Here is a 72,089-nt window from a genome sequence, read left to right as displayed (position 1 = left end):
ATTTTGTAACGCTCATCAGTTTTGAAAGCCAAATTGAATGGTTGTTAATGGATGATAATGGCCAATAATGAATTGTAACAGCCAATAATGAGTGGTAATGGCTGGTAAATGCATTCTTGATGGTAGAACGCCTATATAAGCACATGAATTTGGTCCATGAGCCCATCCCTTCGAATTCAGTCTTACACACCATCTAGAGAGAGGAAGAGAGAGAGCTTGGAAGAACCAAAAACAAGAAACTCTTCATGACAATGGCTGGAGGTATGTTTTGATCTGTAATTTCCGCATTTTGTTAATAACCTGTGTTTCTTTTGTAGTTTGTAATATCACAGGTTAAAAGAGATTTGTTCTAACATTTGGTATCAGAGCAAGAATTGCCTCTGCCTTGTCCATTTTCGTTTTTCGGTATTTTCTGATTTGATTTCGTTTATGGTATGAAGGGCCTTGTTTCTTAAAAATAAAATTAGAAATCTGTATTTCGTTTGATTTCCTTTATTTTGGCTTTTGAATCGTGAAAAATGGTGTCCAAATGAATGAAAAACGAACGGGTCTGCATATGGGTCAGGTTTGACCCGCTAAAGGTTGAAGATGATGAAGAGTGTTTAAAAAAAAAAAAAAAGACAAAAACTCCTACATTTTGTGCTAGCTGGGTGTCAAACCCTTGACTCTGAGAACACTAAAGTATGTCCAGACCACTAAACCAATAAAGCTTTTTTGATATGTAGTCGTTTTTAATACGTTATATACACATTCTACTTTACAGTTTTTGGAATTTTGATTTAATTTATGCATGAATATATTCTAGAACATTTTATTCTATGCATATATATATGAAATAAAATGCATAATATTATATTTCAATTATAAAATTATATGAGAATCTTATTCATAATTATATTGTATCTTGATTTTGAAATGCAAAATACTATTTATTCTCATATAATAAATTTTTATGTCTAAGTGATCTTTATAATTTTGATTAATTATGGATTAGCCATAGCATCTATATTTGATTAAAATTATATATTAAGTTGGTTAAAGATCATATAAGGAATTAGACATAATATTGTAATTAATTATACTTATATAATAAATTTTATCTCACAAGAATTTTTATTATATCTGTATAACTAATTGGGATAAAATGACGTATTATTTTTCATGATTTACCCACAGGCATCATGATGTATGTATAATTTGTCGATTTTATCATAAAGTAAAAATTTACGATAGAAATTAAATTATTTTCATATTGTACCCGTAAAGCATGAATATTGAGCAAGTAATTTGATTATTCTATCATAAGGTTTAATTGTTTCTTATTGAATTAAAAATTTAGCCCACAGGCAATTTTTATGTCACAAGATTCAATTTTATGGTATGTTTACATTGGTAAAAGATACAATTAAGATTAGTATGCCTCAAATTTTGACATAAGCCTTTGAATTTTGTAGCTTCTCAAACTATTAGTTTTTCTGATATTCCATGTGATGTTCCCGAACTCAAAGGAGATAACTATAAGATATGGAAGGAGAGAATTCTTTTACAATTGGGGTGGATGGACATAGATTATGCTATAAGGAAAGACGAACCACCTGCAATCACAAATGAAAGTAGCCCAGTTGACGTTGCGCTATATGAGCGGTGGGAGCGATCCAACCGGCTCAGCGTGATGTTCATTAAGACTAAAATCTCGGCTGGGATACGTGGTTTTGTTGACCAGCATGAAAAGGTCTGAGACTTGCTTAAGGCCATTGATGACCAGTTCATCACTTCAGATAAGACTTTAGCAAGCACCTTGATCATGAAGTTTTCTTCTCTTCGGCTCACCAGTGTGAAAGGTGTGTGTGAGTACATCATGAAAATGCGAGATATTTCAGCTCAACTTAAGAAACTAGAGGTTGATATGTCTGAGTCTTTCCTAGTGCATTTCATTTTGAACACCCTTTCGCATGAATATGGGCCGTTTAAGATTTCCTACAACACACATAAAGATAAATGGTCTATCAATGAATTAATGACCATGTGTATTCAGGAAGAAGAAAGGCTTGTAATGGAGATGGGTGAGAGTGCACTGCTGACTACTGCTTATGGGAAGAACAAAGCAATTAAGTCTCAAGCTTATCAGAAGGGGAATGGTAAAATACCACCTCAAGCTGATATTAAGAAGGTGGCAAAGTGTTTCTTTTGCAAGAAGAAGGGACACGTGAAAAAGAATTGCCCCGGGTTCCAGAAATGGCTTGAGAAGAAAGGTAAATCAATCTCATTAGTATGTTATGAATCTAATATGGTTAGTGTTAATATTAACACCAAGTGGATTGATTCTGGATCTACTATTCATATTGCAAATTCTTTACAGGGTATGCAAAACCTAAGGAAACCAGTGGGAAGTGAGCAAAGCATTTTATAAGGCAATAAGCTAGGCTCACATGTGGAGGCCATTGGAACTTGCATTTTGACTTTAAGTAGTGGCTTTATTTTAAAATTAGAAAGGACTTTTTATGTACCAAGTTTTTCCCGAAACTTGATTTCTATTTCAAGGCTTGTACCGTTTGGATATTCCTTTAATTTCAAAGACACATCATTTGAGTTATTTTATAATTCTGAATGTGTTGGGAATGGTATATTGTCTGATGGTCTTTATCTTCTTGGTTTACAAAATAATGCCACTTATAGTTCTATGCATGTTCAAACTGGTATTAAAAGGTGTAATATTAATGAGAATTCCTCTATGTTATGGCACCGGAGATTAGGACATATCTTCATTGAGAGGATTAAAAGGTTAGTGAAAGATGGGGTACTCAATACTCTAGATTTTGCTGACTTTAAGACTTGTTTGGACTGCATTAAGGGTAAGCAGACCAACATGTCTAAGGAAGGTGCTAATAGGAGTTCAAGCATATTAGAAATAATTCATACTGATATTTGTTGTCCAGATATGGATGCACATGGTCAGAAATATTTTATCACCTTTATAGATGATTATTCACGATATATGAATGTTTATTTGCTTCATAACAAATACGAAGCATTGGATGCCTTCAAAGTCTTTAAGGCTGAAGTTGAGAACCAATGTGGCAAGCAAATAAAAATAGTGAGATCAGATAGAGGTGGAGAATACTATGGCAGGTATACTAAGAATGGACAAGCACCTGGTCCCTTTGCAAAGTTCCTTCAAGAACATGGGATTGTTGCCCAATACACTATGCCTGGTTCTCCGAATCAGAATGGTGTGGCAGAAAGAAGGAACCGAACATTATTGGACATGGTGCGGAGTATGCTTAACAACTCCAATCTTCCTAAATCCTTGTGGGCTGAAGCACTAAAGACGGCAGTGTATATATTAAATCGTGTTCCAACCAAGGCTGTCCCAAAGACACCTTTTGAGTTATTTAAAGGTTGGAAACCGAGTTTGAAACATATGCGCATTTGGGGTTGTCCGTCTGAGGTGAGAATATATAACCCAAAAGAGAAGAAACTTGACCCGAGGACCATTAGTGGGTATTTCATTGGATATGCCGAAAGGTCTAAAGGTTATAGGTTTTATTGTCCACATCATATTACTAGGATTGTGGAATCAAGAAATGCCAAATTTATTGAAAATGATTTGATCAGTGGGAGTGATCAATTGAGGGACTTAGGTTCTGAAATTGATTATATAGAATCTCAACCTTCCACGTCAAATGAAAGATTGGTTGTAATTCATACCCCTCAAGTTCAAAGGGATGATGAGCAACACATGATTGGCATTCCGCAAACTGTTGTTGATAATCCAGTAGATCAAGTTGATCATCAAATTCATGAAAATGATGAACAACCAGTTGAACAACATGATCCCCAAGAAAATGTTGATGCAACATTAAAGAGGTCTACTAGAGTAAGAAAATCAGCTATTCCTAGTGATTATATTGTATATTTGCAAGAATCTGACTATAATATTGGAGCTGAAAATGATCCTGAAACTTTTGATCAAGCCATGAGTTGTAAAGAGTCAAATTTATGGTATGATGTCATGAAGGATGAGATGAGTTCCATGCAGAGTAACAAAGTTTGGAACCTTGTAGAGTTGCCTAATGGGGCGAAGGCCATTGGATGTAAATGGGTCTTTAAGACCAAAAAGGATTCATTAAGCAACATTGAGAGATACAAGGCAAGACTTGTTGCTAAGGGATTTACTCAAAAGGAAGGAATAGATTACAAAGAGACTTTTTCTCCAGTATCTAAGAAAGATTCTCTTCGTATAATCTTGGCATTAGTTGCTCATTTTGACCTTGAGTTGCAACAAATGGATGGGAAAACAACTTTTCTTAATGGTGATTTAGAGGAGGAGGTTTATATGAAACAACCTGAAGGTTTCTCCTCTAATAGTGGTGAGCATTTGGTTTGCAAGCTTAATAAATCTATATATGGTTTAAAACAAGCTTCCCGTCAGTGGTACCTTAAGTTTCATGGGATAATTTCTTCATTTGGTTTTGATGAAAACCCCATGGATCAATGCATATACCACAAGGTTAGTGAGAGTAAAATATGCTTTCTTGTTTTATATGTAGATGATATTTTACTTGCAGCCAATGATCGGGGTTTGCTACATGAGGTGAAACAATTTCTCTCTAAGAATTTTGACATGAAGGATATGGGTGATGCATCTTATGTCATCGGCATTAAGATTCATAGAGATAGATCTCGAGGTATTTTGGGTCTATCACAGGAAACCTATATTAACAAAATTCTAGAGAGATTTTGGATGAAAGATTGTTAACCAAGTGTTGCTCCCATTGTGAAAGGTGATAGGTTTAATTTGAACCAATGTCCAAAGAATGACTTTGAGAGGGAACAAATGAAAAACATTCCTTATGCTTCAGTTGTTGGAAGCCTCATGTATGCTCAAGTATGCACAAGGCCTGACATTGCTTTTGCAGTTGGAATGTTAGGAAGATATCTGAGTAATCCAAGTATTGACCACTGGAGAGCTGCTAAGAAAGTATTGAGGTACCTTCAAGGGACCAAAGATTACATGCTTATGTATAGACAGACAGACAATCTAGATGTGATTGGTTATTCAGACTCAGACTTTGCTGGTTGTGTTGACTCTCGTAGATCAACATCTGGGTACATTTTCATGATGGCTGGTGGAGCTATTTCATGGAGGAGTGTTAAGCAGTCTTTGACTGCTACTTCTACCATGGAAGCTGAGTTTGTCTCTTGTTTTGAGGTTACATCACATGGTGTATGACTTAAAAGTTTCATTTCTGGGCTGAAGATAATTGATACTATTTCAAGGCCTTTAAGAATTTTTTGTGATAACTCAGCTGCTGTCTTTATGGCTAAGAATAACAAAAGTGGAAGTCGAAGTAAGCACATCGACATTAAGTACTTAGCCATTAGAGAAAGAGTAAAAGACAAGAAAGTGGTCATTGAGCATATAAGCACTGAGTTGATGATCGTTGATCCTTTAACTAAAGGCATGCCACCGTTTAAATTTAAGGATCATGTAGAAAGAATGGGACTTGGTTCCAATTTATGATTGTATACATATATGTAAAAATTGAAACTTTTATATTATGATATTTTCTCATATTTTGGTGCACATTGATTTATTTGAGAAAAATTATGTTTTGGACCAAGAATAAACATTGGGTTTATTCATGAAGTTTTATTACCACTTTAAGTATACTGCTTGGGAAATTGAGTATATTGTAATACATAGATGATATTACTCGTTATAAGATGAACTATCACTATGATTCATATATTCATTTCTTAAGAAGATTGAGCATTAAGTTAAAATGTTTGGAGCAAGTGGGAGAATGTAATAATTCATGGTCATAACATTTTGAAATTTTGTAACGCTCATCAGTTTTGAAAGCCAAATTGAATGGCTGTTAATGGATGATAATGGCCAATAATGAATTGTAACAGCCAATAATGAGTGGTAATGGCTGGTAAATGCATTCTTGATGGTAAAACGCCTATATAAGCACATGAATTTGGTCCCTGAGCTCATCCCTTCGAATTCAGTCTTACACACCATCTAGAGAGAGGAAGAGAGAGAGCTTGGAAGAACCAAAAACAAGAAACTCTTCATGACAATGGCTGGAGGTATGTTTTGATCTGTAATTTCCGCATTTTGTTAATAATCTGTGTTTCTTTTGTAGTTTGTAATATCACAGGTTAAAAGAGATTTGTTCTAACATTGGGAAAAAATAATTTGAATGGTCATTCCGGAACCTTTAGTATACATTTCTTGAAAAGTTCTTCCGTAACTGTATTGAAAGGGTTCCAGATAAACTTTTTGGGAAAGTAAAATTTTCGTGAAAAAAAAACACCCATAATGCTCATTCCAAAATGGTAAATATATCTTCCGGAAAATATTTCCCGTAACACTGCTAATAGCTGCCGAAAATTGATTACCATAACACTGCTATAGCCTTCCGAAAATGTTTTCCATAACACTGCTAATAGCCTTCCGGAAAATGATTACCATAACACTGCTATAGCCTTCCGAAAATGTTTTCCATAACACTGCTAATAGCCTTCCGGAAAATGCTGGTCCTGTCGCCTTACAAAAAAAATGCATTGTCTTGGCTACCACTTACATAATTCAAATACATCTTATAAAATTATCATTCTATAGTTACTATTTTGCACGTAAATTGAGTATATATAGTAAGGATTTGCATGGGCATGCTTCTCCTGATATGTTAGTTCAATTCACTATCTTGTTTATTTTGTTTAGTTTTCCACTATACCAACCCCTTATGTCATTCAATTAAAACCTATAAACTCGAGATGATTTTGAATTATCATTCTATAGTTATTATCTTGCACGTAAATTGAGGAATAAACATTAGTATGATAAGATTTGCAATAGTAATATAGTTAATCTAGAAAGCAATATGTCTGCAAAAACCATTCCAGTACTGCTAAAAAGTTGTAGAAAATACAGTGGAAACCTTCTATAAGCTCTATTCTCTTTACTGTCAATCTAGAAGACTTAAGTCTCCACCCTCTTCACCCCAACCTTTGGCTTTGGCATGAATGATGGATACATTGAATATGAATTGCCTAGAGGCTGTTATTTGATACAACATCCTCAAAGCGAACAAACCATTGATCCATTTGTGGGGTGTGAAGGCTGTTTTTGTTTACCTTTTGAATCACAAATTGTGCATAATCAATGGTGTTTGAAGAAGGTACAAATATATTTTTACTGGGAGGTGCTGGGAGTAGTGATGCCAAAACCCTGGCAACCTCATGCATGGTTGGCCTCTCGGAAGGATTTCTTTTTGTGCAAAGAAGAGCAAGCTGAAACGTCTTCTTAACATGGGTCAGATCCATGCAGGTAATAGACACCTCAGGATCCACAGTCTCCATTATAGTGTTGTTATCTGCCTTGGATAATATCTGCAATCCATATTACACTAATTATTGCCAGCTTTATAACAGGAAAAGACTTAATATGAGGACTTATGCATATCGAAGAAATAAATGTGTTTGGTTTAGCTTTTGAAGAAATAATCATTTATTTTTACCTGTTTCCCGAGTGAGCTTTTGAAAATTATAAGGAGTATTTCTCTATATTTAAGTATTACCAAAGATGCACTAAGAGTTACCACTGATATATACTTAACATTTGTTGTTCAAATATGATCATACCAAATGCACAAACAAACCTTACAAACCACATAATTGTCATTACTCAGATTCTAGGTATATACTATACATACGATGATCATATCATATGATAAACCAAAAATTGAATACAACAACAAAGCCTTGTATCACTAGATGAAGTTGGCTATTATGGATCACACGAAAATAGTCAGCTCAATTGATGACCAAATCCTTAGAAATATTAACCAAAAATTGAATAATGCAGAAATTACTTAGTGATGCAAGTTGGAACCAAAAATTGAATAATGCAGAAATTACTTACTAAGTGATGCAAGTTGGAATCGTTGTCCACTGCTTTCTTCCCAGTTAGTAGCTCAAGTAGAACAATTCCAAAGCTATACACATCGGATTTTTCATTCAGCCTAGATGTCCGGGCATACTCAGGGTCAATATAGCCTATTGTTCCAAGAACAAACGTTGACACATGAGTTCTTGTGGTTGACAAACATTTGGCAATGCCAAAATCAGAGAGACGAGCTTCAAAGTTTTCATCTAGCAAGATGTTTGAGGACTTTATATCCCTGTGAATGATTCTAGGATTGCAGTCATGATGGAGGTAAGCAAGTCCTTCAGCAGCTCCCATGGCAATCCTCAGGCGTGCCTCCCAATCAAGTTTTACCTTTTTCAAGGGACCTGTCAGACAAAACAGAGATGTCATAAAAACAATCTTAAGCTACATTTACTCATTTTCCTTGAACAAAAGAAGCAAATCTGTTAGTAAGTTTAAGAGTAAGACATCATTAATCTGAGAAAGATTCCAATTTCGATGCACCTTCTACAATTTTTTTTTTATTATTGAAGACAAGATTTCATATCACATTAAAAAATTCCAAGGAGTTATTTCAAGGTGAGTGAATATTACCATGAAGAAGATCCCACAGAGAGCCATTCTCCATATAGTCATAGAAAAGAAGATTTCCATTAGGAGTTAGAGCATAACCATGCAAAGTGACAAGATTCCTGTGTCTGATATTGCCAATAGTTTCAAGTTCTGTCTCAAACTCCCTTGAGTTGTGTGGATGCTGGTTGTATGGTCGCTTAATTGCAATTGGCCGGGAATTCTTTAAAGCACACTTGTACACAGTACCAGAGGCACCATACCCTACAATATACTTCGCATTGAGATTCTCAGTAACTCTCATAATGTCATCAAAGGTATGGATGGCCAAGCCCATGTGAAGAATTACAAGCTTGGGGGGGCCTGAAGAGAAGGAAGCAAAAGAGAAAACGAGTGAGAAGTTGGTTCACATAACAATACTAAACAATAAACATAAGCAGTTCTTATGTTCAACATGCCTTGCCCAGTTCCACTAGATCCTTTAATCAATTGCATTGATTGGCTTGATCTGTAGATTGCTATAATTACCATGGCCAATAATGTGATGGTACCAACAATGAGACAAACAATTGCAGCCCTTGAAAAAACCACTGAACAAAAAAGTACAAATAAGTTTTCATTAATACATTGTATTCAGATACTTTTTACCCATCACAAACCAATGCTATATATAAATATATGTGTAACTATTGAGTCATTTCAGATGGATGTCACGCACCTTTGGATTTTGGCATGTAAGGATCACATATGGATCCCAACCAATTTCCACATAATAATGGATTTCCCATGAAGCTGCAACATTTCACATTAAAAGTCATTGATAAATGAATGTAGAAACCAAAAAATTCCTACATTTTTCCACAATACCTGTCAGCAGAAAACCATGAGAAGTTCTTCATGAGAGGAATGACCCCAGATAAGTTATTGTATGAGACATTCCTAACACATGAAACAAAGCATTGAGACAAGAGACACTTAATCACAACACTGAAGAAAATTATTAAAAGAAGACAGTGGCTAGCTGTTAGGAAAACTCACAGGAAGTTAAGACTTAAGCAATTTGTAAGCTGATCTGGAATCTTCCCACTCAGATCATTGTTGTTCAAAATCCTATCACAGTTTCAGCAAAACAAAAAAGTCATGAACATGCTATTCTGAATATGTGCAGTGCAAAAAAACATCAAACAGGAAATACATTATTGCTTGACGTACAGAGACGCAAGATTCTGCAGCTGACCAATTTCCGGAGGGATGCTACCCGACAGATAGTTGAATGCCATATCACTAGAGACAGAAACAAAGCATTATGGATCCTTAAAACCACAACAACAATTTAATAGGACTATGAATTTTAACCTTTAAAAAGAGCAACAAAACTCACAAAATCTGTATGCTTCTAAGATTCCCAAATTCAGCAGGCAAGGGACCCTCAAGACTATTATGGCTCAAGTTCCTAAATACAATGCAGAAATACAACATCAATAAGTGAAATTAAAAAATACAAGGTAGATCAAATGGTTTAATGTCAATTTTCATCTTACAAGGTCAGAAGATGCTCAAGATAACCAACAGACCCTGGAACATACCCTGAAAAATTATTGCTAGATAGATCCCTAAAACATAACAGAAAAACTAATTTAGCATATATAGTAATTATGACAAATCAGATAGTTTCATGAAACTTACAATGTGTCAAGATTTATTATATGGCCCAAATCAACAGGTATACTCCCTTTGAAATTGTTTGCAGAAAGATTTCTGGAAATCCAACAAAACTTTTTCATCACATTACTAATTGGGAAAAATTTACTATAAAAAAAATGAAATAAGTATAAATACAGTAGATGAAACATACAAGTAAGTCAAGCTTCCAAGGCTGCTAAAGCTCAAAGGAATTGAACCACTTAAATGATTTCCATGCACATTACTGCAAAAGAAAACAAATGATTGGACAATTCTCCAAGCTAAGGTATTGATAACTACAGAATGTTAAATGACATTCCACATACTCTCAGACTAGAGTTCAATCTTACAACTTATTCATGGCAGTGCATGAGCTAATGTTAAGTGGAATAGATCCTTCAAGATGATTATTGGCAAGATTCCTGAATGACAGTAAGGAAAGCAAGTTAACACCACTGCCACTGAAAAATGCAAACTGACCATGAGACAGAATGACTAAAACTCACAATTCAAACAAATGTTTGAGTTTCCCAAGTTCATCAGGGATTTGGCCTACTACTTGATTGTCATTCAATTGTCTGTAAAAATAAATCTTCTTAGCAACTTCATGAAGAAAGCAGGAGATCAAGCAGACACTAAAATTGGAGATCAACTCACAGGTAGCTTAGTCTTGACATATTGCCAAGTTCGGGAGGTATTGTTCCAGTAAGCATGTTTCCATGAAGGTACCTAAAATCATAAAAAAATAAAAGAAAAGAAAAAAACTAAGACAAGTAATGGTTTACAAGAGTTATTATCATTGTGTGAAATTATACTTACAGCTTTCCAGTATAAGACAAATTGCCTAGTATGGGAGGGATGGGTCCTATTAGCTCATTCTCACTCAAATCCCTGCAAAAATGTGATAATACAAATAATGCATGATTCATCAGTGAACCAAATTTATTTCCAGAATGTAAAATCAAAATAATATGATCATGATTAGTATAATAAGTCTTACAAAATGGCAAGGGCTTGCATTAAACCAAAGACTTCTGGAATCTTCCCAGTTAGTCTATTTCCTTGAAGCGACCTGGGAAGAGAAGGCAATGATTATTGCATTCTATACAATTCTAGATAACAAGATGATAAAAAAAATCTACCAGGAAGTGATATATTAAGAAGATAATCTGATATGTGAGCAAAACATTAGAGTAGTATCATGTCCACAGCCAAAAGCACTCACAACGTAGCCACTTGAAGAAATCCAATATTATAGGGAATCTCCCCAGAAATCTGATTGTATGAAAGATCCCTGAAATTCATTAAAAAAATAGTTATAAATTGGACAAAAACCAACTACAATGCAGCTACTGAATGCATCAGTGAAGTAACATACAAGATTGCAAAATTTGTACAGTTTCCAATGCTGTCAGGTATGGTGCCAGTCAAATTGTTGCCTCTCACATCACTGAGAAGTCAGGTAAAATAGAACAAAATAGCAAATTTAATAAAACAAGGAAGATCAAAAGGATATTTAAAAAAGAAAAAAGAGAAACCTCATTGAAATGGTTGAAATACTCACAAATACCACAAACCAGTCAATTGACAGATATCAGAGGACAGAGTTCCACTCAACATGTTCCCTCGTAACCCCCTATCACACGATTATATAAACAACACAAAAATAGTTAAGCTTTTAACCCAAAACATTTATAAATTACAGTTGCATAGTATAGCTAACTGTAATGAGAAACATGTAGTAGCAGTAAATGTAAATGATACAAACAAATTATTAAAAAAAACTCACAGGTACTGCAATACTTCATTCCAATAGAGCAATCTAGGAATCTCACCAGTGAGTCTATTTCGTGCAAGATCACTGAGAAACATAACCATTCGACTATTAGAACTTTGTGAAAGCATAGCATAGCAACTCCCAAACTGTGACATGACTCACATTGGATCCCATATTAGTTTTCTACATCCCATTAATGACAAAATGAGAACTTACAGAGTCTTCAAGTTTGGAATTTGGGTTAATGTTGAGGGGATAGGACCAGTCAACTGATTACTCTTTAAATTCCTGCATTCACCAGCTCAACTCAGGACTTGTAGCAGCATGAAAAACCAAAGTAACAAACTGAATGACAAGTTCTGGTATCAAACTTACAGAAACACAAGCTGCTTTAGCTTTGATATGGAGAAAGGTAAATCACCATATAGTTGATTATCAGACAAATCCCTTCCAAATTAAACAAAGAAAAACATGTGATCAGCATTTGTATCACGGGAAACTCCAGCACGGTATGAAAAGAACGACACATACACATAAGTAAATAGAAACAAGATCATGGCATGGTTCATACAGATAAATAAGTTCAGCACAGTTTCCAATTTCATCTGGAATTTGACCAGTTAGTTTATTTCCCTGCAGGTCTCTGTCATTGCAAGAAATGCAAAATTCAGGTTAAAAAAATAAGAGCTAAGAGAAAAAGGTGTATGATCAAATAATTACAAATCAAAAGATATAATACATACATGGATTGCAAGGTTACCAAGTCACCAATAGCGGGTGATATCTCCCCACCAAGATTCAAGCTTGACAAATTCCTTTAGAAACAACAGGAAGCATTTAACTTAATGTTAACAGAAAATGTAGCTAATCAAAGAGATTAACACGATTAAATTGTTCAGAGATAGAGAACACACAGAGAAAACACAGTAAGGCTGACATTGTCGCACAAGACTCCGCGCCAAGAACAGAAGTCATCATTATGCAAATCATCCCAATCATGCAGAACATCTGCTACATTGCTGAATGAAGCCTTAATCTTCATCAATGCTTGTCCTATATACATTTTCACGTGCATGAAAAGTCAAGCACATCAAAATTTCATGGGTGTATAAAATCTATGAGCTATATCATTTGAAGATAAGAAAGTTGACACCTTGTATGACTCCATATATAATAACTTTATCTCTCACTTGTTTTTTATCTTCTTCATATGCATGTATCTCAACAATACATCCCAAAATCAAAAGGGACACCTTTTTGTTGACCCACGTTGATGCTCAAAGCATATTTTCCAAAATCTATATCTATTTATAATATATAATATACTCGTATACTATACAATATAAACTATCTTAGCATCCATTCTTTATGTAATTTCCAACAGAAAATAATGTCAACTCTTTTCATTTATTTATTATTTATTATAATTAGACAATAGCATAGAAATATCTGAGGCAGCTCATGACTCATAAGCACCACCATCTACGAAAAAGTATTAAATAAAAATAAGGTTAAATACTCAGGTCCCTAAACTAATTTTTTAATGAATCCTTAAACTAAAAAATAGTAGATTTGGTGTTAGTTTATGACGGCTAGAAACAGTCAAAAAATGATAATTTATGCTAGTTGTATAAATTTTATGGATTCAATTAAAAAAATTACATGATCAAAAGAACCAATTAAAAAAACACTTTAGTTTAGGAACCCACTTGAAATTTTCAAATATTCAGAGACCGACTGAGTAATGTAAACTAAAAGTAAATTAACAAAAAACAAATGAAGACACTATAGTAAATTATTTAAAAGGGACAAGTGGTTACCTTCATCTATGCAAATGAAGAAAAAAAAAAGGTGAAAGATATAAAAGGGGTGGTAAATTAAATGATTATTTTCCTTTACAAATTCAGGCTTGGTTGATTAACTCTGTGGACTCCATCTTTATTTCTAGTTTAAAGTTTAACAAGGTACCGCAAAAGCAAAATAACCAGACATATACAAGTGCAGAAATTAATATTATAAAAATATAAGTCCATGACCCTTAAATAAAACAGTCGAATATCAAATGCATAAATGTGTGGAAGGATCCTATCATTGTAACGCTTAGTCAGGTAGTCTTATGAGACATGTTGAAGTCTCATATGAAATAAAAATAGTACCAAGATAAATTATATTATAAGTGGGAAGTAATTCTCACCTTCCAAGCTTATTTTGTAAGGTTGAGCTACACTCATAAAAAGTTCACTTTCTAACAAAATGAACACTTGTTCTTTTTAAATTTTTTTGACAAAAGAATTGTTTCAATTAAGAATCAAACTCCATAGTGTTGGAGTGATTCAACTTAAATTTCAACACATTAATCACTTAAGTTTAATTATGGTTGTTCTTGTTTAACTATTACTTACTATACAGTACTTTTTTTTATATATTTTCTTCTCAAACTAATGAGATTTAAAAAAAAAAACCTTGCCTTTCGCTCAAAAGGCATGGCTTTGCCATATCAAAGGAAGAAAATAACATTGATCAAATCACCCAAACCTTAAACAGAGCATATGAGGTTGGATAGATCAAATCACAAAGCAAGAGCTCAGTTCTCAAAAAAAAAAACCTTGCACTCATTACAACAAAATACACGCCTCAAATGTTTCAACTTAAACAAACAAAACACGGGAGAGGTAGTTACCTTAAAAAGAACATAAAAAAAATCCAACCAAATAAACATCACCCCAAAATAACTGGGCTCACTCACTCCACTACTCATTCCATTTCTCTGGGAAAACTCATGAAAACAACCAAGCTTGCATTTTTAACCCTCCAGCATAACCAAACGTGATCCTCACAGACACCCATATGCACGAATGCAAGAGAAACTCTTGTTTTTCTCTTTGGGGAAAGCAAAGGAAACAAAATGAGCAAAAAGGGGTGTCTCAAAGGTGAGAGACGTGCACACACACCTTCATCGCTGAGTGGTGAAGCAAATGAAGAGAGTAACAGCACAAGCACCATTGCCACAACAAGCAGCAGAAAGTGCCTTCTCAACTTGCCCACAAAAGCCAACACCAACACAGCTTTTTCCATTGCCACCACACGTACAAAAAACCCCACCTTGGTGAGCAACAATAAGGAAAGAAGAGAGATTGAAGATGGAAGAGATGAGTAACAACACTAACTACTATGGAAAATGGATTAAGGGCATGTTTGGTTTATGAGAGAGTGACAGTAGTCACAGAGCACGAGAGAGTAGAGTGTAGAGTGCAGGCGTTTGGCGTGAAGGGAAGGGAAAAACATAAATGGTGTGTTTATGAAGAGAGAGAGTAGTAACTAGTAGCCGTCATTCTAGTCTATCGGACTCTACACATAATCCAATAACAATGCCTATGCCAATGTGTACTTCTCCTAAGTCTTAACTCATAACTGTGCCACACGCGCCTACATTCTCTCTCTCTCCCTCTCTCCTCAAACCTCCCTCGTTTGCTGTTGCATATCCCTATTTTGTTTTCAATATTTATAAAAGAGAAATCATATGAATGTAGTTTGCTCTATAATTTCCTCTAAAAAAAGTATACTCTATAATTTTAAAATAAAAGTTATATATATAATCTAATATGGAGTATTACTTATGGTCTAATACAAAACAAAATTATGTTTGTTCCTTTATACAATATTCAATTTGTATTATTTCTTACATTAATTTAATTTAAAATAAACATTTTAATTAAATAAAAGAAGTTATATCCATAAACATTTAAGAGAGAAGAGCATTAATGATAATGTTTATAAGTTTAGGATAAATTTATTGATATTAATTAAATTAATTTATTTTTTTAATATTGATGAATTAGGTAATTAAATTTTATAAATAAAAATGAAGATAATATTAAATTAAAAATTATAAACTAAATTATGTGATTTTTTATGAGAAATATGTCTTAAAAATAATATTAAAAAATTAAGTTATTTTTGTATAAAGATATTAACTCAAATTGCTCTAAACCAACTTAAAAGACTGTAATAATAAAGACTTTTACACTCAAATTAGAATATGACAAAGTAATGGATATTGATATATGAATTGTGCGTATTTGTTTAAGGTTGTCATGTGATATTTATAGAGAGTATCAGTAATGTGTTAGGTGATTCTTTATCACGAGTTCATCATCTCTGTTTTTTTTAATAAAAAAAATACATTACACACTATGATGAATGTCAAACATATGTAGGACCTATATTTATAGAGGTTGCATGGTTGACAAAAATAATTACATGATTTAAGGAATTGATGGTCAAATGTTAAATATTCTTAAAAATCATCATTATTCATGGAGATAAATTGATCGATTACTTGATCAACATAGATAAGTGAACCAAACAACCATCAAATAAAATTACTCGACTCATTACACTTCCAAAACTCAAATAATTAAAAAAATGATAAATATTAATTTATTAAAATGTTAGTTTTATTAGAGGATCGAACACACAATTTTTCATCTCTTCTTTTCTTTCTTTAACTATCAAATTCATTTTATATCTCTATAAATAATCAAAATATAAGATTAAAAATTAATTACATAATACATACAGAGCCAAGTCAATTATAAAAATAGACAATGTACACTCTTTTATATTTTGCTTTTTTTCCATTTTTAAGCAAAGTCTTCGTAATGGCCGTGAAAGAATTAGTAGCTAACTTTTTAGATTTTATTTCCATTCATTATAAGTAAATGTTTAAGATGATTTTATACGCCATTGAGTCTCTAATATGGGAAACTTTTCGGAGGAGGTAAAGTATCAACTGAAAGTGAGAATTTTACCGGGACTATGCTTATGAAAGAAAAAAATTAATAAGAAAGAAAAAGGCTAAAATCCATTAACTATGCCAAAAAATCTAAGCAGAAAAGTTTAGCATTTCCCCTCTTACTCGACAAAAAGGTCTATGAATAATTAAGTATCATCGTGTGAAAAGTGATAATAGGCAAAAGCAAATCCAAAATGATTTCATTATAATTAACCGTAAAAGATTTAATTATACTTCAATGATGGGAACGTGTCTTGGATAAAGGTTATATCCCTATTTCACACAGCATTGCGAGTAATTGTGAAGTTCTCTTTATGAAAATATATTTGTATTTTCTTTCATCAAACATGATTTTCTTTTTTATGTTGTTTTTTTAGTACTGTTATATTTTAATATCAAACGCAACTTTTTTTTACAGAATATGAAACGGAACTTCAAGAGGAATATTAATAATTTTGAACACGTTTTATTATTATTATTATTATTATTATTATTATTATTATTATTATATAAAAGTAGTACTATAAGATTTAATATTTTTTATAAGTTTGTTTATAATTTATTATGACTTTCGTAAAAATAAAAAAGCTTTTCAAAATATTACTACTATTTATTAAGAAGTCCACAAAAATATAATAGTATTTACTATACTTAATAGGAGTCTGGTTTGGTTGAAGACGGAAAATTATTATAAGAAAATTTCAAAAATTAACATGGATGTCATATTTTTTTTCAATTTTTTTCTTCTACACAATCCAACAACATATACTAAGATATCGTTTGATAAAATGAAAAATAAAATAAAATGAGATAAAAAAATTTGAATTAAAATAAAATATAAAAGTATGGATTTTATTTTATTTTTTTCGATTCTCTTTTCTTTGCAAAACTAAGAAAGCCTAAATGTATAATAATGTAATAGAGATGAGAGAAAATGAGAAAGTTGGCGAACATGGCGCGTGCTAGGATTCTTTTGACAGCATTATAGACTTATTTATACTATAGACTGGTTCTTAGAGATAACTCAGATAAGCTACTACCACGGAAAAACAATAAAAAAAAGGTTAGCAGTAAACTAAATACTACAAATCTGGATTAAGGAAAACAATTAAACGCAGTTTTTATTTTTATATGTTTTAGAAATAATAGTGCTCCTATCATTGTAAAGCTCTCTTTATAGAAAAATAATTATTATAGAGTTTTATTATCTTTCTCTTATCAAATATGTTTAAGGTTGTTACACCTAAATTAAAAAATATTTAATAGAATTAAAATTTATTATATTTGAACTAAAATATATTTATTTGATATTTGTATTATTAGTAATGGATATTAAATAAAAACATATTAGAGAAAAAAATGTATTAATTAAACTTTAAAATCTTAAAATATTAATTATTTTGGGATAAAATAAAAAATTAAAATATCAAAAGATATGGGAAGGAGATAGTAATGTATTACTATTTCTTTGTTTGGTAATGTTTTTTTCTTCTTTTTTTTTTGGTATTCTTTGGTAATGCTATTTCAAAGATTAGTATTGACTTTAAACTTTAACTTTATTATATAGATTATCGAAATAAAATTATATTGTTGATTGGAGAGTAAAGTGAAATCATTTAAGCAACTATACTTAAATCTTGTCTTTAGATTAATTAGAAAACTATTTTGGTAATTATTAATCACGTGTTTTGAAAAAAAAATAATTTACTATTTAAGCATAATAAATTTAAAATAATTTAGAATCATATATTTTATTTGAATCATAGGCCAAATTATACTTTTAACAGCTTATATTTACTCATTCTTAAAAAAAGGCTTATATTTACTCAAAGTTTTAACTTTTTTTATTTACTACGGTCTTTTTGTATTTTTAGTTTACATTAATCTTTTGGAGAACTTCGTCAACACACTTCATGAAAATATCTTACGTGGAAAAGATGTTAAGTGTGTTACATGTAGCATATATAGATAGTAGTTAGTTATTATTGTATTTTCCTAAAGTTGAATAAGAAATTGAAATGTCACACTCTTTGTTATTTTTCTTCTCTTTCTTCTTCTTCCTCGTTTCTTTCTTCATGAAATATGTACGTAAAGCATTATAAACCAGTATGGAAGAAGGAATAGAAATGCAGATCGAACTGAAAATTTCTATCTTCTCGTCAACCTTTTTTTAGTGGTCACGTTCTTTTCCTTGACTAACCATATATTCAACTAAAAGCTCACTTTCAGAAAAGACACACTACTCATGAATAAAAGAAGCCATGGAATGACTCTTGGTCATTATTCATGAACCTTCTTTTTCTACACAAGACTCCAAACAAAATACCTGAATATTCGGTATCCGAATTTTGGTGTCCCTTTTGTTATAGTCCATGGAAATTATGATTTGTTTGTTTTTTCATTATTCAAATATTTTAATTTCAAGCATTTCAATCTATTAAAATATGTTGCGGTATGATATTTTTAAACGAATCTTATCACAAACTCTATTTCCAATCCAACACAAAAATGAATCAATATCATCCAAAAAAAAACTATGTAAAGAAGACTTTGGAACTGAATATTAAAACCATTGAATCGACTGAATTAAATGTGTTAAGTGACAAAGCACACAAATCATAATTTCTTGTTATAATTTTCCTTGATATTTTAATTTCAGTTTTTTTCTTTGAGTTAGTTATTTTGAATCAGTATGTGTTGAACTTTTTTGTATTTATGTTTGACAATTTTTTTATATTCTTTTATACAATTAAATATGAACAAAAATATTTAAATATTTCTACAGTTAAGAAGAAACAAAGGGAGTACTTAATTAAAAAGAAAGCTACTGTAACATATTTGATTTTGTGTCTAAAAGGGACACTTGAATTTTCAAAAAAATCGTATTTTTTTCAAATAAAATATACAATCTACTTAAATATAAACAAATTTTAACTATTTTATCTATATTTAATGATATCATTCCAAAAATATCCTTCAATTATAATTTTAATATCTCATTTTTATTATTAATATCAAATTTAAATAAATAGAACTTTAGAAAAAAAATATTTTTAAAATGACATTAACCATTTTTCCTAATTTCCGTGTAAATTAATTAAATATATTATATTTAGATCCTAAGGTAGTATTTAGTGACAACCCTGCAGGAGGCTTATCAAATCATGGATAAAATTGTTTAAATCACGGGCTAAATTGATTGAGCTTAAAAGCTTACAATCTTAAATTGACTATAATTTTTAGGATAACCATTCATGCATGCCGTAGGTTAAACAGTTAGTTTGCAACTCTTAGTTCATATGCATAACTTTAGTATAATCTATCAACTATTATTATTGTTGGATCATTGAGTCACTTATTATCACATCATTATTGAATCACACATCAATGCTTATTCCTATAAATTTCATGTTTTGCTCTAATTTTTTTTTTTTTTTGAGAGTTTAATTCTCCACATGAAGTCTATACATTAGAGAGAACCCACGGTAGCACTTAAATAATATAAGACCGAGGAGCAATTTTCATCCATAATTATAAATTATAAATTAACTTTTAGGATTGAGTAAGTTCAATCTCGTTAATAAGTTAAGCACTTGAGCTAAACTTTGTATTTTTTATTCTCAAAAATCAAACCAAATTGAATTAATTAATCTTTTAAATAATCTGTAGTGAGTTAACCCAAATCAATAGGTTAGGTTACTTTTATACTTTATACCTCTATTTTTTGAAGGCATTTATACCTCTAATATTTGGTCCTTTTAACATTAATCTTGACAAATTTTAGTTTTATTATATCATCAGTAAGTAGTTAGTGAACGTGAAATCTTCAATAGCACAAATTTCTGAATAAATTCATCATAGACGAATTTCATATACAAATTTCTATACTTTTAAAAAATATTATATTTCTTGTAATCTTTGCAGTACTTTTTAAATACAATGTTTCAAAAATGCGCAACAGTGTTCAGCTAATGCAGCAGCTTTCGTCGCTTGAGCAATAAATAGGCTTTGCAACGTATAAAGCTGATTCAATTATTTCAGAGTTCTGTCCTTTTCCCACTTCAATTATAACCTCATTTATCCCGAATTGGCATTTTTATTCGTTTTCTTTATGTACTTAATTGTGTCTTTATTCTTTCAAAATATATTCATTTATTTCCCTTTGTTGGGGCAGAGAAGTATAGTTCTTTTCATTTTGTTTTGTTAACAACGTAATGACACCATCAATCACCACTTTTGCCTCTGAAGATTGTGACCCATTGTCTATGTACTGAATTCAAAGAACCAAGGAGTAATGAGTAATCCAAATCATCAGATCAAATTCCATGAGGAAAGAGCCAAATCCTGAACAAAATGGAATGTTGGCTTGTCTCTAATCAAAGATAAACATATGGGTTAATATTTCAAGATTTTTTTCTTCAACTTGTGTCGTGTAGATTCAATTTCTTAATTTACGCGAACAAAAAAATATCGAGAATGCTTGCAAGTTGCAGCCATGCCTTTAATAAAAAAAAAGTTTGGACAAAATTTTCTGGAGGATCGATCCAAAACAATTTTTATTTAAAAATTAGATTATGTCAAATTTAATCCACACATATCAAGAAAGTAAATAAATAATTATAGCTTCTATCGAAAAAAAAGTACTAAATAATTATAGCTTCTGCATTCTTTTACCAGTGTTGACATGGTTTTTGTTTTGACTCAAGTACAAAGTGTCATTTCAAACACGCAGTTTACGAGGAAAGTACCAAAGTTTTCCAACATTTTTTGGCAAATTATTATGGCGGATGTGATCACGTGAATATGTTTACCTTACCTGAGCGACGTGGTTAATAAATATGAGAAAGGCAATAAATATTTCTTTAAGTTTTTTTTAGGAATTAAAAGGTTCTTAAATACTAGTGGTACTATTTATTTTAGGTCATTCATTACAGGAGTTTTTAGCTTTGGCCTTCAGATAATAACTCTCTACAGCTGCAAGTTTAACCGTAGATGACATCCAACTATTTATATTAGGCAAATTAGTAAACAAAATTATTCCACCAAAAAAATATATAGTAAGAATTAAAATAATTAAAAACAAGATATGCATATATGTTTGAACCCAAAAATTCAATCCTTCTCTCTCCGACTCGTAACTTTTCTTCTTCCGAAGAATAAATAAATAAAAAGAAACTTATTCCTACAATAATAAATATATTAGAAATAAAAATAAATAAAAAATTTGAATCTCAGTTTAAAGTGTCTTTTTTAAAAAAAATTTACCAGAGATAAATTAAAACAAATACTCGACCTAAGCTATCCTTGAGAAGGATGGTGCTAAATTGAGGGCAATATATATATATATATATATATATATATATATATTAATTATGGTATTGCTACGAAGTTATTCCATAAAAAGTATCTCCAAAGACTTAATTGCAAAAGTTGTACGAGATCAAAGATCCAATTGTAATTTTTTTATTTTAAGAGGTTAATTAAAAATTCTCAAACACTCAAGGACCAATTAATATATTAGACCTAAACAAAACAATTGAGTAAGCCGTCATTTTAATTCCTAAAAGTGTATAATGTTGTCAGAGTATTTCTTGAAACTAATTTTTTTAAAATAAATCCTCCAGAGTGCAATTTGTTATATTTTTGTAAGTCCAAAATTAAAAAATGTATAACTTTAAGTGATAATAATAGTAAAATATGCTTAATAACTAAAATGAATGATAATAAATAGTTAAATTCAAAGACTTAGATGAGATAACTAAAAAATTCATAGATTTTTTTTTTAAAATTTCAAGAATTAATATGAAAACACATTATACTTTTAGGTACAAAATAAAAATTTGCTCCAAAATAATGTCAAAAATTTGTCCAACACCACAATAACTCAAAATAAAGTGTGGCTATATTTATGGAAACAAAAGGAATGTTTTATTATTATTATTATTATTATTTTGATTGAGAAACAAAATGAATGTAAATACTAACGAGGACAAGTAAATACATAAAAAACATGAAATGACAATTATAAGAGGACATAAAGTTGAGAAAATCATATATGGTTAGTCTGGGTCCATGAATCAGTATGAATAGCAACCAACAATTGCAATGAGAATCAGCAGGGGATTCTGCCGGCGCCATATTCGCCAGTAACCCGCCGTCCACGGCGCACGTCTGCCGGCGTTGCCTCATAGTGGTGGTCCACTCTCCAAAAAGAAAAAAGAAAGAATGATATAACATGTCATTCTCACCTATCTGTGAAACTTTACATTTTAATTTAAATATACTACTATTATTTTAATTTGGGCAATATTGAGCATAAATAGTTATTTTATATAACAAGAATTTATAATAAATAAATATTTTTAAATATATAAATAATATTTCATTATTACAATAAATAAAAAAATTTAAATTATAATTTACATATTTAAAAATATTTTTTCATTAAAAACATTTTAAAATATGCAAATTATAATTTAAATTTATAATAAATATTTTTAATATGTAAATTATAATATAAAATTGTTTTTAACTATTGATACATTTTTTTTATAAAAAGTAACTCGGTTTAAAAATAAAAATGAAAAATTAATAATAGATTGAAACAGATAAAAGATTAAAAAACTTCTTACAAACACTCGTTAAAAAATAATTCTTAAAAATAGTTTCGTTGAAAATAATTATTTATAATATAGAGGATCATTGTATATATAGAGGAAGAGGAGTACTGTTCATTTTTTATAAACAACTTTATATCAATTCAGATGAGTTTTTTTTTTTTTTTGGTACATTAAGAAAATGCAAGATGAGTTTAATATGTAATACATACAATTTAGTCCTCAGAAAAAATAACATCTTTCTAAGTTTCCAATAATACATATAACATCTTTCAAAGACTAAATTATATATTTATTCTTATTTTATCTTGAAAACAGTTACAATTTTTGAATTAATACACATACACACAATTACTAGTAAGTAGTAGCTGTGAATCAGTCCTTTTCCCAGTTTCAATTACTATTCTAGTTTTCAAAAACTTTATTTCTACACCAAATTAGTACTTCAACGCCATAAACTCATAGTACTGGTCACGATCACGAATCACGATCCCTAATTATTCATCGAGATCTTCATTAAATTCTCCTTACTTGTTACAGAACAATGTCGGTGAAATCAATCTTCAAAGAAGTTACACTGTGAATTCTTTTCTAGTTTCATCTGTAGCACCCTTATACCAATTATAGGCAAACCAGTGTATGATGTGATAGGATTAGCGTAAGCAATAAGAATGGTCTACAATTTCCTATATACATTGCTCAATGAATACAAAAAATCATATGCCCATATATACACAAGATCTTCCATTTAACTTTCAATGGAAGAAGTGAATATGCTCACTGTTTCATGTGAAGCTCATCATGGAACTTGCAACAGAAACACAGTAAGGAAATCCTGATTTCTCTAGTCACCAAAAAGTAGATATTTGCCTCCAATATATATTTGATTTGATGCCCTCGAAACTTGAAGACTCACAACATTCTGTTTCCTTCAATCACAGAAGCTTTTCCCTGTTAAGAGTAAAAAACAGGTTACGTTGTTTGCTATACCATCTATGATTTTTAGCATAAGCAGAGGCTCAATTCAATAGAAAAAAATAGAAATAATATATATTATTATGGAATATGACATTAGAAACATTCAGCGTAACTTAATTCTTGAAATGGAATGCATCTACTTAAGCGCCAAGAGAACAAAAATCTACTTACTAACACTTACGTCTCAAAAAATACTATTAGGTGAAGGATTTCAACCCTTCAAGCCAGTGATATGATTTGTGATCGACAAAATGTAACAGTGAACTTGTAATGTTGACCCCAAAAAAGCTTTATTTGATTTGCAATCATTACCCCACTTATAAAAAATGTGCAGTGTACGTTGAATGGTAAAGTGATGATTCAATGTGAGTTCAAAAGGTTATATACCACGTTTCTAACATGCTCAAATAAGGTTTCTGAAGCACCCTTATTATTTGTGAGTGCAAGAAGTTATCTGATCATATATATGAGGGCATTAAAAAGAGAGAAATAAAGAGAGACACCTCAATTTGTGAGCTACTTTCAGAGGGAAACCAGTGCATGAGAACACCCAGATTCATGACAGCAGGAATCAATTTAAACAAAAGTGGAGTTGTAACCTGTATTTAATCAGTGATAAGGTTAAATATTTCAAAGGAAGGAACGTATGGAGTAGCTAGATGTAAATGAAATTACCAGACTAAGAGCTGTAGTCCCTAGAAGAAGAAGATACATTTTCCCCTAAAAAATCGCAATCAGTGGTCAGCAAGAGAGAGAGATAGAACAGGGGAAAATTACATAAATCACTAAAAATAATCGAGAAAAGGTATCAGGAAGATGTAAATAACTTCTTCAATTACACTGCATATTGTATGGGTATGATCATAGAAGAATGGAAAAGGCAACGGGTTTTCAGTGCAACCAGATCACCTATATTGAAGCTGTGGATAGTATTTTACTAATATTTTGGGGCCCATAAGAAAATATTTCTGCTAGGCAATTTATGCAATGCACCAGAAATATAGCAATCTTTCCATTTCTTTGGAGGGTCTTTGCAGGTACAGAGATCAAACCACCTACCATCTTATTTTCAAACAGATAAGTGCTAATTAATATACTTTTTAACACATTGTTATTGGGTGATATCCACACGAGTTCCACAAAATGATGTGGGTTCTGCTCCTTATTTAGTAGTCTCCACTCTCCAATCCATATTTAGTGGACTACACATGAATTTTACCCAATAATAAAGTGTTGAAAAGACTATGTCAAGAGTGTGTTACTAGCATTTACATAACAAATAGAATAGCTTGCTCCCCTCTTTCCCTCATGGACTCCATTGTTTTTAAAACCCAGTAGATTTTATTTCTGTTTGCAGCCATCGAGGGAAATACACCAAAGACAAACCCTCTCTATGCTGTTATTCCTTACATTATCTATCCACTTAGTAAAATGAAAACCATCATATACTTCACTCTCATACTTCTAGAAGTGAAGTCCAACCTCCCAAATGAAGAAGTTAATAGCAGAGCTCAACAAGTTAATACAACAAAATGATAGATACGTCACTTAGTTAAAATAATGGATCATATCTCAAAAGTTGCTGAATGTCTCCATTTACCAATAAACTTGCTTGTCAGGACAGCCAAGAATACAGGGGGATCTCCTTTCATGTGCTTAACAAGGAACCAAGCTCTATGGGTCATCCCACTTCTATGGTTCTCATGTAGGACATTCATTTCGAATGTGAGGCTTCTTCACTTGAAATCCAAAATGTTCTTAATTATTGTTGACTCAGATTGTCGTGCCCATCCATCTTTATCCATTGGCAAACGAGATTAAAATAAATGCTAAAGTTTCTTGATCAGATGTACCATACCATGCATGCATGCATACAAAGTCACTTACTAAAAGCTATTTGGTTCATAATTTCTCACAGCAGGTGGTCATACAACCAATGGAAAATACAAAACTAAGCAGCAGGAATATCTTCAGACATAAATGTAAAACAATGCCACAAAGAAGAGAGCAAAAACCTCAACAAGGTGAAGATTTGAAGCACGACTCAGGAGGACAAAAGCAAATTCTCCAATTTGAGCAAGTGAGATACCAACCTAAGTTGTCATGGAAACGGAGATTCAATATATAAAAGTATGTATAGGAAATCAATATATCGTCCAACAAGTTGACTGCATTAACTTACAATAAATGATGTCTTAAGGCTATAACCAAAGGCCTTTGTAACTAAAACAGCAACAGCAGTTTTAACAACTACAACCAGAATAACAGATGCCAGCAAGATATCCACATGGTTCCAAAGGAAGTGCACATGAATAAGCATTCCAATACTTGAGAGAAAGAGAGCTGCAAATAGGTTACGAATTGGTTCCACCTACAACAAATATACACTTTAAGAGAACTTTTTTCTTTAATCTTGTGACAACTGAAACATAGTTCATAATTCAAAAGCAGTAAATTATCCTAAACACATTATTTGTATGTCTTTTCATAGGAGAAAGAAAAGGGAGGAAGTTAACTACGATGATGATAAAGGAATCCTTCAAAACAAGAAAGCCTATATACAAAGGGGAAAAAGGTAAGTATAAAAAGCAATAAAGGCTGCCTAATCTGTCTGCTTGTTGAAGATGGCAACTCCCTTAAAGCAAACATGAGCTGAATACAATAGGCAATCCAAAAGAGAAACTGAATCCTGAGAAGTTTGGGAGAAAAGAAACATCCCAAAACATTTTAGAAGTAAAGCTAGATCAGTTGCTGTCTTACAAAGTTTGGACAAGGTAACACAAGGTTGTTTGAAAAAAAAATAATGATAATCAAATAATATCTCGTAAATAGCATGACAAAAGGCAGCAAAACTGAACTAGGTGTAGTGCACCCGAAGTGATCCAAAGATAAATGTGTGCAAAGAAACTATTAAGGAAAGTACTATATGTATGCAAAGAAAAATAAGTCTGACACATGTCAGAAGTTATCAGTTATGAGTGATACCTGGTCCAAAGTATGTTGAGCAAAGTCTGTTGTGGAAATCATAACACCAGCCATAAATGAACCCAACTCGAGACTAAGGCCAAGCTTATCACTGCACTGGAAAGATATCATAAAAAGTTAGTAAAATGCACAGCATCATTGCTAATTTTTAACTCTAATAAATTGCATATACTGAGTGATGATAAACAAGGCTATATTGGTTCTAAATACCTTACCCCCAATCCACACACATGTAAAGCATGTTATTTTCAAATAATAGAACTACTCCACAAAATAACGTGCATCTGACATTGCAGTCTAGCAGACAAATGCTATCAACAAGAGTGCGTGACTTTTATGTAAAAAGAAGCTACAGAATGATAAGGAGTCAGTAACAGCAATCAGCATTTGTTTTTCTTACCCATGCAGATAACAAGCAGAAAGCAACAGCGGCTAGCTGATAAAGTTCATTTGTCTGGAGTGCAGAAAGGAAGAAAAATTAATTCATGAGCTACTAATAATAGTGCTAGGAAAATGGTAGCAAATTAAATATGTTTTTGCCTAACCTGAGATGACAGCCGCATCATCAGTTTAAGAAAGCGAGGAACAAATGTCCAAGACAATACAGACGTAGCAGTGATATACAAAGACAACACTAGCAACCTGAAGTTCAAAGTAGTTAGATGATTAGATCTTATCCCAATGCCAATATGCTAAATTTAGAGTAAATTGCACCTCCCCCCTCCCCCCAAAAAAACTATACTTCAATAAAACTGCATTTTTGTGGTCATCCTCTTCACTGAAAATCCAACACCATGATACATCATACTTCCCAGCGCTCTGTTTTCACAAGTTTACACACAGAATAGTGTCACACTTCAACCACAAATTACAGTCTCCCACTGGTACATTTTATCCAGTTTATAAGACAAATCTCAATATATCTTGGTAAGATATTCATGTATATTAAGCTAAAAAATTATTACAAGCTGCATTTCTAAATTATAAGATCTTTGAGCTTGTATAATAAAGTTAATTTGGACAAAAAGTTCAGAGAGGTAAAGTGCATGCTTTAATTCAGGTAATATTAAAACAGAAAGGTGTATATATAGCAACACTATGCAGTTTGGCTTGCATTGACCGAACAAGTTGTCATTCATCATTAAGCAAAAGGAGTTTATGAAATAATACAGAGAAATCAGAGAAAGAATGTGGATATGGACAGACTTACAGTTTTCCCATTGACATTATTCCTTGTAAAAGGCCACTGTTACCACCCAAAACTGGGAGCAAAGCAAATAGTAAACCCACTGCACAATCCTGATATAACAAGTGGTAGAGGAAATATTGATATGCAATATAAGTCTAACTTTTGAGCATATTACTTTATGAAAAGCTAACGAGTTTAACATTTAAACTCAACAAGATACCTGAAAAATAAGAGTCCCAATTGTAACTTGAACATGGAGAGCATTATTACTATTCCGCTCCACTAAAAACTTCACCACCTGGTAAAAGGTAGAAATAAATAATGAACCCATGCTTAGAATCTATTAAAAACCACTGATAACAATGTATACAGTATGTTTTGGGAAATGGTGTAAAAGCATACCACTGCTGTTGATGACATTGATAGAAAGGAACCGACAAAAACACCCTCAGACAATTTGGCTCCAAATAACTGCAAACCAAATGGACAATAATGTTTGGTGTCCATTATAAAACAATTGTAACTCCTTAACTCTATTCAAGACCATATCAGACAAGTCAGCACCATACCATGGAAAGAATGCCACACATGAACATAAAAATGATAATTTGAAGTAGCCCTCCAAGAACAGCAACAGGTCCCACAGCTTTTAACTTCATGCAAGAAAATTTAAAATTAGAAAATGGAAACAGAAGGAAAAGTTTTAGCAATCTACAAACCCAAATCAAAAGCCTTAGACGAGGATAATATATATTTCCTTACAATCTTAAAATATGGTTTGCGATTTAGCTAGAATCAAGCTTGTAGCATGAAAATAGGTGAAACAGAGAAATTTTTACAAGACATGAATAACAAACCTTTGCCAGGGAAAACTCCAGCCCCAAAGCAAAGAGAAGAAACACTACACCAAATTGTGCAACAGTCTCAACCTGCATACAAGTAAAGGAAAATAAGCTTATCCAGTACAAAATGATTGAGTAACAATATAAGAACAATTAACAGCTTAAATTGAAGTTTAAAGTTAAAAACCCAAATTTCAATGTTTCTTCCATGGATGGAGTAGGTAGTCATGAACCGTCAAAAATTACTTTATATGCCATATTACTTGTGAGATCATATAATATGTTATGCTGATAGATCATTTTAACTTCAATGTTTAGGGCATCTTAGTAGTTTTCAAAAGATTTTTTTATTAATTTTCATGATCCCTAATCAAGTATTTGCACCTCAACATGCTTACACCATGCATATGAGTTAGTATTAAGATTTTTTTCTTATTGGATTACACAATTCAATTTCTTCAAAAGAATGCTTATCCTAAGACTATAAATTACCATTGTTTGGGCCCAATTTGGAGGCTGGGAGGTTATCAAACCACTAAATCTATTTCTAGTTCAGTGCATAGTACCCAACAGCCACCAATCAAGCCCTAATAATCATCTAATTGTAGTATTGCTTCCAAATTGCCCAACCAACCATTAATAAAACATAAACATATCCAGATTCCTAACTTTGAAACATCTTACTTAGTGGCATTCGTTTCAAGGTATATAATTACATTCCTAGGAATATTATAGCCAAGAATGTTGTTGCTGGATAAATTCATAAATATATTTAGTTATAAATTAATATTATTGGGACTCATTTAGAAAATTCAAATGGTTGTGGGGGTGGGAAGGAAATTTAATACCATATTACAAGGTAACTTCCAATATTCCAATGGGAATGCAACATTCTCACCCGGAATAAAATCAAATAAAATACAGGAATTTCACTTTCTTGAGAATCAACCATACCCAAGAATATTTTTTCAAAGCTTGTACCAAACATAGGAATGTCACATTCCCAAGCATTGAAACAAACACAACCTTAAGGGTTAAAATCCCACCCCTGTACATGATTATTGCTTCACTGTCCTATTGCCAATTTTGCCACTACCATCCCAGGTCCTGCTTGAGAGCAGCCATCAGTACCTTGAGCAAAGGCTCCGGCAGATCAGTAAAAAAATCAATTTCTAAAAGATGTTGAGAATTAATGGATGGAGAACCATTTAATGGCCATGGAAACTTATGATGGTGTCATGATGTGAACATATGGAGGAATGTAGATCTCCAGATGCTCAAGATTGTAAATCGAAAAAATGTGATCTTTCACTACAATAAGTGAGGCCACAAATTTTATAGAGGAGACAGATCAGAAACTCAAAATTTTGATCACAAGTTTTGGCCAATGGCAATAGTGTCACTAAGAACAACCTACCTGCACCATTTCACTAATGAACTTCAAACCGCCTGGTCCAATAAGGGAGCCTGCAAGAAGATAGCCCACAATAACCTACATGTTAAAAAAAAAAAGTGGATGAAATCCAACATTCTGCATAGATTACTTATCACTGAAGTCCACACAAATAAATTACTTAATATCACTAAAATATAATTTAAATATGAAAATCATCTACTGCATAAAGAATGTCAAATGTCATAATGAGAAATGGTAACAGTTACAGACCGGTTGCCCCAAACAGGAAAAGACAATTCCACCAATGGCTGCAGAAACTATGACAACCACCAAATCTGATATTAACCTGCATGATTGCGCAATTATTCAAGGGTTGATCAAATCTCACGGTAGAAAATAAATAGAACAAAACTTCAGAAACTCAAACAAATTTCAAGAATGACAAAATACAAAGGCGTCATCGTTTAATATTATCATAAATTCATAATTATAATCTTGGAACAAATGAAATGATACTTGTTGGAAATCAAGCTATCCTTCAAAATCTAAAAAGGTCATTGATACCTGGCCCCCCTATTTTGAGAACATAAAAATAGTTTTAACTTGAAAGTATTTGGTAAAACCTCCAAGAGCAAGTAAAGAAAAATCTACATTTATTTTTCCACATGGAAAAAGAGAAAAGCACAAAAAGAGGAAAACAAGATGATTCATTTGTCATTTTCACAATTATATCTTAGAAAGCTACTTGATTTCTAACATTGATACATCATTAAAATAAAAAATTCCATAATCCAGCAATACAGATTCATTAACAAAAGAAATCAGCACAGAAACATAGCATTTGCCCAAGCTTAAGCAATTTCTTAACACAATCAAGTATCCTTCAGTTAGTCAACCAAGCAGATAAAGAATTCTCTGAGTAGTAATTACAAGGACATAAATCATAACAGATGTCAACCTCAAATCCACTTGAAGCACAGGATATTTGGATTTCTTGTTTGACATCACAAAGACATTGTCCTGCGATAGCTTAAACAAGTAAGCAGGTTGAAACATGAACAAAAGTAGTATATATCATATACCATTGATGAACAACCCAGAGGCTTCAGATCTTTTAGCACACCTTTTTGTCAATCAAAGTTGTCACATCATCAGAATCTTCATTTTCCAGTGAGAATACATCTTGAAACTGAAATGCTCTTGTGGCACTAAGGGAAAAAATTGTTTAAAAAGAATAAAAATTATTGAGTATATAAATAAAGTTAAATCCAATAATCCATTATAAGATGCAACTGAGAAACTACATCGGGGAACATATAAGTATAACCATACTTTCCCTCATGTGTATCATTTCTCTTTGCTTTATCATGAGTAATTTTTGCTACAGTCTCCAATACAGCCTGCGGAAGAAGACCAGATGGTCAAAACTCATTTTTACATTTAAAAAAAGTGGGAATAAACTTTTTACCCAGTCACTCAATTAGGGGGGAAATGGAAAGTATTAGAATATATCATAAATTCATAATATACTCAGTATACCTTTGTAGATTATCTTAGAGGGTGGATCAATTAGACATCTCATTGAGGAAGTAATCTTAGGAACTGTTTCCTATTTTCACTAAATTTCCTTATTGGTTTCCTTATTTTAATTTTAATAAGGGTTAATAGTCTTATCATATAATTTTTACTAGTATGTTTGGGCTTATACCAGTAGAACTACAATTGTTTTGGATCTAATTATTAGTGTAAAAAGACCATTTGGTTAGTATTTTGAAATTTCGGATAACATCATTATAGACCATATAATATAATCATATTATTATTGGTATTGCTTTCCTCTCTCTTCCTCCTTTCCTATCAAAACAATATAATTTCAACAGCCAAGCCAAGAAAAAGTAATTATTAGCACAATATGAAGATATCCGACGGCTACATCAAGACAAAAATAGCTCAAACATCAGCATCGGAGTTATATTATGCATACATGACTAGAGGAACATATAAGCTCATATTTAACACTATAGATAGTAATAAAACCAATAAGTAAACACTTATCCTTAGAAGTAATGGAGACTTCTAAACTGACGGGTGAAGATTTGGGGGGGAAAAATAGATCTCTGATATAGACTCATGTCACTTCTCATGTAATATTTGAAGCCAAAATTGACATGTATTTAGTCCAGGCATCATTTTATACACGTTACACAATGAAACATCGGCTTGTTTTTAGCTGAAATAGTCCAATTCAATACAACTATTGAAACCCAGAGTATCAGACCTACCTGCTGATCAGCTACACTGCTATTGAAGCTGTTTTTGTCAGGTTCTGTTAAAGATGGAAAAAAACCAGTGAGAATAGCAGACAACCTACTTCAAACAAATCAATGAGCTTCTGATTCACATTTTGATTTGTGACAGCTGAATCTAGTATTTCATCACACAAGCAAACTCTGAAAAATAAATTATGAGTAACAATCGAAAGTAAAAGCGAGTAACATTTAGACTATAATTAATACTCACAGATCATCCATGACAACATACATATTAAAACCACAAAAAGACTGTTAAATTGTGACAGTGCAGCAATTAGTATAAAGAGTAAAAGTTTATAAGGATAAATGCAGATATTATTGATGCCATACCAGTAAAAATACACCCATGAAAAATACATTTTAAAATACTTGAAGTGTCAATTCTTTCGTTTTTCGAATGAAGTTATAGCTTCATGAACTCTGTATGATTAAACATGAGGAGGCACTGAGGGGGAAAATGAACTTTTTTGTGCATCTCCAAACATGAATTTAACCTCAAACACATCTCTCAACAAGTACAGTTCATCCCTCCTACCATGACTTACTGCTAATTTCACAAACTTAGAACAATACTATTCTCCTTCGAACCTTGCTTTATAGATCCAGCATATCTAGATGCGATTACTATTAGTACACATCATGCAACAAAGAGAATTATAACACTCCACCATCAAAGAGAATTATAAGTATCTATAACACTCCACCATCACTGTACTATGAAGGACAAGATGAAAAGGAAACCAGTTGATCTGCAGTTTCACCCCTCCTACTTATCATCTTACGATGAAAAGAACAAACCCACGAAGCCTAGGAATGTCTATGTGGAGAAGTGAGACAGGAAAGGGAGGTGAATTGTCTGATTAAATCCACCCACATGCCAATCTCCACTGTGCATGCTCACTTACCATTTCCATTCGTAGTTCCAAGTCAAGAACTCCTTCAACAATTAAAGCCACCAACAAGGTTCTCACGCTCCACACTTTCTTCTTTCGAAACGCACCCTCTACAATACACCCAAACTTCAAAGCCATCATTTTCTATCACATTCAATTCAACACAGCAACTAGTTGACTACTTGACAACTACCCAACCAGACTATCCGGGCAGGCTGACCAATCATAACACCCAGGTTTACTGGCCGATCCCCAAACCACATACCAATTGACCATATTCGACCGGACAAGACAACATATCTCAGTTCAACCATGATCACCATACTACCTCAGAAGCCTGTGGGCCCCCAAGCCCACCAGACTTAAGAAGGCCTAGAATCTTCTCACACGTGGTTAAAGCAGGAAAGACACCACCTTCCCCTGACATGTGAGAAAGGCACTATCCACACCACCCCTAGAAAAGGCGGGTATTGTTACAAGTCAACTAGAGAGCGCACTCTCTCACTTGAAACAAAAACAATCTGCTCCTTTATCCCTCAACTTTGGTCTCCTGGGCCAAGGGCTTCTCTTTTCTCCAAGCTATAAGACTACATATATACAATGGACCACGAGTTCGAAATTGGTTTTAAGACTCTCCAGTATAAACAACACCAATCCATCAAGCTATTTTCTCCAAAACCAATCAAACACAAAAAATAAAAAAATAGCGCGTTCGGTTCCACATTTGGGATGTGGTTTTCACAAGCTAATAGACATAGCTTCCACATCCAAAACGTCATTCCTGCATCCTCAACGAGTTTCCAAACACACTATACTACACAATATATATATATATATATATATATATATATATATATATATATATATATATATATATATATATATATATATATATATATATATATTAAAAACTAAAACCTTCTGGTTGGTCATTCTCGGAGAACTCCTTCTCGAGAACGCGATCGAACATCTTGGCCAAGGTGTTGTTGGAATCGGGCGAGGAGCCATTGGGCATGTTCCCGTAGAACCTCTCCCGCGTTTCCTGGTCGGATCTGGCCCCGCCGCAAACCCTAGCGCAGATCGCGAGGCACAAAACGCAGCACCAGAGCCCAAACTCGTGCCGTTTATTCGGGGCCAGAATCGCCGTCTTCATCGTTCGTCGTTTCGGCCGGCGTGCGTGCGAGTTTCGGTGTCGTTTCGGGTTTGTTTGGGAAATCCCCGCAAAACTGGGAAAAGACACGGAAGACAGAAATGGAAAGGAAGGGAAGACAATGCAGAGAGGGAAAACGGTTTTTTCTGATTTCAGAAGTTTGCTACACTTTTTCTGGTTAGTTGCATTGCCATTATCGTTGGTGTGAATATGAATGTCAATCAAACTTTTGTCTATAGTTTAGGGGTTTTGTGTAATTACATTAATATTTCTGTGTTTGTGTCCTTTTTTTTTATAAGAATAAGAATAAATAATTAAATATATAAACAATTGATATTTAAAAATTAAATCTTTCCATATAAGTGAAAATTTAATTTTCATAGAGAGATTTTTATATAGTTAATTAATTAGAAATATTTTATATATAGTTTAAAGTAATTACTAGAGAAGTCAAATTATCTTTCTATTATTAATATGTTTTATTTAATTTCTTTTTATAATATACTATTTTTAACTACTTACCTTAAAAATGTTATATGATTTTCGTTTTGGTACTTTTCCTTTTTCTTTTTCTTTTTCATTTTCAAGTTTAGTTAGTTGGAAGGAAGAAAAGTTTACGCTTTGTTTCTGTAATCCATGGTAGTAGTTGAGTCACTTTCTTTCTTTCATTTTAAACAACTTTCAATTTTCAATTTTATTGCATTGATTATTTGGTGCTACAACTAATTGGGAGCCCTTTGCTTTTGGAAGAAAAAAAAAAGGGTTTATGCTTACGTGTGGTGGTTTGATTATTTAACTCGAGATTTTAAATTCTTACACAGTATAAACGTTAACCAAATTAAATTAAACTCCAAAATTAAGGATATGCCGATAATTTTGACATTGTTCCCGGTCAAATTGAAGTGTTCTGGTCTAAAACTATTAGCAAAACAGTAGTATTGAAAACACATGCACACATATGTGAAGATTTTAACCTATAATTTTATTTTAAAGTGGTACACGCTTTTTCTTCCTTGATTTTAAAACACAACAGCGAACGTTTTAACCACTAATTTTTTTAATGAGATTTCTGAATTTCTCCTTTGTTTCCATTTTCTGAGCTTTGCCAACAATATTATAAAAGTAAGACTTTGATTGGAAAATTTAATCATATAAATATTTTTTAATCAGATTTTACACTAACATTTAATCATATATTATCATATGAATTTATTTACTTTTACAATATTTTTTTAAAAAATTATATTCAAAATTAATTTTGATTAACTAACATTGTAAACATCTTTACACTTGAAGGTTAAACTATGAATTTTAGAAAAAAAAAATATGTTTTTACTTTCTGCATGCATCTTTCTTGTTAAGTTCTCATGATTTTCATTGGAAGATGTTGAAACCTAATGACAGAGAAAGCTTCGAAGTCCATATTGCATTGCATGTTGAGCCGTTGAGATGATTTTTGTTGACAAGTACATGTTGCATTGCATTGAATGATTCACGGTGATAATTATAATTACTAGCATCAACATGATACAAAACTTATGACGCTTTACCGTGTGACAATGATTAGAGCATTTTCTTCTTAAGTAATTACAAGTTTTATTATAGTTTTTGGTAATTTAACACTTTCACACTTTTTTTTTCTTTTTCTCTACAAATGCCACGTAGTAGTTGAGTGGTCACCTAATGGTCCTAATCAGCATTAATGGTTTTTTTCACCAAAAAAAAAAGTAGAATAACAACTATATCTATTTGTCTATTCAAAATATCCAACAAGATTAATAAGTTATTGATATAAATAATATTGAATTTGATTTTTTTAAATAAAATTTTGATTAAATCTTGTGGATGAATAAATGTAATTGAAAAAAAAATCTCATTAAAAATAATTAATTAAATTCTTTAAATAAAATTAAATATCATCAAAATTGATGAATATTGTGCATCAAAATCAAAGTGGAAAAAACAAATACGTACGAGGATAAGAACACAAGAGTGTGGCATCCACAGGTTTAGGAACACGTGTCACTACATCAATCTTCTTCATGTCTTATCTCATTCACTCGGTTACATAGCATGCAAGTAATTGTGATTTATGAAGCCAAGGAGAAGATAAACTCATAAAACACAGAGAAAGAAAGCGTGAGAAAGAGAGACCCTTTTGAATGGAGTATGTTCTAAGCAACGTTGGTGCAGGTTTCTGCAATGGCATGACCTCAACGGGAGTTTTAGGTACCCATTTCAAGGCTAGTTCCTTTGTTGGTGTTGGTGGTGTGAGAACAAGGCGTGTAGTGTTGGTGAAAGCTGAGGCTGTGAGCATAAACCCAGATATAAGGAAGAGTGAAGAGAAAGTGGTGGATTCTGTGGTGGTCACTGAACTCTCCAAGCCCCTCACTCCTTATTGCAGGTAAGTTCAGTTTGTGAAGCTCTTAATTTCTGGTTAATCCTATTATTATACCATACTTATCTATGCCATTATGTGTGCTTGATTGAGGAGATTAGGAGAAAGAGATAGGAAAGAAATAGAATAGGATGTCATTAAAAAATTTGTATTCTAATTCATCCTTGCCCCCCACATTTTCTCACCATTCAAACAAGTTAAGGATAGAGATTTTGGTAGCTTTCTTTTATTTTTATTTGAATTAGTGTGCAGCAGGAGGACTGGAACTTTTTTTTCTTCTAATTTCTATGATGTTAACATGTTTGTTGGTTTATAATTATGCTCTATCATGAAAATATAAATGGGGAATTGGGAATGATTCCACTAATTCGTTTCCACAAAACTCTAAATGTTTTCACTTTGGTTCAGGAAATAAATTCTTTTGATAGCATGTTACTATTTAATTGTGATAAATTAAGGGTTTTTTTTCTATAAGTTTTCGTTGGTACTTGGTAGCCAAATGAAATAGAAAGGGGGAAAAATAGAACTATAGTAGTTGCATTATGACAGGTTCTGTTCTCAATTTTCATCCAGAAGAGTGTATCGCATGCACCATATCATTGAATTTAATATGTTAACTAGTACAATTTAGAAAAAATAAAATATCAACTGTTCGAGAATCAATAGCCTGCTTGGTGTCATTCATAGTCAAATTTAGTGTTGTGAAGCTTTAGTTTGTTGCTTCAAACAAGTTGCATGAATATGAAGATGAATTGTTCCGGTATCAAATGTCCTTCACAGGAAAATGCTCAACATTTGATGCATAAAAAACAAGTTTCGTGTGGGAAGCCTAGGTAGTTGTACTACTTTGAAGCCCCATTTAGAAGGTAATGGCAAAAAGACTTGTTTGATGTGGTTTGGAAGTTAAGGGTTGAAAAATAAAGCACTCCTTGTTAGGTATAAATGCATATTAACCTTGTGCTTTCACAAAGATATTTGCCTATGAATTGTTTGGGTACCACTGGTACCACTTTTGATTTATAATATATAATTTTTTGATTTAAAAAAAAAAAGAAAAAAAGAAAAAGCATTCCTTAGAATCCTGTGTTAAGTGGAAAGTCTTGATTTTCACCTATCTATAGTCTGTGTTTGATGTAATTTGAATTCCAAAATCTAATCTTTCTGAGTGCTTGGGTGCAGATGTTGGAGATCAGGGACTTTTCCTCTATGTGATGGAAGCCATGTAAAACACAACAAAGCCACCGGAGATAATGTTGGCCCTCTTCTTTTGAAAAAGTAAAATTATGATGACCATGGCTTATTTTTATCAGAGAATTACCTTAAACTTTTTAAGGAAGTTTTTTTTTTTTTTTTTTTTTTTTTTTGCGGATCAGACTTGGTATTTCAATGTTTGAAATAAAACGTGGCTTATAATATGAATGTGATTCCTTTTACTGTCTATTTTCATATTTTGACCTGTATATGAGTAATAACTTTGTTGAGGTCAGCTGCGAGTGACAATGAACAGCCACGTAAACCTAATTTCTGAGATTGAGATAATGTTTTGCTTTGGACATTTTCTTCCATGTTTTTGACCATAACAGACTTCTTAAATAAATTGTGTTCATCCAAAATATATTGTAAAGGTCCTCCTTGAGATCTAAGTATAGCGTTTATTATGTTTTATACCGTTCAGAATCAGTGAATTCATTCATCAACAGGCACCAGTTAAAATTTAAAATCTAAAGTTGTTTGTCACTGTAAATCTTGCCTTGTTCAAGACCACTGTGATTCATGTGATATATGTGATGAAAAGGATAAAACATAGTTAAGCTTATAAAAAATGATGTGATTCATTGATGAAAAGGATTTTAAATTTTAACACAGTCAACTGATGTAAACTAAAAGCATAAAACATATTTAGGCTTATCATAAATGATGTGATTCATGTTATGTGATGAAAAGGATAAACACAACAAATGATATATAAATTATTATAAAAAATAAAAAAAATTATATGAATATCCCATCTCTTTTTTATATACCAGAATGTAAATATCCGCATTTTTTTTTCATTTCATTTATTTACGCAAATAAAAAATATTGAGATGGGGGCCAGTGGTCAACAGTAACACAAGATCAAAAAGTATGAGCCCCATTCAATTGAGAATAGTGATTCAATACATACTGTTACAGAAAATTCTGGTTATTGAATCTTTGAAATTGTACAACTGTAAAGAGGCAGCAAACGGACAGTCTACAAGTAGTAACAACTAGAAGCATAATGAAATGTGCTAAATAAAAATATCATCATGTGCCTAAAAAAAGCACCTAAATTGTTTCTTCATCCAAGTTAAATAATGCTTTCTTCAACCACCTCAGTATCATAACACCTAAATTCGTCGTTTCTTTGGGAGTCTGCAGCCATTATGGGGTTTTCTAGTGGTATCTTCAATGTATACAATTGGATTTCTATCCCCTCTAGAACCAGCAGTAAAGCCCTCCTTCCAGCTCATTATTGCATTCCTTTTTCTCCTAAAATGTGTAAATCCATTCACTTTCATGACAACAGATTTCAATCCCAAGCCCCTAGCCTTTCGGCCAACAACTTCCGCGGTTGCCTCGGCAGCATACCTAGAAAGCTTTTGCCCTGATTTCAGGTCTTTCAATGGACCGGCAGAGCCACTGAGTTTTATATTTCCTTTAGAATCTGTTACAGTAACAAAGGTATTATTACGCAACATCTTTATATGAACAAAATCAGCATCCTGCTCATATTGATACTGATGATATGGAGAACCCCTCCCAAAATTATCTTCATCTATAATTCCTCTTACAAAGTCCATAGGCCTAGAGTTCCAGCCAGTCTCAGCATAATTCTTGTTTCCGATGTTTATGTTCTCTTTATCTTGCATAAAATCTGGAAGAGCATCTGCATTTGCATCCACATTCTGGTCCATATTATTCTGGCTTCTGGAGTTTATGTTGTCTCTATTCCCCATAAAATTTGGAGGAGCATTTACATTCTGTCGCATATTATTCCAGCTTCTGGAGTTTATGTTCCCTCTATTCTGCACAAAATTTGGAGGAGCATTTGCATCTGGATTCATATTCTGTCTCATATTATTCCACTTTTCGGAGTTTCTTTTCTCTATATCCTGCATAGAATCTGGATGAGCATTTGCATCTGCATTCACATTCTGGTTCACAATAAGCCTCCTCCAATCTAAATTCGAGCTAGAAAATCCTCTAACATGCCCTGCAGTTTCAGAAGATTGAACAAGACCCCTTATAAACACTGTTGAGATAAGCTGGCAAAAAAATAAACCTCTACTTGCAAAATTAGATGATAGAGACATAGATAGAGTTATTCAATGCATCCATTACTACTGCCACAACTCCTTTCCTGTTTTTCCTGATTTCAACCATTTAGGATTCAGATATTGATGATCACATATATTGACAATAACATATGTAAGTGCTGATCTCAAACAATTCAGCTCCGAACCAAAAACACACAATTCAGGAACACCCAAATAAACAAAGCAACCAATCATCAACTGTACCAATCTCTCTACAAAAATGAAAGAATATCAGTAATAAAACTAACTAAAAAAAGGGTCCATCAAATGCAGCCGTCCGAAAATCACTATTTGCCACGGAAAAGGCAGACTTTCTGAACTGGTGCGGCCACAATTGCAATCACAGAGCCCCCAAAAACCTTGGCAATGTGGCCAAAAATCACAGTCACGGGCTGTTATGCAAAACCTTGATTCAGCATATAACAGGAAACAATGCGCAAATCACTCGTGCACAAATTGAACATTATATCACATACTATTATTACACACGCTTAAAAGGATCACACACTAAACCCACAATTTCAAACCTAACAATGTTAAACAACTTCTCAGCATAGTTCAACAACTTCAGCAAAGTGAACTCCGTAACAAATTAACAACTTCAGGCACTAACTAACAAATGAAACAACACAAGTCAGCAACGAAAATCGAACATTCACTTTGTCATAATTTCCTCTCTCTCTCTCTCTCTCTTTTTTTCTTTTTTTTTGCTTTGAAAACAGTAAACACTCTCTGATCTCCATCCACACACCGAAACGACGCCGTCCAAATTACAAACATACACGATTTTCTATTTCCACAGTTTAGAGCAATGAAATCCACAAATCGAAACGACGCCATCAAACTTAATTTTTTTTTTTCCATTTCGGAAACGATGGAAATGAAAGCAGAGGGATCTGAAGTGTACCGTCGTTTTGAGGTAAACGGCGAGGTCGTAGAGCGGCGTTGAATGGAAGTGCAGGTTTCGGCGCGAGAAGAGATGCGAGGGAAGATCCACGGCCATGGCGAATGGAAGAGAAAAAACGATACATGGTTTTTGTTTGTTAGGGTTTGAGTTTGAAGAAAAAACTCAGATACTGACACTGTGTTTCGCTTCTTCTTCCCCTAAAGCACTCAGTTATGAAATTCGGTCCCCTAATTGACCAGGCACATTTGGTCTGGTGATTAATCATGATCAGGTAATGGATTAGTGGGTTAATTATTCGTTCGATTTGATAGGATATACATTAAAAATTTTAAAATTATATATATATACAACTAATATTATTTAATTAAGAAAATTTTATTTATATTTTAAAATTTAAAATAACAATTGAAGTATTAAAGTTGATAATAGAAGTCCATAAATAATAATTCAATAACATAATTACAGAAGTTCTGGATCATTTTTGAAGTGTTTTGGAATTTTTTTTTTAACATGAAAGGAGTTTTAAAAATCCGCCCGGATTGAATTTACCTCAAATCGACTTGGTCTGATTGGGTCTTGTCAGATCATTTTGGGTCAGATGCATGACCGATCCAATAACTAAACCAACTTGTTTATGCTATCAAGTCGAGTCGGACCAAGTTTTTAAACTATGCACAGTTGCACACCACTCTAGCAATTGAAGCATGACCTTTTCTTCATGCACTATGTAGATTTCTATGTAGATTTCTTCTTACACTCTAATACTTTTTCAAATTTTGTAAAATTATCACGGCTAATAAATATACAAATTTGCAATTCGTAGATGGGCAATCCATATTAATTAAATTTGTTTTAAAAAAAATATTTTAATGTTTTTTTTTGGTAAATTTAATTATAGTTTTTTTATAATTATTACATTAAGTAAATTTCTATTTTTGGCTTTATTATAATTAATTTTGATCTAATAATGTATATTTTTACATATATAAATTTTAAATAAAAATTATACGTTTAATAAAAATTTATATATGTAAAAAAATTAATTATGAGATCAAAATTATCACAAAAATTATTATATAAACTTACATGTGCATTAAATATACATTAGAAATTTTAGTGTTACATAAAACAATATTAATTATTTTATAATATAATTGGCTTATTGGCATTAGAGTGTTGTGTTAATAACCTTAAAGTCATAGGTTCGAATTCTACATGAGCTATTAATTTTAAATTAATTTGTAAAATACATTTTTAAAAATTATGTATAGACAAACGGATTGACATTCCATAAGACCATTACAGATCCGTCTTAAGGAATGGTGTTTTTGAAATTTCTCTCTCACTGTTGGATCTAGAAGAAAAATAGCTGGTGCAGGAAGAAAATCCCCTGAACGGAGTGGTTTTTTTTCAAGCTTGTATTTACATGGTCTTATCTTTCGTTTTTGGTTGGGCTCTAGCCCAACACTTATCAAGCAAAAACAAAAAAAAAAGGAATTTCAATGTGTGCTTAGATTGTACATATTTTCTTCTTCTTTTTTCTGTTAAAGAAAGTCTTAATTAAATATTTGTTTTGAACCAAGGAAGGTTGAAGTCAAGTAAAAGGAAAAGCATCCTCTCCTGATGTAAGCTCCATTGGAGTTTGTAGGCCTAGGATCTTTTTCATCAATAGATTCCTTTGCTTCTTGGAAGATGAATGGCAGCGGAATGGAACAGAAAGAGAGAGAGAGAAGACGCCACTTTCAAGGAAAAGATGAGTGAAGAAGCTCATCACCATAAGAGGCCATGGATAAGAGCTTGGAGGAAGAAAGAGATGAATGAAGGGAGAGGGAGAGAAAAACACGAAATTTTATGCTCTAAAAGAGCTCTGAAATTTAAAGTTTAATTTTTAAATCATCAAAGTTGGAAAAAATGCACATACATAGCCTCTATTTATAGCGTAAGTGTCACACAAAATTGGAGAGAAATTTGAATTTCTATTCAAATTTCACTTGGATTTTAAATTGAATTTGTGGGGCCAAAATTTGAAGCCAAAATTTCACTAATTATGATTAGTGAATTTTAGATATGGTTCAGCCCACTAATCCAAGATCAAGTCTAAGATTCTCCATTAAGTGTGCTTAGGTGTTATGAGACATGTAAAGCATAAAGGACATGCACAAAGTGTGACTATATGATGTGGCAATGAGGTGTAGCAAGCAAATGCTCACCTCCCCCTCTAAAATTTAATTGCCCAATTCAATTAAATTTATTTCTCAACACACATCAAATATTCACTTAATGCATGTAAAATTACAAAATTACCCTCAATACAAAAACTAGTCTAGGTGCCCTAAAATACAAGGGTTGGAAAATCCTACATTTCTAGGGTACCCTACCTACATTATGGAGTCCTAAATACAAGGCCCAAAATTAATGAAATCTTAATCTAATATGTACAAAGATAAGTTGACTCATACTTAGTTCATGGGTCCGAAATCTACCCTAAGGCTCATGAGAACGCTAGGACCTTCTTTTTCATCTTTGACCTAATCTTTTTGGAGTCTTCTATCCAATGCCCTTGGGGGTAGGATTGCATCATCTCCATTTTTTTTTCTCCATTTCTTTCATCGCATAAATTTTTATAAAAAAATGATATATAGAAGTTAACTGAAAATAATATTTATATTTTCTCAAAATAATATTTATATATTTTCTCAAAAGCTTAATAAGAAAAAAATGAAAAATAATTTCTATTAAACTAAAGTAAATAGTGAAATTTATGTTTGAAAGTGTGAGACGACGACAAATTAATTTATGAAAGATAAAAAAAATTTAAATTAGCTTCTAAATATGCAAAAAATATAACAAATTAGTCTTGCATATAATTTAATAACAAATTGGTTCCTAAAATTTTTTATTTAACGTCAAATTGATTCTCAAAAAATATAATTTATTGTCAAATTGGTCTTTGAAGATTATAACTTAATAATAAAATGATCTCACAAATTAAACGACATAAGTAATTTGTTGCACTTTGTAGACATTCAAGAACTAATAAATTTATATTTTTCACATTCAAAGATCAATTTGTCACTACATCATATTTTTAGGGATAAATTTAATTATTTACCCTAAACTGTATCTCATCATATTTTCTATCATCAGGTTGTTGTGCATTTTATAAAGTAAAAATTACCAAACATTTTTGGGACAATTTAATTTATTTTATTTTATATAATGACTCCAAATAAATTACCTAAATTCTTATATCTATATTTATTTAGAATGTGAATTTTCTACCGTTGTACATATTTTGTTCTAAAATACTGTAATTTTTTTAAAAAAATTCTGAAAATACCACAATTTAACTACTAACAATTTTATGAAACGGCCAATAGATAGAGTGTCAACCATATGCGGGGGTACATATAAAGGCACAAACAAGTTCTCTTTTTGAAATTCAGAACACAAGAGTCATTGAGAAAATTTTCGGTTGAAGATTCTGAAAAAGAAAACGATGGCGATGAAGCTGCAGGTTCTTCTTCTTCTCTTGTTATGTATTGCATCGGAACTGACGACCCATTCAGTCTCAAATTCTCTCGAACGTTGCGATGCTGAAACTGAGTACAACTCCTATGGCTACATTGATGAGGTACTAGCTAGTGCTATCTCATTTTCGTGACAACCCTTTTTCTTTTTGTGTATGTAAAATATGAAGGTCGATCAAAAAGTTAATTTATTTTTATTCTATGTGTACTCCAATATTAGAGGAAGAAGGCATTGAACGACTCATCATGTACTTACCAAGTGGTCATAGGTGCAAGTTGTTCATCGCCCAATTTCACAATGGGGGACATCATTATTCGCTTTGGGGATCCTCTTCGCAACCAGGTTAGTTTTGCTTTGTCCTCCTTCAAATGAATTTCAAGATTTTCGTTCTTTCTTTCTTTCTTTCTTTTCTTTCTTGCTTGTGGTGCAACCATGTTTAAGGGGTTCCAAGAAGATTAATTAAGTCTTGAACGAAATGTACGTTGAGATAAATACATTGTTTATTGAAGAATTATAAGCAAACCCTTGATCGAAATTGAGCTCAAGAATCATGGGTATTCAATATTGTTTTTGTTCACTATATGTTTATTTCGAGCTGAATTTTCTTTCTTTATTTGCTTTTTTTACTTTGGTGGAGCACATTTTGTTAAATTATTATTATTTATTGCATTGGTACATTAGTTTTGTTTGCTTGGTTATAAAAACTTATTTTTTTAAAAATTAAATTGAAAAAAGTAAGTAAACTGAACAGAGATACGTACTTCTATCGCTTCTTAATATTGCTCAAAAGTTCATAAATTGCATCTATATTTTTGTTTAGATCAATGGCTACCTGGGTAGAAAAGGCTTGGTAACTAATTAACCAATAGTTTATAGAAGAATTAAAACAAACCCTTGGTCGAAATTGAGCTGATTATTATTTTTATAGCAAGCTGATTATTGAACTTTTATTTTCTATGTTTACTAATTAAAGGAAGCTTAGTTTGGATCGATATTATTAACTTGAAAAAAAATAATCAATATTGATTATCAGGTATATGAAGAAAAACTGATTGTTCCACGTTCAAGGACAATTGAGCAGTGTTCTCGAGATATATTTCAGTTAAATGGTGCATGCGTATCTTCGATTTGTTTTGTGGAGCTGTATAGCTATGGTGCAATGGATGGTTGGAAGCCTGAAAGAGTGCAAATCTATGACATGATGAACATATTACCTACTACGAATTTCAAACTCATCCCACTCAGGGGAAGGTGGTGGATTGGGTATAATTGGTGCCTCACAAAATTTCTTTTTAACTACCTTGGTCATTTTAATGATAATAAAAAGAAAGTAATAGGCTCAAAAATGGTTTCATTTGTTGTTGAGACTTTGGTTAACAAATCAGGTAGTTAAACTAGTAAAGAAGTTTGAATTAATACAAGAATTTGTACAAATTACTCTTTTCTTTTACCACTAATCTAACCTAGTGATGTACCATAACTGCTTTTACATATAGCTGTGAAACTTATTTGTACTCTTACCTCTCCATTTTTTTTTTACTTAGTATCTTTTTACATTTCTTAATTTTTTTCTTTCTTTCTCCCTTGTATTCCCTAAGTTATGCTTCAATATTCAAAGCTTTCCCGGCTTATTTATATTGGTAAACTTGAATGTTTAGATAATTCAGGAAAGAAGCTATGTCAGAAAAAATGTAGTTATAAAAAAGGTTTAATAAGGTGGCTAAAATCACCACAAACCATTTTTTGATCGTAACAAATGTAGAATTAGTGAGAGCATTGCTTTGAGGAACAAGTTGTTATCAATGCAAACTACATACCACAGTTAACGTTTGAATTAAAATGAAAGAAAATGGTCGCAACAAAATATTATTGTAGCGGCAATGAATGTTGCATAATCACATTCTTCATTGTAATAGTACTAGCTAGTAGTATTTTTTCTTTACATCAAATGTATCATAAGTATAATTGGGGATGATATAATAATATTTTTTTACAAACTTACAAATATCCTATTAACATTTTTAATTTTTTTTTTCTTATCATATTACATTACCAATTAAATCATACATTTATTTTCTTTTTATCTCCCTCAAGATGATAACACTTAAGAAGTGTCCAGAGTCATTTTCTTTATAACTATCAATACAGGCCAGCTCATTGTTACTCAAGATGTCAATCCGATTCAATTCATTGATTTAGTGGATTGACTCATTAAATTAAAATATAAAAACATAAAAAGAAAAATACTTGGTGACGCTTGGTTAGAATGTTTTCTATTTTTATTTTCAAAGAAAATAGAAAATAAGAATGAATATATTTAGTTAAAATTTTAAAAATATTTTCTCTGACAATATTTTAAAATATTGAAGTAAAGTTGAAAAAATTAAATCAACCTTTTTGCTTTTTAATCTTTATTGAAGAAGCAAAAAAGCAATGTCAACATAATAAATAAGGTAGTGTCTAATATTTAGGGACCTAAGGTCAATTTTTTTTATAGAAATTTAAAAAAATAATAATTATAATTTTTTTAATAATGTTTTAGATTTCTAAGCTACAGAATTATATATTAATATCTTATATTCAAATTAGTCTAATATGTGCATATGTATGTGTGTCTGTTGCAATCTATAGCTCTACACCTTCTATTTTCACTTCTAATCATTTAATTCTCTCACCAATTAACTATTAAAATGTTAAAATATAACATAATTATTTTATTGTGATGTATATTTATACTTGCATTCTACCTAAGACAAATGCTTGGATGACCTTGTTATCTATATTATCATAATGATAAATATTTACTTTATAAATTAAAATAAACATATTTTTTAAAATTGAAAACTTGAAAATAAAAACTATTTTTAGAAAATAAAAAATAAAAAATTAAATTAAACGCCACCTTAATTTTTTTCCTTGATAATCATGACATAATCAAACTGACATGAAACAAAAGCCCATCATAAATGGGAAAACCCAAAAACAAAAATATGCAAAGCCCGCTGGGTAAGTCCGCACAAGAACACTCATCTATGTAGCAACAAAAGCAGTCTAAAACCCATTTACGGGAGAGAACCACAAAATGGAAGTAAAAACTGAACGAAGCACCAATTAGCAATAGGGGAGAGTCGAGCAAGGGTAGAGGGAACTTGCCAACAAATAGAGCTTTTTAGTCAAGTGGTCAATACTTCTATTTTTTTTTAAAATTTGGGCAAGAAATTATGGATATTTTCCAGAGAAATTAATCTTACTCACAATGTATAAGTGTTATTGATCTAAGAGAATTTTATTAATACTTTTATTTATATTTACTCATTTTTTTATTAATAAAAATAAAATTAATTATATTTTTATTCTTCAAATTTTTGTAAATTTCAATTTTAATCTTTAAGGAAAAAACAATGACATTTTTAGTTCATGCCATCAAGTAGCAGCAAGTAACAACCACCTTGGCAGTTCAATAATTTGTCACATCATAAAAATGTCTTATAGGACAGTTGTGAAGCTTGACCAATAATGTTCAAGGGGTCATGATAGTAAGAGATATTCTTATAATCAAAATTCAAAATCTAGTCCAACTTAGAAAATCTAATTATTTATCCAATAAATCAACCCTAATCAAATATAATATTTCATTAATCACTAAAAGTTATTTCATTCTTCTTTAAAAAAAGTTATTTCATGCACTCATCAATAATTACTAATAAGCTAATATGATGTGATGACATAATTGACAAACAGCCTTATTCCTTAACTATATTCAAGGTTTGATCCTTGGTTTGTGCATGTAGAAGAAAAATATATGTTGAAAAATGTGAAATATATTTCAATATCTAAAGACATTAATTTTTTACTTTCAACCAAGTAATAATTGAAATCACAAAAAATTTACTAATTAGAGCATCAATACTCTCCTATCTTCTTTCTCTTACACACAAGTGTCTTTCATTTTCAAATTAACCATACTCGTGTCCTCTACATCTTCTTCAAGACCTTATTAAGCTTTTTTTTTTTGAAAAACTTGATATTCACTATTAGCAAAAAGTGACTTCTTAGTTAAGTTTTGTGATGACTTCTCAAGGAAGTTTTAATATTTTTTTGGTTTAATTACTATAAGAAAAATGATTATATATTAATAATATAAATAATTTTATTCAGTCATTTAATCCTAACTCATTATGTTTGATAAATTTATTAGATTTTAAAATAAATTATCGTATAATAAATCAAATGATGATTTCTAATTGAATTACAATATAAAACAAGTCCAACTCCTCTCCATTCCTTAGATATATGGACATTTTCATTTCTTTCCTTATACATTTGACACGTGGCATTGAATTTTTTAAGGGCTGAGATCTCTTTTCTTCTATTTCTTTGCGTGTTCCGGCAAATGCTTTCCTTTCTTCCTGCTATGAACATTAACTGCCCTTTTCTTATAATAAGTTTCATAAAGCTAGAAAAATTACCACTGCATATTATTTTTAGAACTTGTATTCTTACATTATTCAAGTTCATTAAAAATAAGTAAAATATATATTACGGTATGTGTTCTTTTAATTAATAAAAAATAATATGAAAAAATAATAAATATATTTTTTATTAGAAAATACAAAAATTGATTTTTTAGCAAAAAAAAAGGATGAGATTAAATAATATTGCTACTTTGCTATACGCCTTAAATAATTAAATGTTTTGTATATATACATATTAAATTAATAAGCAACATACTCTCTTGTCTCTGATTATAAGACATAGTTGAGTAATTTATATTTACTAAAAAAGTTGGTTAATTTAATTATTAACATTAAACTTGTTTATAATTATAATGTTTTTCAAATTTGTTGAATATGTCTTATAAATAAAGATGTTGGGAGTATTATGTTATACACAACAGCATCTTCAATTAATATAATTTAAAAAACTTATTTTGAGTTCTCATTTCTCGTTAATTGGTCCCCCAATGTTACATTATATTTTTTTATGAAAAAATTCAGGTGAATTAGATTTCGATAACTCATCAAGTTGGATAGTCTAAATGATTAATGAGTACTTATAAAAATACTTATAAATGATTTACCAATAAAGTTTTCACCTCCGGTGTGAAAAACAAATATTTGAACATATGTTATTGTGAGGTATGAGTATGAACTTACTATACAAAATTAGTCTTCCCAAACGATTTAAACAAAACAATTCAAGATTGAATACATATATTAATGCAAATTGTCTGTATTAATCGTTGTATTCAATCTCAAACGAGAAATTAAGATTCGCTCATAATATGCATAAATGGTTATATAAAACAATAGTCATATATGAATAAGCATGTAATAACCGATGAGACAAAGAAATACATACCTCGAAAAATGATCGTTAACAAAAGCAAGGAGTGCCAACACGGGAGTGCTATGGTGTGTAGAACTATGGACCGGAAGTACACCGGTTGTAAAAAAAAGACTTGACTTTGTTAGTTTGAGTCAAAAAGTTGTACCTACAAGCAAAACCATTTGTTAAAGATTGGAGAGTAAATGAGGCACACAAATTGAAACACTATTAATTTAGTTCTCATAAATTACCAATTTTACTACGAACAAGTATGCAAATTAATTAAAGTGAAATTATTTCAGCTTAATTAGATGAGGTCTTGGGTTCAAATTCTGAAATGTAATTGTGTTAAATACTTGGAGGGAGAATTTTATTGTTCATAATGATCATATTCAACTCGAATATAATTGTTTCTCGTGAAAAATAGACTTGCTATAAACAAAAAAAAAATCACCAATCTTACTGCCCTACATTTTTTCTTATTAGGAGTATATCAAAACTGCTAGTAGAAAATAACATTTAATATCATAATTCATAAGCTTACAATGCCTAAATGTCTAATAAAGAGAGTTGAGATAAGATCACCATATATATGATAATGATATATATATCCCTCCTCTATCAACATACTTGTACTACTCTTAATTATATCAATTTCGTGAAAATAGCTTTCTCTTAAATATTAATTAGTATTTGTTAAATACTTGAACCACATATACAGTTGGAGGACATAAGACAGAAAAATCTATATAGGATGCTGGTTACAAGTAAGACTACAATTTTTTGTCTAAGTCACAAATTTTCTTTTCATTCGGCATATGTATACAACAAATTGAAAGTTTTAACTACTAATTTTTTCTTTCTTGTGTTATTTTTTCCAATTTTTAGTTTTTAGCAGTATGGCCTTCACAAAGAACAAAGTGATGATGCAGATTTTTGCAACCAATGTGTAGAATCTTTGGGAAAAGTGGGAGCTTCGTTTCATGGTTTTGTCAAGCCTCATCTTCCAAAACATCCTAATCATTCTGGGGAACAAGAAGTAGCAGTGCATAAAATGCTGGCTCAGAATCACACTATCATTCTCCTACATGCTATCAGATTGGCTTGCAACAATCTCACTAGGTGTTCTTTCTAACAAATTAGTAGGAGATAATATTGAAGAAAAATGTGATGATTTTGTGGATCCAAAGTATGTCATTGTATCTCTTTGGGCTCCAATTCTTCTCATTCACCTTCCATATACTGATGCTTCTTAACCTTAGACAACAAATTGGATATTTATGCAAAATTTTCCTTTAATATCCTGCAATTTAGGTCTGGCATGTTCTTTTTTTTGCCAATTAGTGTATTTCTTTCACTATACGACTAAGACCAATAATCAAGCAGTTTCACTACTTTTTATATGGTTGATAATAAGAACTAGGAAATGGTTGCCGATTATTCTATATGTAATGCTTATTGCTTAATGTAATATCTACTTTCAACACTCATTATGATTTCTTTTTAAGCTAGATATTGTGCCCTGTTTCAACTTCCATTCAATGTTTTTATCAGGAAGAGCACAACTAGGGTCAATGTGGTGTTGAGGGGGGTAAAATCATTTTGGTCCACTGATGCAACATGACCTAAAGCTCAAACAGAAAATAGGAAATATGAGTACAATTTAGTTCTACAACAATCCTCTAAAGGAAATTGAGGCTAATTCAATTTAGTTAGGTTATAGAAAACTAACAAACACACATCATGAAAACAATGATCTTGAAGAAAAAATTTACCATCAAGAGTTAAGAAACATCGGTGTAGAAGGGAAAAAGGAAGTCATGTGACAGAATTAATGAGTCAATGTCAAAGGCCATTTACTTTCATCTTTTTCTATTTTCATTTTCAAAGAAAATACAAAATATAACTGAAAATATGTTTGGTTGAAAGTTAGGAAACATTTCCTTTGAAAATGTTTCAAAAAATAAGATCAAATCAGAAAGAAAAAAAATGTTGTTTTCTATTTTCGGTGAAAACGTGGTGGCAAACTTGTAATAACATTGAAACGTATCTGGTGCCATCTCTAATTCTCTTTCCTTTTTTCTTTTTTTGCACGAGCATGTTGATAACGCATATATCTTGTGATGTGGGTGTTGATTGTTGGGAATAAATTTGTATGTCCATGATCTAAGTCATCATGTAATCAATTCTAATTTTAATAAAGTATTATTTTATTTTCATTGTCATATTTCACTATTTGATTAAATGGTCCATTTGATAATGTCATTGATTAAAATTAAAGACTTGTTATTATAATAGAGATTATGATAATGAGAAACAAGTTTGTTCTAATTTTAATCTAAACCATTTTTGATCATAGGATTATTGTAAATAAGATATCAATAATATGGATAGATTAATATATATGTGATAATATTTATTGGATAAATATTAATAGATCTCATTTATTAATTTGCATATATAGATGAGTCACATGTTGATGTGATCATTGAACTAACTCAATTGAAATTTTCTAATGGTTAAAATTTACCATAAACTGTGATGTGAACCTGAGTAGGAGCGGATCGTTTGATACAGGCTACGAAGATTTGGATGACGCCACTTCCGGTGAAGGAAGATAAGTCAGGGTAGACGCCACTTCCGGTTAAGGAAGATAAGTCTGGGTAGACGCCACTTCCGGTTAAGGAAGATAAGTCTGGGTAGACGCCACAAGGATTACCTTGATAAGTCTGATATTGGTTCAACAAGGAACCCAGAGAGAAACTCTCACCAAATTTTATGAAAATGCCAAAAGTTTTTTTTTATTCAAAACAAAAACCAATACTTATAGTGTATCTGAACTAAAAGATAAAAATAGACATGGGCCTTCTAAATAGTTTGGGCCAAAATTACAATAAATAAAAATTATAACTAAAAAATATATTTAACTTGGGCCTTCAGCAACAATTAATAGTCTTGATAGTGTCTCTGCCTCTGGGCCTTCATCCTTCTCCACTTGGGCCTTCATCCTTCTCCACTCGGGGGCTTTGTCCTTCTCCACTTGGGCCTTCGTCCTTCTCCACTTGGGCCTTTAGACTGTATTTGGCCTGTTTCATGATTCTCATCATTCCCTCCTTCTTGGAAAACATTTGTCCTCAAATGTCCAGGATCATCACCGGGTTCAAGTACCACTTCCTTCCTTTTCTTGTTGGCTTGCTTAGTATAACTTTCATTCTTCTTTGCAATTTGCACCTTCACTTGGTCATACAATCTTTTCACATACTCAACTTTGACCTGTGCATCCTTATGCTGAGTCTCTTGGGGCTTGCGGTTGTAAGTTGGCTTGTTAGGCAATGAAGCTTCTAGAAGGAGATCAACTTGATGTTTCATGAAGCAAGCAAATTGTTATTAGATTATATGTTGTTTCTTGTTGTCATGAGACCATCCATGCTTCCTAATGGGATTGGTGGGATAAGGTTCCAAGACACATGTGCTGAGGCATCTGAAATTTTTATGGACAGAAAGTCTATAAACCGTAAGAAGGAAGCATGCCAAAAGCTACTCAAGGTGAGTAGTGAGAGTGAGATTGTTTTTCCTTCAGAGGTGAAAGGGGATAAAAGCCATTAATAATGTGACCTCTTGTTATGCCTAAAGTTTGTCTCCTCCAAGCACATTTGTTCAGCATAGGTGGAGTTTTGACTGATCATTTTCCTGGGAAGCCTTTAATGGTTTATGACTTGATAGGGACAGAAAAACCAACAAATTTGAGGACCAATAGAGGGACAAAGGTTTATAGAGTTGCCCACAACTCCACAGTTCAATTAGTCTTGCAAGATACTGCAATGATGGAATGGTATTTGCATTGAACAACATGGGAGTCAAAGTACCTATGAACGGTTATAATAATTGGTTAATTAGTAAGATGGTTAAGCTCCATACATAAACATCATGATTTCAGGGGAAAGGCAACATTCAAGTTATTATTTCTGAAATGCTAAATCTGTGACTTGAGATTTCACAATCCCTTTCCTTAATTCTAGGATTTTATATTCCTAATTTATGCCTAATAATAAAGTATAAACTATTCTCATTTGTGAACACCTTTGTTGTCATTCAATATTAACAAAAGCATTCTGTTATCATGTTGTTCTAGGGTTCCCAACACTGACTCTTACCATCAACACTAACTCTATGGCAAATATTGAGGCTCATACAGAAAAGGAAGCAAATCAATTTTCTTTCAAACGACAATAATCAAATGTGTGTGTGTGAGGTAACATATCTATTATTGAGTGCCATGTAATTCCCATCACAGAAACCATGTCACCTATCATGTCAATGTGACCCATAATCTCAAAGTTACAAAGGGGTTTTTATTATGTGTTTTGAAAGTAAAAAGCAGTTCCATTTGTTAAAGCTCAAATGCCAAGTATAGGATTTTGTTTGTTTTACATCAAAATTTAGATATTTGTTGTTGTTCCATTTGTTCAACCCTAAACCACATGTGTACGTAAAATTTTTTAAGTTAAGTCAAGCCTTAAGCAACTAACTTCTTCAAGACCAAATAAGCAAAGAAAAATGGAAGCTTACCTTCACGAACACATTCACAAACACTTGCAGGTCGCGACAACTGAAGGACACGAAGCTGAGGTCATGGTGGTGCGAGAGTAAGGCCAACATGCGAGGCTGAGGTTAAGGTGGTGTGACAGGGGTTCCTTTGGTGGAAAACAACACACAATCAACGCCGGAATAAAGAATTTTGTGCTAACAACTGAGAGATAAAGGGATTTCGACAATCTTACTGTGAGCGCGTGACAGGAAAATGTCCCAATTAGATTATATATGTAAAGTTAACGGCGTTATATATATAAAACCATCTTTGTATCTCACGATTTCTAAGACGGTTTTTACAGAAAAACTGTCTTAAATAACTTCCACTTAATTGCAAAAATGTCACTGTCTAGCCTACTAAGACGGTCTTATAGGTAAACGTCGTTGTAGATTTCATTTAAAGACAATTTTTAAAAACCGTCTTCGTTGGAGAAGTAACATATTTACGTAAATGCCACCACATAGCCTACTACGACGGTTATGTCACAACCGTCGTCGAAGGTGCGTCATAAAAAAAACTTTTTTTAGTAGTGAAGCTTTGTTAACAGATACTTGTTGGAGTAAGCACATGGTGTTTAACATCTTTATCTTTTAATTTTATTATTCTTAATATTGTTCGTATGTTGACAATTAATTCGTTTTCAGGTTTTATTTGTTGTTATATTTGAATTTGTCTCGCATGTTATTGGTTTAATTTGTTTCTTATATTGATGTTGATAGGCCTTCTCATGTGTGTGTTTGGCAATATGTGTATGTGTGTTCTTGATACCTCATCCATTGATTTTTTTTTTCATAATATGTATAGTCAGAACAACATGGGCTTGTAATTATCTTTTTATTTTGATTAAATTTTAAATCTTGATATGCAATATTTTTAACTATTTTAAATTGAATATATCATTTTTAAATAAACTATTTTTTAAGATTATTACTATTTTGATCAATCTTTTAAATTTCGTGATATGATATTAAGATTGCAATAAACTTTTTAGGATTGATTAAGATTATAAATATTAAATGTATTCATTTTGAGATTTTTTGACGTGTTTTTGAGATTTAATTTATCGAAAGGAAATATCTTTAACTTGATAAAGTACATTAGTATTTAAAATTTAAATAATATAGTTTTTCCTTGTTATGCACCTTGAAGATTTTTCCTATTTGTATCTTTGTTTACTAACTATATGTATATACTCACTTTGATCTTGCACGTTGTGTGCCCAAAAAATATATTGATTCCATTGTTGAGCGGTTTAACAAAAAAGATGAATACTCACCCTCTTACCGTCGCTGACGATTAGATCATACAAATTTTGTTGAGGTTACCAGTGGGATCTTAAGTGCATTTCAAATGCGTGTGTAAGTCATGACTTTCTCTCATTTTTGATCCCTAGTTAAGCATGGCAGTGGAATCTTATCCCGTGGGAACTAAATCGAATTCTCCTCGACTTTGACAGATAAAAACCGCGTTGATCAGATTTGTGGTCGGATTCGGGTTTTCCCCGATAACCCAAAATGGGGGCGGGGGTGGGTATGGGATTATTGATATATGCCCCGACCCCAACCCCAACCCCGACCCGCCCCAGAATTATAGAGGAAGAAAAGGTGCCGATTTGGAGTTGAGTGAGTATTTGTTATAATTTGAAAAACCTAATTCCTAAAACCTAATTTGCATCGTGGCTCCTCAGTCCTCACTCTACCTACCTCTCTCACAAATTCATTGGTTTGGGATTTGGAGTTGTCACTCCTCTACTTCGATTTCCTCTCCGATCTCAATTCCGCCATTGACGAGGACACCAAAGTCTCTCTCTCTCTCTCTTAACCATCCATCGCATTGCAATGGATCATTTTTTTTCTTCTTTTCTTGTTTGCTTTTCCATATTATTTCATTTGTTTGATATTTGATTTGATTTTGAATGTTGCTGATTTACTTCTATTCTTCTCTTTGTTTGGATTCGTTCGTGAATCTTTTTGTCTAGTAGATTAAGTTTGAGATTCAAAGACGTATTACAGTCTAATTTCACTAGCTGAAAACTTGCTCGAACTCTACATTTTGGAGAGAAATATTTGAGAAATAAAGGTTCACTTGTTTATTTAAGTGTCACCTGTGAATCTGTGGAAAAACTACCAATGAAGGAGCTATTAGAACAAGAAAACTTTAAATGGGAATTAGGGGTGCTCTGAATTATTAGAACTCCACCAAAAGTTAAGATTTCTAAAGAAGTCTTTGTGAAGAAAAAAAAAAAGCAGAAAAGAATTCCTAGTTGAATGAGTTACAAAAAAAAAATAGAGGAAGAAAAGGGGCAAGAAATTGTGAGTATTTGAAGTGGGGAAAAAAGAGGCTTGTGACATCATTTCTTTCGTTTTGGAAATTTTAATCAACTATCAAAAAGCATAAAGAATACATAATTCCATGAGAATAGAATTCCTTTATGTTTTGCAATCTACTAGTTTCAAATAAATGGTTAAGGCTATTGAAAAATGAAAACTCTTGTCATCTCTAAGGTTATATTTGTGAGATGTAATTCCCCTTGTGTTGAATGGTTGTGACAGATAGAAAGGGTAGATAGAATCTTGATAATATTTTGGGTGAATTATCCATCAGGATCAATGATTGTGAAGAGTCTTGATGCTTTAACATACATAAAAGCCAAGGAAGGTTATTTGAACCTTTGCACAACTTTTTTAAGTAGATTAAAGAATAAAAAATGTTATGCAAGTAGTCACAAACAATAAAAGTAATTATGTCTTGACTGATAAATTTCAGTATTTGTTAAATTTGTACTATAGCCAAGAAAAATGTCTATACAATGATAAATTTTTCAGAAATTAGCAAAGATATACTTGCTTAAAATAAACCTAGATAAAACTAATCATCATTATCAAGATACAAGAGCCATAATTCGATAATCTGGAACATAAGTACAAAAGTGTGTTTTTATTGCAAGACTGATGATATTTTCTCTGCCATTTATCTGGAAAAAGTGAATAGACAAGGGATTGCTATATATATATATATATATCAAACAAAGACAACTTTGATGTGTCTATTTGGTGAGAGAGCAATGTTTTCTTTCATACAACATGGCGGCAGAAATATTTTTGTAACAGTACTCAAGCTGAAATGCTTGTGAGAACTCTTCAATCAAGGACTTATATGTAATATGAATAAGACTAGCATCATCCAAATGATGCAAATCTGTTCCATGATTAATACATAGCTTGCCTTCTCTCACCAACCCCTTAATGCTTCCTACTTGATGACCGTGACCATGTATTCCACACGGGACGATCCATTTAAATAGACACAAATTTGTTGTGACATTAAGTGCTAAGCCATGATAGGTTATCCAATGAGACACTCTAATACCAACAACAACCAGTTTCTCATTTCCTGTAATACATTACTAAGTAGAATAAGGTAAAAGACAGATGGTTTTAGAATCTAGCTTGTTATATTTCAAATTGAATCATGACAAACACACGAGCATAAATGAATGTATTTTATAATCTTATTTCTCAATTGTAGTAGCAGTCTCTACCTTAATTGAAAAACCATCAATGAGTGTTATATCAACAGGATTTAGAGATTTACCAACCTAAACACCAGTTAAACCTTCCAGCCTAGAAGCCTGAATTGAAAATGATGAAGCAAGAACATGAATAACAACCTCTTCAAGAGTTCTAAGGTACCAATGAAGATCCATCTTGTGTCTTCAAAGGTTGATAATGGGGTGCATAACTAGCTGTAATACAAAACACAGTTAAGTGTTATAAAACACTGCTCAAAATAAAATCAAAACAGGAAATTTCCTAACTGATATAAAACACCTGACCAGGGCCATGGTATGTAACTTCTCCACCACGCTCAGTGTGATAAATATTAAAGGGAGCATTTTGGTTTTTTTCCTCACTAGTGGGTGTGTGCTCACATTGATCCCTCTACCTCTCATACTTTTTCTTCCTCACCATTTCTTCCTTATAAAACCTTTGCTAATGTAGTTATTTTCATATCAAGTGTATTTAATGTAGTTTACTGCCATGTTGATTTTATCAGCAAAGGTAAATAATATATATTAAAATAGTATAAGGGGTGTCAAAAATCCATATACAAAGACAAAAAAACTAGACATATTCTTGTTGTATCTCCCCTTGGTTAATTACAAAGGTAAGCTGGTTGAGCATTTCGTGCATATGAGATGGAGATAATATGTTTTGGTACATACAGAGAGAGTTTGCTATCACTCCCCGGTGAATTTGAGAAAGCAACTGAAGTTAGCAGAAAGCAACTGGGGTTAGTACATGTTAGATTTTGTTTTTTTTATTATTCTTAATATTGTCAATGTGTTGACAGAGTTAATTTTTCGGTCTTTTACGTTGTTTTCAGGTTGAATTTATCTTGCATGTCATTGGTTTAATTTGTTTCTTATTATATTAATGTTAACAAGTCTTTTGTGTCTTATAATTTCATGATATAAAATCACTAATTTTTAATAAATTTCACTTCTTATTTAATAAGAATTAGAAAAAAAAGAGTGGCAGAGAGTTGCCAGCATTCCTCATAATATAATTTGCATGGACTCGACAAAACCTTTTTTCGTTGCACGTTTTTATTACTACGATGAATAAATAATAAGAAGAGAAACTAAAAAATAAAATAAAACTAATCTGACACTTTTTCATTTTAATTAAGAAATCTCGTGGTCCCGTATTGTTTTTTTAACGTTGTCCTTAGATACTTCAATTTAAAAATTCAAACTCGTGCAACGCACGGAAAATGTACAGCCAGTAAAATAAACACGGAACGACGTGGACAAGGTAGTACGCGAGTCGTAATGTCGCATTTACCCTTCCTTGACTCGACGACGACGTTTTTGCCTTTTGCCGTTTATGCGGTGCCGTGATGCATATAAATACCATAGTGGTGACTTAACAGTGTTATCCAAAGCAGAACAAAGAGCCATTGAACTTTGACTATAATATTCAGAGTTCAGATTACTCACTCTAATCTTCTAAGTTTTCATTTTGGGGTTTAAGTTTCTGAAGGAAAAAAAAATGATAAAGTTTGTTCTATTTTTGTTCTGCTTTGCCTCTGCACTGACCCTTTCAGTATCGGAGTCCAAATCAGCTTCAGTGCAACCTCATGCTGCTGAATCTTTCTCTGTTGGATATATTCAGGTACTAAAATATGTTTTTTTTGATAAATTAAACTACTTTTTTTTTCTTTTGGTGTTGTTTCGTGCATAATATGAAAGCTAAATAATACTTTTTTTTTTGTGTGTGTGTTTAATAGATGAAGACTGCAGCGAACTGTTCTTACCTGGTAGTTATATCTACGAGTTGTTCATCGCCTAAGTTCACAACGGATAAGATCGGTATCACGTTTGGGGATGCTAATGGCAACCAGGTTTTGCCTTTTTCCTTCAATCAATTTCTAGATTTATTTAGTTACTTATTGTGGCGTGTATTTAACGGGTTCAAGATTTAATTTTGAAGGAAATATTGATGAATATTTTGTTTCTAGAAGAGTTATAAACAAATAGCTAATTAAAATTGAACTCGACTGGAGAATCTTGGTCATGAATATTCAGTATTTTTAGGGGCTTCAAATGTTACTTGCAGCTAGTTTATTTATTTATTTGTTTTTGTGTGGAGGTAGGTTTGTTTTGTCATTATTATTATTATTATAATATTTTTTTACGATATTATTATTTACTTGTTTTTCATTAGTTTTACAACTACTTGTTTTGTTATCACATATGCGTCTTAAATTGACAAAAATAATTTTTTTTTTGTCTAAATAAACTGAACAAATACGTCCATATATAGTCAACTGTTGTAAAGTGTAAATTAAGTACTGATATCACTTCTTAGAGCTCAAAAGTACATGTGTTTAGAATGGCAGAAAAAAAAGCCTTTTGTTAAGTGCTATAATTAACAAAGTACTAGAGGCTTCTCATTTCTAATGAAAAGTTAATTAATCTATATTGTGCTATGAAATAAAATATTCAGAGATATTCATCATTCGTTTCTTGTGTTAATTGGATTCGTAAACTATGGGCAATATATAGTCTAAACTGCAAGGTATAATGGTCAAAGTTTCTTGATTATCGTATCGATAGTTTATTTGTAACTACTTATGTTTATGAAAAAATAACCAGTTTAGAATGTTTCTGTGGTTGATTACATTTTGAATTTGACTTTTGTTTTTTGTTGGATTTTTGCATTGACTAAAACATTAATAAATAGCTGGATGACTTAAAAACTCATGTTTGTAAATTAATTTGAATTAGAAAGAGTCGATTTACTGATTTTTAGCTTATTTAAAAATAAAAGTGCTTAATTTGGACCAACTGGATGATTGAACTTTTAAAAAACACACTAGTATTTTTCTACATTTACTAGTCAAGGAAGCTTAATTTGGACCAACTTGAAACATTTTCATTATTATTATTATTATTATTTATCAGGTATATGAACCAAGACTGGATGATCCAATTTCAAGGACATTTGAGCAGTGTTCTTCAGATACATTTCAGATAGATGGTGCTTGTGCATCTCCAATTTGCTATGTGTACCTATATAGATCTGGGGCAGAGGAAGGTTGGGAGCCTGAGAGTGTGAAAATCTATGGCTACAACTCAGAGCCTATTACTTTTGATTTCAACACCTCCATCCCCAATGGCACATGGTATGGGTATAATCTGTGCGAGACTCCTTCTTCTTCATACCAACTATCCCCTCAGAAATGGTTCATGAGTTTGGTTCTAGGCTCTGTTCTTAGTTTTTGGCTGTAATAATGTTATGCAATTAACTTAATCACACATAGCAATACACCTTTTACATATAGCCGTGAAAGGTGAAACTTAGTAGTAGTAGTATTCTATGCCGAAAGTAGGGACATGAGATGTGTAAGGCCAAAGTCAGTTGCTTTGTGACTTGGTGGTTTTCATGCTTTGTGGGAGTTATGTTAAATTTAAGTTAATGTTATGAAAGGAGAAATTCTAGTAGTATACTCTAATGCATGTCTTAATTTTAGAGAAAATGGTATATGTATTGATAATATAAAAGTTTTTTACACTATCATCTAAGAATAAACTCTTATGAATATTAAGTTTGTTAATTTTTATAATAAAAATTATTGTTATATATTGTTAATCAATTAAAAATTATTGTTAGCATGATTTTTAAGATAATAGTTATAAAAATTAACAATTCATATATGATATTTTTCTACTGACAAATTGATAATATGAAAACTTGTATTGATAGTACATACTTATTAATTACTTTTTTAGTACATTTTTAATTATTGGTTAAAATTTATTAAAAATCATTAAATTAGGTATGAAAATTAAATAATAAGTAAGAATAAAAAAATTGTATGAATTTTAATAAATTTCAGCCCACCATAACATAATATGATCAAAAGAGCGTTATGAGCGAGGTAGAAGGAGAAAATAAAATGATAAATGAGTTAACCTAAAACCTATCCCATGTAAGAGAACATTTTGCATAGAGTATTGGATTTAGTTTTCTCATATAATTAACTATTATTATTATTCTTAGTTATAAGCAAAATGTTGAAATACTGTATAGGCATAATGAATTTTCCCGTGAATGAGCTTCTTCAATGTAGTATATGTGTCATTACAGTGCAACAGGAGGTAGCAAAATCTCATCCCTTAAATACAACCTATAAGAGGGTATATTTGTTAAAAAAAATTAGTGAATCACATGATAAAAAAAAAACAAATACGCTGAATAATTTTTCTAAATTCCACATTTGATAGTTGGACAAAATTGACATTAATAAGAAAATAGTGATACGAAGGAGATGAAGATCAACCCCTAAGGAGAAAAATGTCCAAGTTGAACTATGTAGTTTGGATAAATGGACTAATACAAAGTTATAATGGATAGCAATAATGTACCCATGCCCGAAATGGATGACAAAAAAAATAAAAAAAACAAATCTATGCCCGAAATGATCATCCATTTATCATTAGATACTATTGTATCCTTGTTAACACATATATATTGAACATGCCACCACTGAAGCTCCTTAAGCAAATCATAATGTATTCTTTAGCGATATTAAATCAAATAGACTAAATTCTAAATTATATATTTTAACATACAAGAGGAGGGACAACGTAATATTGCATCTTTTAAAGAGAAAAATGTAATTTAATTTATAGTTTAAAATAGAAAGGAATGTTAATGTAATATTTGTATCTCTCACACAAGGAAAGGGAGTGTAAATTACTTTAACAATGTTAAATTAAATGGACTAAATCGTATATTTTAACATAAAAAAGAAAGCCATGTAATATTCACATATTGCATAAAAGAGGAATATAAATAACTCTTTTATTTTTATTACATTATTCCTCTCATCAACTTGCTCTTTTTCTATTTTTATTACATATTACTTATTTCATACTTGAGAATAAGGTGTTATTTGGTTTTCCATGATTTGTTCTCATAATGTGTTTTTGTGTTTTTTTTTTTTTTTGGTGTTGGTTGATTGGATCCAATCAATTCTGAAAAGAAAAATTAATTTAGATTTAATTATTTTATTTTTATTAATTTATTATCCGGTTGGTTTAATTTACTTTTTTAATTGGATCCCGTCTAATTTAAAATGATTTGAGTTGAATTAATTTTTGGTTTTAATCCTACTTTTTATTTTTTTAAAAAAATATTAAATAAAATATAAGATATATAATAACAAATAATTTCAAATATCAAATATCAAATATTTTATTTATATATCATTATATAACTAATAATAGAATATTTATTAACTCAAATAAATAGTAAATAAAAATAAAAAGGAGTGATATTTTAAATATATGAATAAAAATATATTCATACATGTAAATTCGGTCTGAATTGATTTTTAAAATAAAATCCAAAATTTGATTGGATGCAATAAATAACTTCAGTATTTTTTTTTGCATTGGTTTTTTCCATCAGCTCAGAGTGAATCAATTTATAATCACACCTAATCTAGTTGTCTTTCTTTTCTTTTACACAAGCGTATTTCGGCGAAACGATCAAATGGGACATTTTTTTTAATTACTATTCGAGCGTGGGTTTTGAATTATTACCAAAAACAAAATAAGTGGTAACATTTATTAGGATTTCTAAGTTGAAAATTGTAAACAATGTTTCGACTTTTTTTTTTTAACTTAAGTCGTAATAATTGTTTTTTTTTACGATTTTAAAGTCCTTTACACTTTTTTTAATTTTTTTTATAGAAATTATAAATTCATATACAATTTCTATTTTTTTTGTTTTTCGTATATTTATTTAAAATTGTAAATATTTTTTAATTATTTGATAAATTATAAGTTAATACTATTTTTAATATTAGTAATAAAACATTTTAACATAATTTACATGATTTCTGTTTTTTTTATGAAACTGTAAGTTGAGATATAATTATTTTATGCGTTATTATTTTTTATTTGAAATAGAAGTCGTAGCCTTTTACCCGACTTCAAAGTCTTGGAAGGTTATACGACTTCTTTATTTTTTTTAAATAGATTATGCTGATTTTTTTTTTTGTTTTAACGTTAGTTTTAAAAAAATTGTTAAATATATTAAAAAATCCATAATATTTGATAAATTATAAATTAATATTAATAATAAATTATTTTAAAATTTTTGTTGAATAAAATACATTTTAATATTTTTATTTAAATTTAAGTGTTTTGTATTATTTTTTAATTTATAAAATAAATAATAATCCTTGATAAGTTATAAGTTAATATTATTTTTTTAATTTAAGTATATTTTAACATTAGTAAAATATATGGAAAATAATAAATATAAAAATATATTAAATAAAATATAATAAAAATATAGAAAATATTAAAAAAATTAAATATTAAAAATATATTAAGCAATATAACATACCTAAAATTAAGAAAAATTTAAATAAAATCATTTAATTTTTTTTAAAAATATATTAAATAAAATTATATGAAAAAATATAAAATATAAAATAAAGCTAAACTAAAATTAAAAATATTTATTTATTAAATAAGTAAATTAATAAATTATTTACAATTTAGAAAAATATACACGAAAAAAAGTCATAAATATTTACAACCTCTATAAAAAAATTAAAAAAATATATAAACGACTTTAAAAAGTCGTAATAAAATATGACCTACAACTTAAAAGTGTTATTTTTGTAAAATTAATTAAAGTCATAAAAAAATAAAATTAATAATATCAGTTATAATTTTCAAGTCAAAGGTTATAACACGATTTATTCTCTCTTTTTTTATAATAATTCAAAATGAACCCTAAATGAAATTAAAAGAAAAAAAACCCCATGGTCGTTTGGCCGTGTATTTCTGTGTTCTGTTTATCTATCCAGATTTTTCGATTTCTTAACGGTAGCATGTTCTCACGCCTTCGTCAACCTTCTGCGTTTTGCCACACTCATTAATCTATAATCTTGAGGCTTCGATTCACCACAGACCCTGAATTTTGAATTGCTCTTAAACTTCAAACTTCCCACTTTTTTGTTTTTGTTTTTGTCGTTTGGATTTGGTGTTTTCAAGATCATGGGGTGGTACAGAAGGGGAAAGCTCGCTCTTGATCATTTTCGTAGATTGGCTTCAAGGGTTACCCCTCAAAATCCAATTTTTCAGCGTGGTGCGAGGATTTGCTCATCTGGGTATTTGGATTCAGGTTCTAAAGTAGCTAGCTTTAATGGGTTCTCTTCTTTTTGTTCAACTTCTCAGAGATTAGGCACACGGGGTGTTGTTGGAGTTAACAGGAACTTTCACAATTCGGTTCTTTTTGGGGCTAAGAGATTTTACTATGTTGACCCTCGCAATGTGCGTCATTTCAAGCCAAGAGGGCCATGGCATTGGTTTGAGAATCCTAGGCATGTTTTCATTGTTGTGATGGTTGGTTCAGGGGTTTTAATCACTGTGTATTTTGGTAACATAGAAACAGTTCCTTACACAAAGCGAACCCATTTGATTCTGTTGTCGAAAGCCATGGAGAGGAAGCTTGGGGAGAGCGAGTTTGAACAAATCAAGACTGGTTTTAAGGGGAAGATATTGCCTCCTATACATCCTGAGAGTGTGAGAGTGACAATGATTGCCAAGGATATAATTGATGCATTGCAGAGAGGGTTGAGGAAGGAGGAACAAGTGTGGAGTGATTTGGGGTATGCATCAGAGCATGCTATGCTGGTTGAAGGGGATGGAAGGGAGACATTGAATGCATTGGCTGGGAGTGAAGAGAAGATTGAAGGGAATTGGGCCAAGGAGGATGAGATTCTTGACGATAAATGGATTCAGCAGAGCCGGAAAAAGGGTCAGGAAAGAGGGTCACAAGCTGCAACATCACATTTGGATGGGTTAAATTGGGAGATTTTGGTGGTAAATGAGCCTGTTGTTAATGCCTTCTGCTTACCTGGTGGGAAGATAGTTGTGTTCACTGGTTTGTTAGAGCATTTTAAAAGTGATGCAGAGATAGCAACTATTATTGGACATGAGGTATTATACTTGTGCTTGGTTTAATTTAATATTAAGAGACCTAAAGCTTGCACCTTGCTAATTTTTTGTTTTGCACAAATGATACGCGAACATGTTAGTTTATACGGATTTTCTTGTGAGTTAGGTTGGGCATGCTGTTGCAAGACATGGTGCTGAGGGGATTACCAAGAACTTGTGGTTTACTATTCTACAGTTGATACTTTATCAATTTGTTACACCTGATATTGTCCACACAATGTCATCCCTTTTCTTGCGCCTACCTTTCTCCAGGCGGTATGCTTTATTCACTGTCACTCTTTCTTACCGATTAATTTTCTGTATGGTCTTTAATTGCAATAGATTCATTTCATAGAAATTCATAGAAGGATAATATTTGTCATGACTTTTTTAAATATGTTGAGTTGTGGAGCAATGCTGCTGATTTGTTGGATTTCCAAATAAATTGCTTTTTTAGACCAAACAGAACCAGTAGCTTGTCACAATTTTCCTTCAATTTGACTGTCAGACCTTGAATACTTACATTTTTCTTACATGCGAAACATTATTTGAGCTTGATATTAATTTTCTATAAATAATTAGAGATTCTATTGCATTACAAGAGAAGAGGTAATAATAATAATAATAATATAAAAAAAAAACCTATTCATGTCTAATTACCAATTCGAATCTATATGCAAACTGCATGCTTACTATTTTTATACCGTAACTTCAATATGTCGTGTCCAGATGTATGGTTTCTGTACCGTGGTAAGATGAATCCAGTTGATGGATACATGTTGAGTGGCAGAGTTGATATTCGTTGCAGTTGCACTTGTACTTGTATGATCAATAATTATCCTTTTAGCTTCCTAATCACAATAGATTATAAGAACATATGATTGATTTTGTGAACAACCTACATGGGATTTGTGTAAGTATCTATAAAATCCAGATGACTGCGATGATTTCAAATAGTTTGGACTCTGGAGACTAATTAAAAAAAGAAAAAAAACAGAGCATTCACTGGGCTATCTTTTGTGAACTTGTGAAGGCATTAGAAAGCAAAACTATATGGTATATCCAATGCTTAACAGTTAACATCTACATGCACTAACGCACGAATGGCTTTAGTAAATGAGTGAGTGATAAATAGATGGTCTGAGTGCCCAATATAGGCCTCATCACATAACTTAGTACACAATTCTTGAATGCATTAATTCCACGTTTATATATAGCCATATTGGATTCCCATCGTGGTAAAACTTTTAGGATAAAAAGAAAACTCTGGTAATGTTTATTTTATAAAGAAAACATGTCATTAAACAAAGTAGGTTACCGTTAGTGTCCTAGTGATAATTCTTGTTTATTGATCATAATTCATTTAGAGGAGGGCAATGCTTATATCAGTTGTATGCTCTCAGAGCTATATCTGCTCTCTAGAATATTGTATAATGACAATCATATCAAAAGTAATTTTGATGGATTTCGAACCTATTTTGAATTTGCATTATAATTTTGATGGATTTCGAACCTATTTTGGATTTCAAGCTGCATGTGTTTGTTCTTCTCGGTAGATTTACATATTGAACATATTGAAACTTCAGATTATTGTAATTGTAAAAACCTTTTGGGATGCAATGCTAATTATGGAGGCATTAACAATAGTAATATATCTTTTAATGCAAGCTATTTTGGGCTACAAATTTTCTAAGACAACCCAATTTATTCACAGGATGGAAATAGAAGCTGATTACATTGGGCTGCTGTTAATTGCATCAGCTGGCTATGATCCGCGGGTGGCACCCAAAGTGTATGAGAAGCTGGGAAAAATCACTGGTGGTAATTCTGCCATTGGGGATTATCTCTCTACTCATCCTTCTGGTAAAAAAAGAGCAGAATTGTTGGCCCAAGCTAATATAATGGAAGAAGCAGTTACTATATATAGAGATGTAAGAGCAGGACGTGGGGTTGAAGGTTTTCTTTAGGACTGCACAACCACCCCTTGTACTTTAATATAAACTTCAATGGATGCTATGGTTTCATCGAAACTTCAATGGAAGATTAGTTTAGTACAAAGTACGTAGTTGCAATTAACTTCTGTATTTGTTTGTGGGAGAATACCCCCTCTTGCCAGTTTTTCCAATCCAAAAATACAGAAATAAGTTAAGTGTTTATAATGTGTAGTGTACTGAAAATAAAGAGTATGAAATTGGTGTTATACATGATGTTTTAAAGTGGTGATATACTCACAAGAACAAAGAAAAAGTAACTGTTAGTACTTGGTAGCAGGGAGGTGCATTCTTTTATGTTCACTCCTATACAATTCCTTGATTTCTTTTTTCTTGAGTTGAATCTAATAATTTTGACTTCAGAACCCCTCAGATGCACATGTATGAAGTACATATTATTTTGTATTCTAAATAACGTTAATTTTTTTTTTTAATATACCTTTATTAAAAAGGACAGGAATAATAGCATATGAAATGTCAAAGTAATGAATAAAAGAAATAAATGATATATTGAAAATTACAAATAATTTTGACGGTTCCGTAAATATTTTTTTTAATAATTTTTGATATTTTTTAAATACTATTTGAAGGAATGTTTTTTAAAATGTTAGTTTTTAATTTTTTTACTTTTATTCTTAATTTATTTTGTTTATTATTTTTTTAAGTAAATCATAATTTTAATATTTTTTTGTTATTTTATATTTTCAGTTATTTCAATAATTAGTTTTAATCAACACTTCTAATTTAATAAAGTAATATTGCAGTTATTAATTAATTTTTTGATTAATTTTGTCGAACATAGCTTAATTATATTTCTTAATTAATTATGGTATAAATAATAATTGATAAAGAGAAATAGAAGGAATAAAACTAGAACTAGAAGTTTTCACCTTCTAGCTTGATATTAAAAAAAAGGTAAGTAAATAAGCATGACATATATCACACCAAAGGGTGTTACTAGTGACCAATGTAAATTATTCTTGGTCTTTATTAAGGAGCTAATTTATTTATTTTAGAATTATCCGTCTGAGAGAATTGTGATTCTATTGAATAAAATGTATAATAAAATCATGATTTCATTATTATATAATTATTGTACTCTCTTATTAAAATGGAATTGTGATTCTGTTGTATACATATACAATGGAATCCCATTGTATATATTTGTTTTTCAGTCCCCAATATAAAAATGGAAACACATTTTCATTCAATAAAAAAGGGGTGCAAAAAAATTACACAAGGAAATCGTATTTTCACACATTTATGTTGAATATTTTTTCACTAAAAATTAATTGCATAATTAAGTTATTTGTTTACTTGAATTAATTTTAATACAAATTATATTAATGATGATGCATATCACCTTTTGTAATGGTAATCAAATTAATTGTTACACAAATTACCTTTTTTTATTTAAATTTGAGTTAATAATGACATAAATTACTCTTTTTATCTGTAATAAAAATAATATCATGAATTGATTTGATTACGATTAATGAAGATAATTCTTATAATAATTAATTTGATTATCTTTATAAATGGTAACTTGTGCCAATTAATTTAATTTGAATTGAAAAAGATATTGAGCACTATTAAAAACGGTAAATTATATCACAATTAATTTGATTACTTAAAAAAGATAAGCTTGCATTTATAATTAATAAAAAAATCATAAAAACAAAAAAAAACACAATGAAAATATAAGTTTATTATGTTTTTTTAAAACAAAAAATACACAATAAAAATATGATTTTATTGTGTGTCTCAACCAAGATGACAACAGAATTGTGTTTCCGTTGTGTATTTATTTTTTGTTTTAAAATGTGAAATAAAAATACAATTCTATAGTGTATCTTAACAAAGATCACAACATAATCGTATTTTTGTTGTGTATTTAATATGGGGTGAGGAGAAGAAAAACACATGTAAGATGAAGGGGGAAGAAAGAGGTGTATAGTGTTTAAACAAAGAAGTAAAAAGGGTATTTTCTTAGAATTTTAAAGTTTTGTAAGGGCCAAGAACAATTATGGTAGAACCAATATAACACGGCACACCAAAATATACAAGCCCAAACAAATAAAGTACTAAAGGCAGTTTAAGGTCATCGTTATTGGTACACCCTTTTCCACTAGGTGCACTCCATTTTTTTGGCCCTGCACCTGAGATCGATGTTTCCCAACCTATTGAGTTAGAAACTAATCTTACGATTTTTAACTGTCATTAGCTCAAAAAAATTTTACACACAAGGAGAATCACATATGGATTCTCACGCTAATTTTTTGTCATTATAATTTTTGTAATATTATATTTGTGATTTATAAATTTTTTATAATATTCTTACAAATTTTAATATTATCATGTTTGTGTTAATTTTTTTTACTTGATATTATTTTATATTTTTATTGTTTTGAAATTGTTAATTTCAGGTATGGGTCCATGTATGATCATTGGTAGTAATAAATGCATTGGAAGTCCACATGGCAATAGAGAGAGATACAACGTAACATGGCTTGTTGATACTGCTACTAAGCTTGCTTATGGCTCCCTTTGATGATGATGAAATAAAGCAAGCAGTGTGAGATTGTGATGGAGACAAAAGTTTGAGTTCGGATGGGTATAATTTTTCCTTCATAATTTTTTTTGGCATATTCTTAATGTGGACTTTATCAAAGCTTTAAAGGTGTTCCACTCCAATGGTATGATCCCGAAGGGAGAGAATGCGTCTTTTATTGCCTTAATTCCTAAAAGGGACAACTCTCAAGGATTAGGTGAGTTTAGGGTCATCTCTGAGGGTGTGTTTAAAGTCATAGCAAAATTATTGGCTACACATATTGAAGAGTGCTAGGAAAGGTTATAGATAAAACGTAAAGTGCCTTTGTTGGTGGGAGATTTATGCTTTGTGATGGTGAACAATGAAGTTGTTGAAGAAGTAAAGAAAGGGAAGAGACAAACATGCTTGATTTTTAGAGTTGATTTTAAAAAATGATTTTGTTTCTTGGGAATTTCTCTACCGCATGCTTAGAAGATTAGGTTTTTGTGAGGTATGGATAAAGTGGACGAAAGCTTGCAATGAATCGGCCTCATTATCGGTGCTTGTGAGTGGAAGCCCAATTGCGGAATTTAGGATGCATAGAGGGTTAAGACAATGTAGCACCTTGTGTAACATTCCGTTTTTTTAAAAATAAATTAAAAATGATTTTATTTAAAAAATAGAATTTTAGAAAATAATGAGAATTTTATAATTAAATAAATAAGAATAAATAATTTTATCAATTAAAATAATAGTTTTAAGGTAAATAAAATGAATATTATTTTTAAAAAAATAAAAAAATAATATTTTATTTAT

The 72,089-nt window shown here is 31.2% G+C and overlaps 6 protein-coding genes and 1 long non-coding RNA gene across 7 annotated transcripts; 3 read left to right on the top strand and 4 right to left on the bottom strand.

The window, feature by feature from the left end:
- Positions 1-6,876: 6,876 nt before the first annotated feature.
- Positions 6,877-15,410, bottom strand: LOC100800185 (LRR receptor-like serine/threonine-protein kinase ERL1). The gene is made up of 27 exons (XM_006587316.4): positions 14,924-15,410; positions 12,887-13,025; positions 12,716-12,787; positions 12,544-12,615; positions 12,348-12,419; positions 12,189-12,260; positions 11,985-12,056; positions 11,760-11,831; positions 11,574-11,645; positions 11,421-11,489; positions 11,196-11,267; positions 11,015-11,086; positions 10,853-10,924; positions 10,702-10,773; positions 10,546-10,617; positions 10,368-10,439; positions 10,199-10,270; positions 10,054-10,125; positions 9,894-9,965; positions 9,725-9,796; positions 9,551-9,622; positions 9,380-9,451; positions 9,231-9,304; positions 8,971-9,102; positions 8,537-8,875; positions 7,937-8,307; positions 6,877-7,404 (listed from the first exon to the last, which is right to left on the bottom strand). Exons 1-27 carry the CDS (start codon positions 15,045-15,047, stop codon positions 7,066-7,068), a joined length of 2,955 nt encoding a protein of 984 aa, XP_006587379.1. The 5' UTR covers positions 15,048-15,410; the 3' UTR covers positions 6,877-7,065.
- Positions 15,411-23,881: 8,471 nt separating this feature from the next.
- On the bottom strand, positions 23,882-35,473 carry LOC100810302 (K(+) efflux antiporter 5). The gene is made up of 20 exons (XM_003533205.5): positions 34,898-35,473; positions 33,057-33,100; positions 32,107-32,174; positions 31,898-31,982; positions 31,733-31,794; positions 31,045-31,120; positions 30,796-30,870; positions 29,394-29,465; positions 29,106-29,189; positions 28,939-29,007; positions 28,757-28,834; positions 28,558-28,646; positions 27,893-27,989; positions 27,748-27,801; positions 27,348-27,443; positions 26,545-26,733; positions 26,378-26,455; positions 25,038-25,082; positions 24,866-24,961; positions 23,882-24,335 (listed from the first exon to the last, which is right to left on the bottom strand). Exons 1-20 carry the CDS (start codon positions 35,130-35,132, stop codon positions 24,297-24,299), a joined length of 1,731 nt encoding a protein of 576 aa, XP_003533253.1. The 5' UTR covers positions 35,133-35,473; the 3' UTR covers positions 23,882-24,296.
- A 1,748-nt stretch (positions 35,474-37,221) lies between these two features.
- Positions 37,222-38,967, top strand: LOC100306446 (uncharacterized). The gene is made up of 2 exons (NM_001248239.2): positions 37,222-37,533; positions 38,707-38,967. The coding sequence occupies exons 1-2, from the start codon at positions 37,292-37,294 to the stop codon at positions 38,804-38,806; spliced, it is 342 nt and encodes a 113-aa protein (NP_001235168.1). The 5' UTR covers positions 37,222-37,291; the 3' UTR covers positions 38,807-38,967.
- Positions 38,968-39,642: 675 nt separating this feature from the next.
- Positions 39,643-42,064, bottom strand: LOC100799648 (probable ribosomal protein S11, mitochondrial). The gene is made up of 2 exons (XM_003533987.4): positions 41,776-42,064; positions 39,643-40,765 (listed from the first exon to the last, which is right to left on the bottom strand). Exons 1-2 carry the CDS (start codon positions 41,897-41,899, stop codon positions 39,900-39,902), a joined length of 990 nt encoding a protein of 329 aa, XP_003534035.1. The 5' UTR covers positions 41,900-42,064; the 3' UTR covers positions 39,643-39,899.
- A 16,210-nt stretch (positions 42,065-58,274) lies between these two features.
- LOC121172766 (uncharacterized) lies at positions 58,275-59,236 on the bottom strand. The gene is made up of 2 exons (XR_005886375.1): positions 59,056-59,236; positions 58,275-58,970 (listed from the first exon to the last, which is right to left on the bottom strand). It is a non-coding gene; the product is annotated as an uncharacterized lncRNA (long non-coding RNA).
- A 928-nt stretch (positions 59,237-60,164) lies between these two features.
- Positions 60,165-62,340, top strand: LOC100305526 (PLAT domain-containing protein). Its single transcript, NM_001249666.3, has 3 exons — positions 60,165-60,402; positions 60,518-60,631; positions 61,695-62,340. Exons 1-3 carry the CDS (start codon positions 60,280-60,282, stop codon positions 62,019-62,021), a joined length of 564 nt encoding a protein of 187 aa, NP_001236595.2. The 5' UTR covers positions 60,165-60,279; the 3' UTR covers positions 62,022-62,340.
- Positions 62,341-65,536: 3,196 nt separating this feature from the next.
- On the top strand, positions 65,537-68,952 carry LOC100799127 (uncharacterized). The gene is made up of 3 exons (XM_003533986.5): positions 65,537-66,755; positions 66,880-67,028; positions 68,467-68,952. The coding sequence occupies exons 1-3, from the start codon at positions 65,811-65,813 to the stop codon at positions 68,717-68,719; spliced, it is 1,347 nt and encodes a 448-aa protein (XP_003534034.1). The 5' UTR covers positions 65,537-65,810; the 3' UTR covers positions 68,720-68,952.
- The last annotated feature ends 3,137 nt before the right edge of the window (positions 68,953-72,089 follow it).

The sequence above is a fragment of the Glycine max genome, chromosome 9 (assembly GCF_000004515.6).
Source record: "Glycine max cultivar Williams 82 chromosome 9, Glycine_max_v4.0, whole genome shotgun sequence".
Taxonomy (NCBI): Eukaryota; Viridiplantae; Streptophyta; class Magnoliopsida; order Fabales; family Fabaceae; genus Glycine; species Glycine max.
The sequence above is the reverse complement of the archived record's forward strand: the minus strand, read 5'-3'. Positions and strand labels throughout refer to the sequence as shown.

Excerpts from the sequence above, each read along its gene's own strand:
- LOC100306446 (NM_001248239.2), top strand. The coding sequence starts at position 37,292 with ATGGAGTATGTTCTAAGCAACGTTGGTGCAGGTTTCTGCAATGGCATG. Across the intron at positions 37,534-38,706 it reads CCCCTCACTCCTTATTGCAG|ATGTTGGAGATCAGGGACTT; the intron begins GTAAGTTCAGTT and ends GCTTGGGTGCAG.
- LOC100799127 (XM_003533986.5), top strand. The coding sequence starts at position 65,811 with ATGGGGTGGTACAGAAGGGGAAAGCTCGCTCTTGATCATTTTCGTAGA. Across the intron at positions 66,756-66,879 it reads CAACTATTATTGGACATGAG|GTTGGGCATGCTGTTGCAAG; the intron begins GTATTATACTTG and ends CTTGTGAGTTAG. Across the intron at positions 67,029-68,466 it reads CGCCTACCTTTCTCCAGGCG|GATGGAAATAGAAGCTGATT; the intron begins GTATGCTTTATT and ends ATTTATTCACAG.
- LOC100799648 (XM_003533987.4), bottom strand. The coding sequence starts at position 41,899 with ATGTATCGTTTTTTCTCTTCCATTCGCCATGGCCGTGGATCTTCCCTC. Across the intron at positions 40,766-41,775 it reads CCGTTTACCTCAAAACGACG|GGCATGTTAGAGGATTTTCT; the intron begins GTACACTTCAGA and ends CTGAAACTGCAG.
- LOC100810302 (XM_003533205.5), bottom strand. The coding sequence starts at position 35,132 with ATGAAGACGGCGATTCTGGCCCCGAATAAACGGCACGAGTTTGGGCTC. Across the intron at positions 30,871-31,044 it reads TTTCCTGTTTGGGGCAACCG|GTTATTGTGGGCTATCTTCT; the intron begins GTCTGTAACTGT and ends TTTAACATGTAG. Across the intron at positions 28,835-28,938 it reads CAATGTCATCAACAGCAGTG|GTGGTGAAGTTTTTAGTGGA; the intron begins GTATGCTTTTAC and ends ACCTTTTACCAG.
- LOC100800185 (XM_006587316.4), bottom strand. The coding sequence starts at position 15,047 with ATGGAAAAAGCTGTGTTGGTGTTGGCTTTTGTGGGCAAGTTGAGAAGG. Across the intron at positions 10,774-10,852 it reads ATGTCAAGACTAAGCTACCT|ACAATTGAATGACAATCAAG; the intron begins GTGAGTTGATCT and ends TTATTTTTACAG. Across the intron at positions 7,405-7,936 it reads ATTCCAACTTGCATCACTTA|ATATTATCCAAGGCAGATAA; the intron begins GTAAGTAATTTC and ends TATGGATTGCAG.
- LOC100305526 (NM_001249666.3), top strand. The coding sequence starts at position 60,280 with ATGATAAAGTTTGTTCTATTTTTGTTCTGCTTTGCCTCTGCACTGACC. Across the intron at positions 60,403-60,517 it reads TCTCTGTTGGATATATTCAG|ATGAAGACTGCAGCGAACTG; the intron begins GTACTAAAATAT and ends TGTGTTTAATAG. Across the intron at positions 60,632-61,694 it reads GGGATGCTAATGGCAACCAG|GTATATGAACCAAGACTGGA; the intron begins GTTTTGCCTTTT and ends ATTATTTATCAG.